The sequence below is a fragment of the Castanea sativa genome, chromosome 11 (assembly GCF_040712315.1).
Source record: "Castanea sativa cultivar Marrone di Chiusa Pesio chromosome 11, ASM4071231v1".
Lineage (NCBI taxonomy): Eukaryota > Viridiplantae > Streptophyta > Magnoliopsida > Fagales > Fagaceae > Castanea > Castanea sativa.
The window spans coordinates 3,695,722-3,767,810 of record NC_134023.1 but is presented as its reverse complement, the minus strand read 5'-3'; the positions used below and the strand labels follow the sequence as shown (position 1 = coordinate 3,767,810).

Here is a 72,089-nt window from a genome sequence, read left to right as displayed (position 1 = left end):
TAAAACTTATCGCCGAGACTTTTATATATATATATATATACACACATTGAGTTCTCATTTGCTAAGATATATAATACGTCACCAAACCTTCAACAGTCCCTTATATAATCTAGAACTGTATATATAAACAGATACATTTTATTACTATATCACAAACTTACTAGTCTTTACTGGCATTGGGGAATTGCATTGCTATAACATTCCAATTGTTTCTTCATATAGAGCTGCTTTCTAGAGAATATTCAATGGCGAAATCACCAGAGGTTGAGCACCCCAACAAGGCCTTTGGCTGGGCAGCCAGAGATACTTCTGGCCTCCTCTCTCTCTCTCTCTCTCTCTCTCTCTCTCTCTCTCTCTCTCTCTTATCCTTTTTTTTTTTTTTGGTTATCATTTTGTTATGCCATTATAATCAATTAATCATTTTGTTTTCCTCATGTACTATGGGGAGAAGAGCCCATAAAAACGAAATTGGTTATTCAATTATACTTTTGCTATATATTTTGAAAAGGCTTGCATTTATTCTAATTTTTATTTTGTTTTATTTGACCATTCTACTGTGTTATTATAAAGATTATATATATATATATATATATATATATATATATATATATATATATATATATATATATAATTCAATACTTGGGGATAGGAGATCTAAATCTAGACATTTATATTGTAAATACAAAAAGTGTCAATCGAGTTATAAGACTTTTAACTTCTTCTTCCTATAAAAATTTCGATAATTAGTGAAAGGGAAGCACCTACACTGAAGAGAAGGGCTCTTGGCTTTATTTGATCAATTAATCATGGTGTGCGTGGTGATTAGCCAATTAATATTGATAATGATCCATCCCTTTTAACATCTTTTTTTTTTTTTTTTTTTTAGTTTTGAATTATTGGTTTGTGCTTAATATAAAATGGAATGGTATGTTTGTACTTTGTAGGGCAACGGGAGAGAAGGACGTAACGTTCAAAGTTCATTTTTGTAAGATATGCCACTTGGATCTTCACATGGTCAAGAACGAATGAGGCACATCCACCTACCCATTTATCCCTGGGTATGTTAACGTTAATGTTTCCTAGGAATCATACATCTATCACTATATCTTTACCTTGTCATAAAGAATTGTAATGTATTAAATATTAAGAAGCACGGACACTTCATTTGAGATGTCGCACCTGTGTTGGACACTTGACATGCCTAGGACACTTTTGCATGCATGTCCCAACCATGTCATTTCACAAAATAAAGAAAACATTCATGTTCTAAATAATAATAGTGCATTTGAAAATTAATAAATATTTTATATTTTTGGTTTATATTCTAATTTCTAAACACTCTTTAATAGTCATAAATTTGCTTTATTATTTATTATTACTCTTAATTTGATATATATTTAATATTTAAAATTATATGAAAAAAAATGCTTAATATTATATAGAAAATAAAAAAATTTAATAATTATTTAATAAACATGTCCCATTATACTTGTACCAATGTCTTATTTTTTTCAAAAATTGTCGTATTGTCATATTGTACTCGTATGTATACTTGTATTCATGTATATATATATTTTTTGATAATCACGCATATCCATACTTGTATTTGTGCTTGTTAGCTTGAATATTTCACATAATTGTATAGAGATGGATCAATATTCTATGTGTTATAATATTCAAAATTCCATAGTATTATAATCTATGGTGGTACTCTTTTGTTTATTTTAAAGAAGGATGTGCTCCTTTTGACTATTCAACAAAGCATGTCATCCTATCAACAAAACAAAACAAAGCATATCAGTTTTATAGAGCACAATATATTTTTTGTTGTCAAGACTTTGACCCTTGTTATTTGTATTACTTTGTTTTTTTCTTTTTCTTTTTTTTGAGAAACTATTATTTGTATTACTTGATTCTCTATATAGATAAAACCCCGCTTGTAAGGAAAAATTGTTTTCCTAAAATAAAAATCATGATTTTTGATAGTGACGTTATTACATGCTAACGGCACATTAAGAAGTTGACGGAAATGTACTATCCGTCAGCCATTGTCATTGACACCTCTTTTGACGTTTAAAGCCAGACCCCATACGTGGCGACGTTAGGCTAAAGGAATCCAGATAGCGAAGTCAAGACTGACGGCCAAGGTGAAAAGGTCCTTAGCTGACGATATCTTTGGAGACGTACCTAGGCTGACGGCAATATAGGAGGTGCACATTGGTTGACGACCTATGCAGGAAAAAGCTGAAGGAGTAATCCAACCTCCATTCTCAATCTATCTTGACTTCTACATACGTGAATATAAGGAAAGTCCTTTCGCTACACATTTGGTCTTAGTCAAAAGGATCCCTATAAGGAAAAGAGCTCTATACGATATGCAAAGATCCGCGAATTGCTCTTCTAAAAGGAAAGTACTTCCTCGCCAAGGTGTTTATTTCGGCTCTACTCCACTATATAAACCCCAGAAACCCTCATGACAAAAGGTACGCACAATTACCTCAACTCTGGCACTCTAGGGTTGTTTTAAAGACTCTAACTTGATCGTCGGAGGGTCTTTGGCCGGCACCACAATGGTGCTCTTTGTCGATCACCTACTTTCTCTTCGCAAGTTTTGCTTCAATCGGAGGAGTTCTCGCAGCTTACTGGTGATTTCTTCAGCATCATTAGTTGGCGCCGTCTGTGGGGAAAAGTGACATTTTCAAGTATCTCAGCCGTGCTCTATCCCTGAGACAAAAAGTTGCATGGTACTCACTCGATCGATGGCAACGAATAACAACCAAGGCGACGAACCGCATGCTACAGAGCTAGAGAGGAAAGTTCAGACGCTTGCTGCCGCCGTTGAGCGCGACTAAACAGAATCACGACTTAGAAGAGCAACTACGGCGGATGACCGCGCACCAAAGTGCGCTAGGGGAGGACCGGGGAAGTAGCGAGCCCGGTGGGGAGGAATGCAGTCATGCCTGAAGGTAGCACCGCACCGACTAGGCTGGAGCGGCCGGAGACAAACCCGCCATCCGCCTCGGACTCCCTACCACCTCATATCACAGCCGAGATGCAGGAGATGAGGGAACGCATGGATGTGATGATGAACGCCCTCAGAGGACGGGTATCAAGCAATCTGGACGATCTAGTTCATAGAACGGATTCGCCTTTCACAGCGTTGGTGAATTCATGCCCCGTTCCTCCAAAGTTTCGCATGCCCCATGTGGAAAACTATGACGGATCCAAAGACCCGTTGGACCACCTGGAGTCTTTTAGAATCCTAATGCATCTTCAGGGTGTACCGGATGAAATCATGTGCAGGGCTTTTCTTACCACCTTGAAGGGGCCTGCGAGGGACTGGTACACCAGGCTGACGCCTAATTCTATCGGCACTTTTAAGGAACTAGGTGCACAGTTCGTGTCACACTTTATTGGAAGTCATCGACACAAGAGGTCTATCGCGTGTATACTGGGCATTAAGCAGCGTGAAGACGAGACATTAAGGTCCTATATAGCCCGCTTTAACAAGGAATCCCTCTCGATAGACGATGCAGATGACAAGATACTTGTGGCAGCATTCACGAACGGGCTACAAGAGGGTAAGTTCTTGTTCTCTCTATGCAAGAATGACCCAAAGACTATGTCCGACGTATACTACAGGGTGACAAAGTACATGAACGCGGAGGATGCCTTGCTGGCCAGAGACGACTATAAACCCAGGAAAAGGGAGAGACAGGAAGATACGAAACCCGATAATGGACGAAAAAGGGGGAGAACCAGAGAAGGACGAGATGATCGACGACCCAAGCCGCCTACGGGAAGGTACACGAACTTCACTCCCCGAATACGCCCATCGACCAGGTGTTGATGCGGATTAAAGACGAGGAAACTTTGGCCTTTCTGGAAAAACTGAAGGGAGATCCCAACAGGAGACCAAGGGATAAATACTGCCGATTTCATCAAGACCACGGCCATGACACCGCCGATTGCTACGACCTGAAACAGTAAATAGAAGCTCTCATTAGGCGAGGGAGGTTACAAAGGTTCGTCAACAAAGAGAAGGCGGACCCGCCACAAAATCAAGCCCCTCGGCGAGATAATGATCGCCCCAGGCAACCCGTAAGAGACATAAGGATGATTGTAGGAGGCACCGCAAGGGCCAGATCTTCCAAGAAAGCCCGAAAGACATACATCAGAACGATCCAGAACGTCCAGTCGGCAAGTCCTGCACTTGGAAGGTCACGGATTGGAAATCCCCCCATTGAATTCTCGGAAGTAGACGCCCAGCACCTTCACCATCCCCACGACGACGCTTTGGTCGTCACCATACGGGCAGGAGACTACAACATACACCGAGTTCTCGTAGACAACGGTAGTTCAGCAGACATCCTTTACTATCCTGCTTTTCAACAGATGCGAATTGAAAGGGAGCGACTAACTCCGGCTAATGCCCCACTCATTGGCTTTGGAGGGGCGAGGGTACATCCACTTGGCACTGTCACTTTAGCGGTAACCGTTGGAGACTACCCACAGCAGGTCACCCGGAACATAACGTTCCTGGTAGTCGATTGCTCGTCGGCTTACAATGCCATCATAGGACGTCCAACCCTCAACTCATGGAAAGCCGTAACCTCGACATACCATTTGATGATAAAATTTCCTACTGATCATGGAATTGGAGAATTGAGAGGAGATCAGGTATCCGCACGAGAATGTTACGTGGCCATGATGGAGATGGACAATCACATTCAAGCCATGAACATAGAAGAACGTCAGGTGGTGACAGAGCCCGTTGAGAGGCTCGAAGACGTACATCTTGACGAAGCCCACCCGGAGCGAACGAAAAAAGTCGGAACCCTGGCCGACCCGGCGGTACGTCAGAAACTCGCAACTTTCTTGAAAGAAAACAAAGATGTATTCGCATGGAGCCACGAAGACATGCCGGGAATCGACCCGTCGGTCATGGTGCACAGGTTGAACGTGTCGCCATCTTTTCCGCCCGTCCGACAGAAGAAAAGAACCTTTGCCCAAGAAAGAGACCAAGCAATAGCAGAAGAAGTCCGCAAACTGCAAGAAGTAGGATTTATCAGGGAAGTGTATTACCCCGATTGGTTGGCGAACGTCGTAATGGTCAAAAAGAACAACGAGAAATGGAGGATGTGCATCGACTTCACGGACTTAAACAAAGCATGCCCCAAAGATAGCTACCCCCTCCCGCGGGTCAACGTCCTGGTGGATTCTACGGCCAAACATCAGTTGCTAAGCTTCATGGACGCATTCTCCGGGTATAACCAGATCCGAATGGATGAGGCTGATCAAGAGAAGACTTCGTTCGTAATAAGCCAAGGCCTTTTTTGCTACAAGGTCATGCCCTTCGGCCTGAAAAATGCTGGCGCAACCTATCAGGGGCTCATGAACAAGATGTTTGCACGGCAGATTGGGAGGAACGTCCAAGTGTATGTCGACGACATGCTGGTCAAAAGCCAAGAAGAAGAAGCTCATCTGGAGGATCTTAAGGAAACATTTGATACTCTTCGCTCCTACAACATGAAGCTCAACCCAAGCAAGTGTGCCTTTGGAGTGACGGCAGGAAAGTTCTTGGGGTACATGGTATCCCAAAGAGGGATCGAGGCCAACCGGACAAGATTCGAGGCCATTATGGGGATGGCCCCTCCTAAAAATATTAAGGAAGTACAAAGCCTCAATGGTAGGGTCGCCGCGCTTAGCGATTTGTGTCGAAGGCTGAGATAGATGTCTACCTTTTTTCCGAACATTGAAAAAATCCTTTGAATGGACTGCCGAGTGTCAACAAGCATTCGAAGATTTAAAGGCCTACCTCTCTTCCCCGCCATTGCTAAGCCCCTCGCAACCAGGAGAAGAACTGTTCCTCTATCTGGCCGTTTCCCCAGCAGCCGTCAGCGCGGCCTTAATTAGAGAAGACGATAAGGTCCAACGACCCGTGTACTACACGAGCAAGGCATTGCACAGTGCAGAAGAAAGATATCCCCCCATGGAGAAACTTGCCTTCGCTTTGGTTACAGCGGCCCGTAAGCTCAAGCCATATTTTCAAGCCCATACAATAGTCGTCCTAACTGACAAACCTTTGCGGCGAGCAATGGGCAGCCCTGCGGCTGCTGGACGAATGGCGTTATGGTCCGTAGAACTAAGTGAATTTGATATACAATATCGCCCCCGCGTCGCCATCAACGGACAAGCGGTGGCCGACTTCATTTCTGAGTTCACCAGCGCGGAAGGCGAAGAGGAAAAGAATCCCCAATGGGGCATTTTCACTGACGGGTCATCCAACAAGAAGGCTGGTGGGGTAGGGGTCGTGCTTAACTCTCCGGAAGGTGACGAGCTCAAATGTATGATTCGCCTCGATTTTCCTACAACTAACAATGAAGCTGAGTATGAGGCCCTGATAGCAGGTTTAGACCTTGCTCAAGTTGTAGGGGCCACGAACGTGGTTGTTCATTGCGACTCCCAAGTCGTCACAAGCCATGTAAACGTCGAGTACGAGTGCAAGGGTGAAAGAATGAAGAGGTACTGGGAGCAAGCAAAAAAGAGGATGGACGGGCTGCAAGCCAAAATAGTCCAAATTCCAAGAGGAGAAAACGAACATGCCGACCGACTTTCCAAAGCTGCATCCGCGGAACCTATGACCCCCATCGACAAGGTACTTTCTTTCATTCAGTCCTCACCGTTAATTGACGTTGTACGCATACGAAATTGGTTCCGGAAACAATTGGACCACGCCCTTGATCTCCTACCTAAAAGATGGCACGTTGCCTGATGAAAAGGAGGCTGCCAGGAAGCTGAAGGTCCGGTCTGCACGGTTTGTCTTGATAAAGGACGTTCTCTACAAAAGGGGCTTTTCTCGACCATACCTAAGGTGCGTGGACCCCGAAGAAGCAAGCTATATTATGAGAGAAGTACACGAGGGGATATGCGGCAACCATTCCGGATCACGGTCATTGGTAAAAAAGTTGATTCGGGCCGGATACTATTGGCCAACAATGCAAAATGACACCCAGGTTTATGTGAGAGCTTGCGACAAGTGTCAAAGGTTCAGCAACATCATTCGGCAACCGGTGGAAGAATTGACCCCCATAACTGCCCCATGGCCATTCGTCCAATGGGGGTTGGATATCATGGGACCATTCCCGATGGCAGCAAGGCAGCTGAAGTTCCTCGTCGTCGTCATCGATTACTTCACCAAATGGGTTGAAGCTGAAGCCCTAGCCACAATCACTGAAAAGAATATAAGGGGTTTTGTATGGAGAAACATTGTTTGTAGGTATGGAATTCCAAGAGTCTTAATTTCGGACAACGGTAAACAATTTGACAACGACTCCTTCCGAGCCTTCTGTTTAGAGTTAGGAATCAAGAACCATTATTCCTCCCCAGCCCACCCTCAGGCAAACGGACAAGTGGAAGTCACCAACCGATCCTTGCTTCGAATCATCAAGACTCGGCTCGAGAGGGCAAAGGGCGTATGGCCTGAGATGCTACCCAGCGTGTTATGGGCATACGAACGACGGTACGAACCCCGACGGGAGAAACCCCTTTCCGAGTGACATACGGAAGTGAAGCGGTCATTCCGGCCGAGATAGGACTCACAAGTTATAGGGTGGACAATCACGACGAGGGAAGAAATGATCAAGAGCTTCGTTTACAAGCTGGATCTAATTGACGAAGTAAGGGCGGTGGGCGAGCGAGAGACTCGCACGATACCGGGACCTTGTAAGCAAGCACTACAACTCCCGAGTCAAGCACCGAGACTTCAAAGTCGGAGATCTTGTTTTAAGGAAAGTAATGGGCGCGGCCGAGAGATCCCACACAAGGAAAGCTCGGCCCGAACTGGGAAGGACCCTACAAGATCGTATCATGGCGAAGAAAGGGCACCTATCACCTAGAGACCCTTGACGGGCAGAAACTACGACACCCATGGAACGCCGAGCACCTCAGAAAGTACTACCAGTAGAAGATAGCAAGCAGAACATTACTCCTCACTACCAGTTTATGATCCTTAATTATTTGTCTTAGCCTATTCCTGTTTACAGTGTGTTTTAAGTCCAAAGGGCTAAAAGTTTATTTTTTCCTATTTTGAACAAAATTTTACTCATGCATTCATCATAATAAGAGGAGGTTCATTCAGAAACGACTAGTGAATTTTTTATGTCTTGATGAAAACAGCAAGTCCTCTACAACTAAGTCCACAAGTTGGACAATCTTATGGCCAGGTCCACAAAGTGGACGGCCTACTTCCAAGTCCACAAAGTGGACGGCCTACTTCCAAGTCCACAAAGTGGACGGCCTACTTCCAAGTCCACAAAGTGGACGACCTACATCTAAGTCCATAAAGTGGACGGCCTATTCCTAAGTCCACAAAATGGACGACCTATTCTAAAGTCCACAAAGTGGACAACCTTCTTCTAAAATCCACAAAGTGGACAACCCCAATCTAAGGACAACAAGGTGGACGGCCTCATTACTAGAAGGCCTTACCACCAAGCACATAAGATGTACAAGGGCAATAAAATGCTGATATGTTCCCTCTTGGGCTCGTTACCTTGCCATGGTGCAACAAGGTGACGGTGTTACGTTCAAAGTAACGGTGTTATGTTCAAAGTGACAGCATAATAAGTTAGCTGACGGCATTGTTCATAGAAATGATGGGCGTATTGCCAAATGGATACATCGAGCTAGATTAGCTGAAAGAGAAGCTGACGATGTTAGGAAACTAAGGCATACAATTAAGTTGTCCAACGACGTCGCCCATGTAACTGACGGAACGACAAAAAATGACCCTATGTTTTCATGGAAAAGAAGCTGACGCCGTCATCAGTTCAAAAAATTGAATTGAAAGAGAAAAATTCCGTCACACATAAGCTAACGAGCTCATCACGGACAATTTTGACTTACAATAAAAAACACACATGCTTGAAGCATAAAATGACATTAAAATTAAAATAGGCAATGTCTTTACAAAAGCCCAAAAAAATGGGCGCCAAATACTACAACTCCGTCTACACTTCTCCAAAAAAAAGAAAAAAAAAAGAAAAAGAAAAGGGGGGCTTTAAGTTCATAAGAGGGCGTCAGTGTTGTCCATCGTCTTCAACAATGAAAGGCTGGGCACAGGAGAGAGAAGGGCTGATGGCATTTGGGTCGCCATTGTGAGGATTTGGAGTCAGAGTGACGGAGTGATCCGCAGCTGGCTGGGCTAGGACGACGTTGTTGTCTCTCTGATTATTGTCATCAGCTTCTTCATGGACAGCGTCGCCTGCAGGGGTTGACGGGATGGACTCATCCATGGAAATCCTTGACAAATCCAAGTCAGGATAAACAGACTTTACTTGCTTCAAGCAGTCCTCGAACCCGTCACCGTAGTAGGCAGCACAAGCGTCTATAAAGGCTGACGAATCCTTGAACTCCGTCACAGCGTCGTTCCTAGCCGTCTCCACTTGGACTAGGATGGACCTCAACTCCTTCGCCGTCGTCACCTTGGCCTCCGTTTCCATCTCCCGTCGGCGGGTCTCCTCCGTCAGTTTTTCCTTGTAATCCTTTAGCCCCGTGCCCAAGATGCGGTTCGCCTCCTTGAACTGCGCCTGACCTTCAGCTAGGTACTTGACGCGCTCGTTCAGACGGGTGATCACCCCTTCCTTGGCAGAGCACCTGCTTGACAGTGCCTTCATGCGAACCATAGCCTGAAAGAAAAAGGGGACAAGACAACGTCAGGGTATAAAAAGTTGGTCGGGCATCAAAATAGAAATCGAGACTCACCCTGGTAAGGTCGAAAAGGCCTGACGCCTTTATCTCGTCAACGGTCTGCTCGGCACAAAGGTCCATTTCCTCCTCCTTCAAAATGGACTCCGTCACCTCTACAGCATAATCTTTGTGGGTCAGCAGGCGATGTGCAGACCCCTGGGAGATAGGGCCTGACGAGGTCATGGGCCCCTTACCTGCCCCATGAACGGGCCTGGGAGGTGACGGTCTTCGTGAAGACTTGTCCCCGGGAGTTGGGGCAGTTTTCTTCCCTGGACGGTCTTCCCTACCGTCAGGTTTTCTCTTGGCCGCGACCTTCCCGACGGGCCTGAGGGCTGACGGTGGGGTTGACTCGCCCCCAGCATTCTCTTGCTGTTTCTTCTTGGCCGCAGCGGCAGCTCGAACCCGTTGTTTAGCTAACTCCATTTCTGCGAAGAATTAGGGTTAGAAAGAGACAACGTCAGGATAAAGACAAGAAGTTGAAGGACACTCACGTCGGCGAGAATAAGCGTTCAATTTGCAAGCCTCCTCCGTCGGCTCAGGACCACCACAATATAAGTGAAGAGTGTCTAATGTGATTAGAACCCGACACTTCCTCTCGTCCAAGGGAATGGCCGCCACTCGACGAATGAAATCCTCTTGCTCCGCGGTGATACGTGGACGGTTGTTAGCTGCAGTGTAAAGTGACGGGTTAGGACGGCAAAAAAGTAGACGAGGCGAGAAGGGTCGACGAGATTAACCTGAATCTCTAACATAAGCCCATGTGTTATCAAAACCATTGGGCATTGACTCCCACTCCTCCTGACGACATACCCAATTTGTTCCTTCTACAAAGAAGTATCTGCCCTTCCACTTCCTATTGGAGTCAGGCATATCTGACACTAACTTCAACTCCTTATCCCTCACTGCAAAATGATACACTCCTTTTGACGAGGAAATGTGCTGAGGACGATAACACCAAAAGAACTCGTCCAAGGTCAGCTGACAGTTCCCACCACTCAGACGACCCCACAAGATCTCGGCACCAATGAAGGTTCGCCAAGCATTGGGGGCAATCTGGCTGACGGATATCCCGAGAAAGTTAGCCAACTGACGGTGTAATGCCGTCAGCGGCAGTCTCAGTCCTGCCGCGAACATGGCGTCATACATGCCGACGTCCGCAGTTCGTCCCGAGTAACACTTCTCACCCTCCTCAGGCAGACGGATGGAAATGTCGTCTGGTATTTGGTAACGGGACCGCAAACTTTTGAAAACATTCTTCGACATCGTCGGGAGAAAATTGTTGACGGACCACTCTGAGGGTAAGATGAAGGGACGGTCATCACCAGAGGATCCCGAGGTGCTCTCTAAGGCTTCCTCGTCGCCGTCACTCTCACCCCCGTCACTGATACTGGCCTTTCCACGAACCCCCTGGTCTTCGTCGTCTACCCCTTCTTCATCACTACTCACCTCACTTCCTCTAGAACTCTCTACTTCACCGTTAGAAGGAGTTGACAAGTCTCTTTCTGACGACCAAGATAGGCCCTCCACGGGCTCACGACCTGATGGGAAAACTTTGTCGTAACCCGCTCCATCGCGGATTGACGATTGATCACTCGGCGTCTCCCTAGACATCTGACTACCTACAAACGACGGGTTTTTCTAAGATCCTAGGCAGACGACTTCACTAAAGGGCGTCACTAGAAAAAGTAAAAGGTAAAGTAAGGAAAACTTACGTGTAGGAGGACGGTCTCAAGAAGGTGACGGTTGCACGATCGACGGTGTGATAAAATTGGCAGTGACGAATTCTTTCTCTCAAGATGAACAAGGCGAAAAAAGTGGGAAAAAGGTAAATAGTGAGGTATATATAGGAGAGAGGAGGCGCGAAAGACGAAGCAACACACTCGTCCAGACGCGGAGCCAATCAGTCTATGACATGTGTCCCACCATTTAATGAACATGGCACAAATTACCATGCAAACACCATTTCCCCGGTAACACCAACTCCATGACCCGTCGCCCATAGCTGACGGGATAATGGAGTGGGGGGCAGCTGATAGTGACGTTATTACATGCTGACGGCATGTTAAGAAGTTGACGGAAATGTACTATCCGTCAGCCATTGTCATTGACACCTCTTTTGACGTCCAAAGCCAGACCCCATACGTGGCGACGTTAGGCTAAAGGAATCCAGATAGCGAAGTCAAGACTGACGGCCAAGGTGAAAAGGTCCTTAGCTGACGATATCTTTGAAGACGTACCTAGGCTGACGGCAATATAGGAAGTGCACATTGGTTGACGACCTATGCAGGAAAAAGCTGAAGGAGTAATCCAACCTCCATTCTCAATCTATCTTGACTTCTACATACGTGAATATAAGGAAAGTCCTTTCGCTACACGTTTGGTCTTAGTCAAAAGGATCCCTATAAGGAAAAGAGCTCTATACGATATGCAAAGATCCGCGAATTGCTCTTCTAAAAGGAAAGTACTTCCTCGCCAAGGCGTTTATTTCGGCTCTACTCCACTATATAAACCCCAGAAACCCTCATGACAAAAGGTACGCACAATTACCTCAACTCTGGCACTCTAGGGTTGTTTTAAAGACTCTAACTTGATCGTCGGAGGGTCTTTGGCCGGCACCACAATTGCTGTCATGTTTGGAATAATCATACTTGGATTAGCACTTATTATTCCCTTGTTATTATTAGTAGTTTAAATTACAAATTCCATTCTTTAACTCTAATATGTTTTTACTTTTGTCTTTAGAATTTTTTTTTTCAATCTTTTAATATATGTATGTTTTCAATATAGTCACTCCATACATATTATGCAGTTAAAGCCCATAAATGACGTAGTTATGTTTTTGAAAATAAATGAGTTTAACAGCATAGCTTTGATAAAGTTTGATGGAAGGACTATATGCATTGTAAACAAATGTGTAACTATAGATCAAAATGGAAATATTAAAGCTACATGTAAGGAAAAAAAATCAGTTAAAGGGTGTAATTTGTATGCATTTTAATTCAACCCTTTCCCATACTTCACATGATATATGTCCATTTAATGTTAATACATTATCAATGAAACTAATGAATGGATTTTACTTCACAAAATATTAAAATCATGTGAATTGAATTGGATAATGCAGGCATGAGATTGTGGGTGTAGCGACAGAGGTGGGGAGTAAGGTACAAAAGTCTAAAGTTGGAGACAAGGTTGGCGTTGGCTGCATGGTTGGTGCATGTCAGTCTTGTGATAACTGTGACGACATTCTTGAAAACTACTGCCCCAAAATGATTCTCACCCACGGTGTTAAGTACTATGACGGAACCACTATGTATATGGATGCTACTCTGACACCATGGTTTCTAATGAAAACTTTGCGATCCGTATTCCAGACAACCTACCACTTGATGCAGGTGTCCCTCTCCTTTGTGCTGGGATCACAGTGTACAGTCCCTTGAGATTTTATGGACTTGACAAACCTGGTATGCATGTGGGTGTGGTTGGCCTCAGTGGTCTAGGCCATGTTGCTGTGAAGTTTGCTAAAGCTGTGGGGGTTAAGGTGACAGTTATCAGTACATCACAGGAAAAAAAAAAGAAAAACAGGAAGCTTTAGAACATCTTGGTGCTGACTCCTTTTTGGTTAGCAAAGACCAAGATCAGATGCAGGTACTGAAATCAGAGAATGTTAACATGCATTGTCAAGTTATTATGTGAGTTACAATAAGTTTACATTATCTAAGTTTCTAACTCTATCTACTATATAGGCTACCCAGGGCACATTGGATGGTATCATTGATACAGTCTCTACCCTCTCCTGCCTCTAATTGTCTATTGAAAATACAAGGAAGGCTCATTATGGTTGGTATGCCAGAGAAGCCACTTGAGTTACCAGTCTTTCCATTACTCGTGGGTAAGTATATTACATTTAACATTTGTTACATTTGATCTGAAAATGGGATCCAAAGTTGCTTGTTGAGAAAACCTACGGTCAGGAGCTGGCGTAAAAGGCCAGATTTAATAAATGAGAAATGAAGTGATTTTTGGTTTGGGATCTTAAACACCCAGTGAGTTGTTGGCCCATGCAATCTCTTCCCTTTCTCAGATTGGGAATGTCTTCTTAAATACTACTACCATTGGGTTAATAAGTCACTTCGGAATTTAAGTTTGTTTTATTGTCTTTCTTCAATTACAATGCTATGTCATTTTGTTAGGTATAGGGTTTAAGACATTTGGACCACACCTAAACTCCAAGCTGCTAGGGATGGGAGTTGCTGAATATACTTGATGCTATGGCCTCTATGGCTCTATCGTCAATGTGGTTGGAAATTGACAGAGGAAGAGAGAACAGAGAACATTTTTTTTTTCTATATATTGTTAATGCAAACGGTTTCAGCAAGCACTTTGTTGGTGCATTGTAAAGATTTTAGAACAAAGTTGTGTACCAACGCAAAGGTAAGTTGGAAAATATTCACGTCATGAATTTTTCAAAAGTTCCCTTAACTTCAATCAGACAATGGCCAGGTTCTTGCAATGTAATGGACAATTATATAGATTCCTGCTGCCTAGACGGAAAACTAAAATGTCTAACAGAACATATGCTACTTGTCTAGGTATCATATAGCAATGTTACATTCATTTCATCCTCTTCTTTTCTAAAGGTTCTATATAATTACAGGTACATATTAGAAATTGCCAATGCGTCGCTTCGTAACTGATAAGAGTAGGATAGCAATGGTTATAGAAGAAGTCAAAGAAGGTGGCCATTGTTCTTCTGTTGGATTTGTGTATATATATATATATTTGTGTCTCCTTCGTGGCTTTAGTGCAACTACCACACAGTAACTTCCTTTCTCTCATTTTATAATCCATCTATATAATATCTAAAATTCAAAGGGTAGCTGCATATATATATATATATATATATATATATATATATATATATATATATATATATATAATGGTTATAGAAGAAGTCAAAGAAGGTGGCCATTGTTCTTCTGTTGGATTTGTGTATATATATATTTGTGTCTCCTTCATGCCTTTAGTGCAACTACCACACAGTAACTTCCTTTCTCTCATTTTATAATCCATCTATATAATATCCAAAATTCAAAGGGTAGCTGCATATATATATATATATATATATATATATATATATATATATATATATATATATATAATGGTTATAGAAGAAGTCAAAGAAGGTGGCCATTGTTCTTCTGTTGGATTTGTGTATATATATATTTGTGTCTCCTTCATGCCTTTAGTGCAACTACCACACAGTAACTTCCTTTCTCCCATTTTATAATCCATCTATATAATATCTAAAATTCAAAGGGTAGCTGCATATATATATATATATATATATATATATATATATATATATATATATATATATATATATATATATATATATATAATGGTTATAGAAGAAGTCAAAGAAGGTGGCCATTGCTCTTCTGTTGGATTTGTGTATATATATATTTGTGTCTCCTTCGTGCCTTTAGTGCAACTACCACACAGTAACTTCCTTTCTCTCATTTTATAATCCATCTATATAATATCTAAAATTCAAAGGGTAGCTGCATATATATATATATATATATATATATATATATATATATAATGGTTATAGAAGAAGTCAAAGAAGGTGGCCATTGTTCTTCTGTTGGATTTGTGTATATATATATTTGTGTCTCCTTCGTGCCTTTAGTGCAACTACCACACAGTAACTTCCTTTCTCTCATTTTATAATCCATCTATATAATATCTAAAATTCAAAGGGTAGCTACATCATTGGCCACGTTACCATTATTTTATTGATTTGTTGTGTAGCCGCTTCTTTGATTTGTTATTTTATTGATTTGTTGTGTAGCTGTGTGTGTATATATATATATATATATATATATATGTATGTATGTATGTACCAATTCAACGGAAGAAGAATGGCCGAATTGTTTGACTTCAAACTAGGATTATATGTACAAATCCAATGGAAGACTTAAACCAATATTTATTCATGAAATCCCATGGCTCAAATCTAACATCTAATCCAACGGCAAATCTAAACATTAGAATATAAATCTTAGGATCAAAATAATATTTCTAAATAACCTTATAAAATTCTAATTTTTCTTGTTTCTAATTGAGAGAAATCTTACCTTGAACAATCTGATTGTCTCTTCAATTGTATGTGCTCTAACTCCAAGGAAAACACCTCTTAGCCTCTTAGCCTCTTATATAAAACCCTGACTATCTCTGATTGGATGTGGCAAGTGTTTGAGCTATCAACCTTTCAAGGATATGGATATGGAGATTTATGAGTGTGTGGAAAACCACAAAAGATTGTGTAGATGATTGTGGGTATAACAATCTCTAACTCTCAAGTGTGTATGCTAGGGTTTTCTCTCTGAAAAACATTCCTTACAATATGTAGGTAATGTGGGTATATATAGTGTGGGTGAAGACATGGTGGAGCAGATAAGCCAAAATAGCAAAAAAGAATGTTTCGCGGGAAGGCTTTACCTACAAATTACTCGTAAACACCAACTATCACCGGATTGTCATGACTCTTCGTATTCCAGTCATGTGCTCTTCATCTGGCTTACTTCGCGGGAAGTTTACTCTCGAGATACCGGCGAAATCCACTCCTTCTTCAATGCAAGCTTGAGTCTTCACACTCTCTCTCACACACAACCCATACAATGAAATCCCACATAAAATATAGGGTAAACATGATTGAATAGACTTACAATCAAATTTGGCACGGAATTAAAGCCAACACAAAATAGTTGTTAATAACAACTTTACAATTAGTTTAAAATATATTTTAAAAAATGAATGACAAATAGATAATAGCAACTATTTAAAAATAAACATGTAACTTTAGACATAAATTTAAATAATGGCCCCTCAACTTTTCATAAGTCACTCGTCCCTCTTATGTTTTTAGGAAAAAAAATTATTAATATTAGACATAAATTTAAATAATGGCCCCCTAAACTTTTACTAAAAACATGCAACACATTTATTTAGATGATTAATGCATCATTTTTGTTTCCACTAATCACTTTTATACCATAATTAACCCATTAATTCTAAATGTATTTAATCTCTTTCATTAAAATAGAAACATTTATATATTATGAATGCACTATTTATTTCTTCTAATTAATTTTTTTTTTGAGAAACACACACACACGCACGCACATATATATATAGGGGAAGGGGAATGAGATAAGGGAATACACTCATACGCCAACACCAAAATTACATGCGGCAGTTAGGGTCGCGGAACACATGATAAACTCCTTCTCAATATTACACCTTACCGATGTGGAACGACTTAACAACACTGAGTTATTTCTTCTAATTACTCTTATACCATAATAACATATATAGAATATATAAGGAAATCTTGTTAGTAAAAACATTCTTCATTATTTTTGGACTTTTTTCCCTTTTGTATGAAATAATAAATTTTGATTTTATGGTTTGGAGTTAAAATTATTTTAATTTTTATTAATATTATAAATAAACATTTTTATTGTTATATATAAGAAAATAGCATTTATTAATCATATTTTAGTTATTAAAAAAAAAATAAAGGACATATGTCACTTTAGAAGGATTTCGGAGATTTTTTTTTTTATTTTTTATTTTTTTAGTAATATAAACCCAATCTTTTTTGGGTAGGTAACAACAAAATAGACCAACGGACTTGATATAATAGTAATAAATAGTTGAGATTGAAAATTCAAAAAAGAAACTTTCAATCTCAACCATTAAATAAAAAAATTTAAAAATTAAAATGTTAAATTTAAAAAATGAATGTGAAAAAAATGAATATGAATATCCTAACCAACCACAATGGAACCATAAACAGAAAAATCTTCAAATAGGAAATGAATAATATTATAAAAAAAAAAAAGAAGGCACTTTTTGGGAACACAACAAGAAAACGTACGGATCAACAAAACCGACCGAAAGTGTGGGAAAAAAACTATTTTTTTTTAGAAGACTTGGCAAAAGAACTAAGAAGCCGTAAGAAACTCCTCTTCCTTAACTTTTCCTGGTTCGAGAAAACAGTAGAGTGGTCAACAAGAAAGTTTGAAATTTTGTCTAACGTCAGACTCTTGCTCCCATTTGCTGAGCCAATACGTCACCACACTAACAGTCCCTCATTTCTACTACTATATATATATATATAGGTACATTATTTGTACTTAAATCACAAACTTATTTACTAGTCATTACTAAAACATTCCTATTGTTGCTTCATATATAGCCTGCTTTCTAGAGAAAATTCAATGGCGAAATCACCAGAGATTGAGCACCCCAGCAAGGCCTTTGGATGGGCAGCCAGGGATACTTCTGGCCTCCTCTCTCCCTTCAATTTCTCAAGAAGGTCCTCTCTCTCTCATTCAATCTTGCTTGATTTTTTTTTTCTTTTTAATCTAAAATTTTGATTATCTTAAGAAATTGGATCATTTTGTTATGCCTTATAATCATTTTGTTTTCCTCATATACTATGGGGAGGAGCCAATAAAAATGAAATTGGATCATTCGCATTTTTATCTCAAATGAAATTGGATCTTTTTGTTATGCATTCCTTTTTCTTTTCTTTTTTTGGATGAAAGACAATAGTGAAAAGGCTTTCATTTATTCTATTGTGATATTATAGAGAATGTTTTATAAAAAAAATTAGTTACTTGTGGATGGGAATCTGAGTCTAGACCATGATCAAAATTAATCATGGTGCATGGAGTTTACTCAACTATTATCAATAACTAGTTTATAACCCGCACAATGTGCGGGATACTTTTATTTATTACAAAATGCAAACTATAGGTGAAAATTTAAAAATTTCATAATTAGATAATACAAAAAAAAAATTGCAAGAAAGAAACCTAAATTCAAGGAGTCTTACATTGAGACAATGAAATGTAATCTTGAAATTTCTTACTCATTCAACAAAATTTGAAATAGATCCCAAAAAAAAAATGTTTTCCTTCATCACACATGCACTCAAGAAAATTAAAGAAAGTGATTTTTTTTTTTCTTTCATTCAACTCCAAGAGTTAATTATTTTGTTTCTAAAAAAAAGGGTTAATTATTTAAAGCATGTTCCAAAGTTCCAAAAAGATAAACAAAATAAATTCAAGGTGGTCCAAGAGAGATAATAGTTGTCTTTGTTTTTGCTAGAAGCAAGTACCAATGTCTTCAACTAACAGTAATTAATAATTAAAATGTCATGAAATTCAAATCCTATACTAATAACCTATGAATTAGGTCAACCACAGTAGTTAATAGTCTCACAGAATTCACTTAGCCCCCCAAAAAAAAAAAAAATTCACTTGGCCCAAAAAAAAAAAAAATCACATTCTCAATATAAGAGTGATTCCAAAAATGTAGTGCCACTAATTTATACCAAATTATCAATTTCACTTCTTTTTTTTTATGACAATACCTACTACACCAAAGGAAAATGCAGACAATGTTTATAATGTAAAAATATAGAAATGTAAGAAACAATGGGTGAAGCCTACCAATTGTATTAAAGCAACAAAATTTTGAATAGAACCCAAATGAAGGCCAGTTTAACTGTGAGAAATCTGAACCATGTATAAAAATCAAACTAAATATTACAATTTTTTGTATATAATTGAGAAATCTCAACCTTGTATAAAACTGAATGTGTTATTCATTTAACTACTGATATAGATTGTCTATTTAAGGTAGCAAGATCATACGCTCTACCAGCAACCTGCTCATCATAATATTCACCTGTATACAAAACGTAAATAAACATGTCTATGTTTTCTACTTTTAACTATCTAAGAATTGGAAACATTTGCATAGGTGATTAGAGATGGCATCACAAAATTGTCTCTAATAGCCATATATGAAAGAAGAGCCAACAGGAAATAACAAAAAGCTATTCTAAAGAGAACCAAAAACTCAGTAATTAACATAAAAAACCAATAATTTTACTTACAAAAAATTACAAAATAACTGTATTCCCCAAACATTCAGATTTTAAACCATCCATCTTACAAATATGGCTATTAACAAAACATAGAATACAAAACATAGGTGATTAGAGATGGCATCACAAAATTGTCTCTAACAGCCAAATATGAAAGAAAAGCCAATAGGAAATAACAAAACGCTATTCTAAAAGAGAACCAAGTAAAAGCATTGTTAAATATTATGTGCCATGTCACCATAAGTGTTTTTTAGAGCATCTAAATCTAGAGTTGGTGATGTCAAAGCCCACCAAAAAATCTTAAAAGAAAATCAACCCTTAATGGACACAAAGAAAAAGCTTCATCTATTATTACCTCCAAATCATGTCACTTTGCAATCTGCAAGCACTTATGTAAAAATGAAAACAGAATTTGACCTGTCAAATTAATTCAGTAACTCTTAATGAAGTATAATAAATGGTCTTATCAGTGAGAGGACCCTTTGTAGCATTAAGTAGTTGGGAATGAGAAGTTAAAGACTTTAGATAAACTGAAAAAAGACTTTGATTTAGTAATCCCTTAGCATGCAGTCATCGACAAAACACAATCAGTTCAAGAAAACTAAACAAAACAGAACTCAAGAAATTGGGAAAAAAAGAGAGGAAATTATAGAAAAAGGTAGCCAAACCTTAAACCTTGATTGAGTAATGCAGCAACCCTTAATGGGCACATATAATAAATATAACCTCTGTTACCAGAAAAAGTAAACCTAATATGTAACCCCTTCTTTTGATTCAAAATGTTGTATTGCTAAAGCACATCCCTAACATTCCATTACTCATCAATAGAAAATCAGCCCACTACCTTCTTTTTATCTCTTCATTGGGTTGCGAAGCAAAATTTTCAATAAAAATTCAAGAACTAACACCAAAGGGTGGATGCACGCACATATGAAAAATTATGTGAATTATAAAAATCAATACTTACAGTACATGAAACACTTTATGAATCATACACTTATTCAGAGCAGCCCAAAACACCAAAACCCACAAACATTGAAAAAAAAATGCTAGAGACCAAAAATTAAATATACAAAACTGGCTTAAAATTGAAATTAGCAATTATAGAACCCTCAATATTACAAACTAAAATCTCTCAAAAACCAACACAATGTCATCACTGAGCTAGTCTGAATTGTAGTGAAAAAATTTATGGAGAATTCCAACCTTCTATTAGGCTGCTGCAAAAATGGAAAAAAAAACTAAAACAATTCCAAATTTCCAACAATTTTACGGGACAACAATGAAATAATAAGATTTTCTTTGATAAAATAAAAAAGAGCACAACTGTACATGCTAACAACATCAGCACAAACAGAAATCAGAAAGATGGCAGTGAAAGCAGCGACAACAAAAAAAACATATTCCTCAAAATTTTTAGGCCAACTTATGTTCTGATATTGGGTAGCAAAGTATTTAGCATGTAGTCATCGACAAAACATAATCAATTCAAGAAAATAGAATAAAACAGAACTCAAGAAATTGAAAAAAATAAAAAAATAAAAAGGGAAAAAGTCAGCCAAACCTTAAACCTTGATTGAGTAATGCAGCAAAACCAAGTTCTCACTCCCAAATTAAGACAGATAAATAGCTTTTGCTTTAGGTTTTCATTTGTTCTGCTATAACATTTCTATTGCCAACAATGCTTAGCTTCATTTAAAGTCACACATGACCAAGTATATATGTTGAAGAGCATTCCAAAGCAAAAACAAAACAAAAACTATAATCAATCTATTGTAAAAGCTTGTTAACGGAAATTTTTATATCTGATCATGAGTTTCACTTATAATTTTCCTCCTCTTTTTTTTTTTGGATATGATTTTTTTCAAAAGATAAGAGTTATGAAAATGATAACCTATGCATAATTATAGAAATACGTGGAATGATGAGAGTATATACGATTGTACATAATTGTAAAATGGTTTCATTAGAAGCAATAAAGTTATAAGATTTTGATATCATTATGTTTCTTTAAAAAAAAAAAAGGAAGAGAAGAGAAGCAATGGAAAGAAAAAGTTGGATTGCTAGATCTATATATCTTAACATAATATGAATCAAATTTTGATGAACATTATGATGAGAAATCACTCGCACTTATCATTATCCTTTTCATTATTATCTAACAATTATAATCTGGTCTGTCCCTATGGGTAAAACACCATAGTGTTCCACTAAGCAATTGATCATGCACTCAACTACTCAAAAGATGATGAGAAGAAACAATAGTCTATGTAATATTACATGCAATACCAAAATAACTTGTATAAGATTATCAAACTTCTGTATCAAGATTGTGCTTTACTGCTTTTACAATTTACCTTGAAAATATGAAAAAATGGTGAACAATATTTAACATCAATACATTATAGTCATGATACAAAATCTTATGCAAAATTCAATAGACATTATGAGGAAAATTTTGATGCATACAAGCAAATATATAACTGATCTAAACAGTCACAATACAATTAAATATGCTATACTGACTCAGTCGAAAAATAAAAATAACTAAAAACATAGGAATCAGAGATGTAAAAAGTACCCTTTCCAAGCTTTCCAATTTGTTTCATAGCAATAGGCACAAAAAAATTATTAATAAAACATGGAAATTCAAATAAAGTTTAATCCCTTGCATGTTTAACTTAGCTCTGTCTCTCTGTTACAACAGGAATGAAAAAAACTGGAAAAATATAACCATAAAAATTTAATGCTTCCTCAGTTTCTTTTATATATAGTGTGTGAGGACACCATTTTCATTGATGAAGATTTAATATCATGCTTTATTCAAATTGTAAGTAGGTACTCAGTACATATCTCAGTACATATTTGAGTAAAGGGAGGTAGTAGTCTCCAAATTTGTGAGAATGTTCCTGAAAGTCAAAATGGAAAATTGCTATCAAAGTACAAAATGCAGTAAATCCATCCACTTTCCAGCTACTAATTCCCTCTCAACTACACAGAATAAAGAAGCCTGAAACTTGGAAGAAAATTCCAAAAGATAGTTTAAGCAGTCTACATAATTCATTCATTGAAATAATCATAAATCAAATCCTAATTTATGGTCAAGTGCAGGTTTCTTCTCGGCATTCTCTGTTTTTTAAAAAGAGTTTTGAGAGAGGGCTTTTTTTTTGTTCTTTTGAATCATAGTAGTATAAATCTCAGTCACAACTCTAATGCAAGTCCGATTGACAACTATAATCAAACACATTCAAGGCAACTCATCAAATGACAAAACACCCAAATCATGAACTTATGCAAATTATTCTATTAAAAAAATGCAAATCAGAAAATTTCAAAACTGTGGTGTTTACTGGCTTCTCTTCAAACTTGTTTTGGCCAAAAATCTTCAGTTAGGCTTCAGCACTTTCTGATTAAAATCCACTTCGTTCTTCAAACCCACAAACACCAAAAAAGAATAAATGCTATAGAGACCACAATCATAAATCATAATGTATATGTGAGGAAAAACTCACAAAATCAAATTGAGTTCAAAACTTCAAATAAACAGGAAAAAAAAAAAAAAAAAGAGGAAAAAACCAATTTAATTAAGTATCCAAAAAATCATATATAAGTACATACCCATATAGGCTCTTATAGAATCAAAATCCCATAACCTTGCTAGCAAGAAAAGTATTAATATAATATATACAAACATATATAAGAACCGTATACAGATATAAAAAGAAACCAACTTGAACTAGTTGATCCTAAAACCCAAAAATTCATATATAACCCAATTAGCAAATTATGGTCTTTCAAAAAAAAAAAAAAAACCAGAAATTTGCAGCAACCACTGTTTCAATATGTCAGGATAGTTATGAACAACGAAAATTATTCTATAATCCTAAACAGGTAAATATCATAAAATTAGTATTTTAGAAAATTATTTATGAAACATTAAAAGAAACAAAAAAAAAAATGTAGATTTACAGAAATTAAACACCAATTCAATAATTAAAAAGAAAACACAAATAGAAAAATACCTCTCTTTTTGAATCCTCGCCGTACTTGGCGTCGGAATCGACGGTGGTTACAGAAGGCTAATCTGAAGCCTCATTAGTTGGCTCTTCCTCTTCTTCTTCTTCTTTGAGGCGATCTGGTGGGCGTGACAGCAGTAGTAGTAGTGCCGTCGTCTAGGGTTTGAAGTTGAGTTGGTCTGATGAATCGGAGGCCATTGTGTGAGAGAATCGGAGATTGCGTGAGAATGGCACCTCTGATCGCTTACTTCTTTCTCATCTAAGTTTTGGATTTTGATTTTGGGGAAGGATTTGGTTTTGATTTTTGGGTTTCTGAGAAGAGAGAGGAGTTACGAATTTCTCTCCTTTCTCCTTGAAACGCGTTGCCATTGTTGGGATCTTTCTTTCTTTCTTTTTTTTCAAGCGGTTAGTTTCCTTTTATACCAAGAGGCTCCCAAACATTCTTTTAACTTAATGAATCATTGTAATTTTTCATTTTTTCCGAACGCACCTTACGGTATTTTTTTACTTACGTGTCAATGACTCCTTAATTATAGAAAACAGCTTCTGCTTTTATATATATAAAAATCCAACCATTGTATCGTATGGATTTTTAAAAAAAAAGTGTACACATGTCTGAATTTTAAATAGGTAGTTATCCTATTTGTCAACACGCCCTTAAATATAGGAACTAATTTTCTCTCAGCTTCGTCTATTATATATATATAGAATATAGATGATTCATCCTTTTTAACATTTTTTTTTTAAAGAAAATTTAGTTCTGAATTGTTGGTTTTTGCTAAATATAACATGGTATGGTATGCTTGCAGGGCAATGGGAGAGAAGGACGTAACATTCAAAGTTCTTTTTTGTGGGATATGCCACTCAGATCTTCACATGGTCAAGAACGAATGGGGCTCGTCTATCTACCCACTTATCCCTGGGTATGTTAATGTTTTTTTTTTTTTTTTTTTTTGATACATGGGAATGTTAATGTTAATGTTAACGATTCCTAGGAATCCTACTTCTATAATATATGTAGGTTTTCAATGTAGCCACTCCATCCATATAACGCGGCTAAAGCCAAAATGACATAAATATGTTTTTGAAAATAAATAAAATGTAACAGCATAGTTCGGATAAAGGTTTTATGGAAGGACTAAACATTATAAACAAATGTGTAACTTAAATAGATTAAACATTGTATGCATTTCAATTCAACACTTTCCCATACTTCACATGCTATATGTCCATTACATGTTAGTACATTATCAATGAAACAGAGTGAATGGATTTTATTACTTCATAAAATATTGAAACCATGGGAACTGAATTGGACAATGCAGGCATGAGTTTGTAGGTGTAGTGACGGAGGTGGGGAGCAAGGTACAAAAGTTCAAAGTTGGAGACAAGGTTGGCGTTGGCTGTATGGTTGGTGCATGTCATTCTTGTGATAACTGTGACAACAACCTTGAAAATTACTGCCCCAAAATGATTCTCACCTATGGTGCTAAGTACTATGATGGAACCATCACATATGGAGGCTACTCTGACACCATGGTTTCAGATGAGCACTTTGTGGTCCGTATTCCAGACAACCTTCCACTTGATGCCAGTGCCCCTCTCCTTTGTGCTGGGATCACAGTGTACAGTCCCTTGAGATTTTATGGACTTGACAGACCTGGTATGCATGTGGGTGTGGTTGGCCTTGGTGGTCTAGGCCATGTTGCAGTGAAGTTTGCTAAAGCTATGAGAGTTAAGGTGACAGTGATTAGTACATCACCCAACAAGAAGAAGGAAGCTTTGGAACATCTTGGTGCTGACTCCTTTTTGGTTAGCAAAGACCAAGACCAGATGCAGGTACTGAAATGTTAACATGTTGCATTGTCAAGTTAGCATGTGTGAGTTACAATAAGTGTACATTATCTAAGTTTCTAACTTATCTACTATATAGGCTGCCCAGGGCACAATGGATGGTATCATTGATACAGTCTCTGCTCAACACCCTCTCTTGCCTCTAATTGGTCTATTGAAGACACAAGGAAAACTCGTTATGGTTGGTTTACCAGAGAAGCCACTTGAGTTACCAGTCTTTCCATTACTAATGGGTAATACAATTGTTACATTTGAATCTGAAAAGGGGATCCAAAGTTGCTTGTTATGTTGATATGACTTAGTAATTATATAAGTCTGGGTGTATTATTATTATTTTCTTTAGTGTTGTACAAGCCTAATTGCTGCATATGCATTTCCATTGATAAATTGTGTATTAATAAATGTTATGGAATGACAGGAAGGAAATTATTGGGTGGTAGTTGCTTTGGAGGCATGAAGGAAACACAAGAAATGATTGATTTTGCAGCCAAACACAACATAACAGCTGACATTGAGGTTATTCCAATTGATTATGTGAACACTGCAATGGAACGACTCCTAAAAGCAGATGTCAGATACCGATTTGTCATTGATATTGGGAACACATTGAAGTCGAGCAATTGATTTTTACTGTTTTTTTAGTAAGGCTCATTGGTGAGATGAGAATATCTTTTAGTTGATTAAGTTATCTTCTGGTATCTCCTAGACTCTAATCTTTGTTTTTCGGTTTACTGAATATTTCTTCCTCACAGTGAGACGAAGATGTAATGGGTTGCATTTGTGATAAATGAGGGATGAAGTGATTTTTGGTTTGGGATAAACATCCAGTGAGTTATAGTCCCATACAATCTCTTTCCTTTTCAGATTGGGAATATAGTCCCATCCGGTAACTTTGTGTTAATATACACATAAATTTCAGTTTGCTTCATTGCCTGGCTTCTATTACAATGCTATGTCATTTTACTTGTTCGCATCTTAATTATTATTATTTTTTTAAAATGTATACATTTACCCAATCAATATAACCATAATAAAAGTAATGCATAGAGTTTGAAAACATCACCAAAATAACATACATTAATGAATGGTGAAAATACTTTGTTGGTGCTTAAAATTTACCTACCAAGCATCTTTCGGCTAACTCAGCCTCCTCCGTCTCTCGGGACCAACAAGGGGCAGTATAGGAATATTCACGTATTGTCCATCGACTACACCTTTGGGGGAGAAACTATGCGTTTTTGGGATTTGCATGCTCCCTGGTTAGAACCCCTAAAGGGTGCCAATGGGTTGGACTTGGGTAGACAAAGATTTACCTCCGCGGAAAAGATGATTCATTCGAATCGACATGAGAGTCCAACTACATTGCATTGCCGAAATGGGACTTTATCTTTATTCTCGTACGATAAATTTTATTAATAAATTATCGATTCTTTCTTCAATTTGGATCGATTCACAACAACTCTCTACACCTTTCGGCCTGATCTTAGGCCCTGACTCACCCTCTGTGGAATAACCTTGTGGAGGAACCCTTAGGTTTTCGGGAAAGATCCGTCAAGTTCAGGATTGATCTTTGATAAGAAAAGATATGACCTTCTATTCAAACTATTCAAATTATTTGTTTTTTTGAAAGGAATCAATAGAAAATATTTGAATCCAGAGGATGCATGCAAGAAGGAAGTTTGAGTCACACACTCCTATAATCCATTTTATCTTCAAAAAATTCACTTCAACCATTAGTGTCAAATAAATAATACAATTTTGGAGTGCTTTTTCTATTATTTCTTTCTGTCATATCCTTAATAGCAAGTTGGTTACACCTACAACCGAAATGGAAACCAAGCATTTTGTGGTTTAAAAATGCCAAATTAGTGTTTCTGGTTTCTAAAGTTTCAGGAGAATGAAAATTTGAGGTTTTGCGAGAATAGAGAGGAATGAGTGTTCTCTCCTACTCATTTCGTTCCCTCCCACTTAAACTCTCAAACAAGAGAATGAACATTTCATTTCTTCCATTAAAACTCCCAAATAAAAGAAAGATAAGAATATTCTAAAATTATTCTATTCATTCATTTCCATTTCATTGAGTTCCCCCTTCCGAACAATGGTTTAGTCCCTAAAATTAAAATTAAAAAAAAATTTAGTCCCTCCTCAGCATCCAATAGTATGCTTAATTTTTTAAGTGATGTGAAATTTGCACATAGGCACCAACTAAAGGCAAATTTTGACAAATTAGACTTATCCCAATCCCAAAACAACCCAAGTCCATTTAATTGACCAAAGTCACAATATGGGGTGGCAAAATCAACCCAAACTCATTTGCCCATCCAAACCCACCCAATTATTAATTGGGTTAAATGGGTATTAACCCAATTAACATTAATGTTTATTGGGTTTTAATTGAGTACCCAATTAGACCCAATTATGATACAAGTATCATTTCTACAAATCACCTAACTTTAAAATATCCCAAAACCACTAAAAATTACCAAAATACCCCCAAAACCTAAAAAATGTCCAAAATAACACCTAAACCTAAAAATGACCAAAATACCCCTGAAACCTAAAAATTACCAAAATACCCCCAAAACCAAAAAATAACCAAAATACCCCTAAAACCCAAAAAATGATAAAAATACCCCAAAAACCCATAAAATGACCAAAATACTCTAAAATCCAAAAATTGACCAAAATACCCTTGAAACCCAAAAAATGACCAAAATACCCCGAAACCTAATATTACTAAAATACCCTCAAAACTCAAAAAATTACCAAAATAACCTTAAACCCAAAAAATTACCAAAATACCCCTAAAACCCAAAAAATTACCAAAATAGCCCCGAAACCTAAAAAATGATCAAAATACCCCTAAAATCCAAAAAATTACCAAAATACCTTTGAAACCTAAAAAATGGCCAAAATAACCTTGAAGCCTAAAAATTGACCAAAATAACCCCGAAACCTCTAAAATGACCAAAAATACCCTTGAACCTCTAAAATAACCAAAATACCCCTGAAACCTAAAAAATGACCAAAATAACCCCAAAGCCTAAAAATTGACGAAAATAAACCAAAACTAGAAAAAGAACAAAATACCCCCTAAAACTATAAAATGACTAATATACCCCTGAAACCTAAAAAATGACCAAAATATCGACAAACCTATAAAGTGACGAAAATACACATAAACCTTTAAAATGACCCAAATAAACCCAAAACCTCTAAAATTACCAAAAATACCTTGAAACCTCTAAAACGACCAAAATAGCTCTAAAACTATAAAACGGCCAAAACATCCCTCAAAATATCCGAAATGACCAACATACCAAGATGAACAAAATACACCTGAAGCCTTTAAAATTACCAAAATAGGGGTTTGCGGTATTTTGGATGTTTTGAGGGTATTTTCGTTAAATTAAAGGTTCGATGAGTATTTTAGTCATCTTGCAAGTTTCAAGGGAACGTCACTAATTTTTTAGATTTTAGGGGTGTTTCGTTAATTTTTACATTTTGGGGCTATTTTGGTAATTTTCTAGGTTTTGGAGGTCTTTTATTCACTTTTAGGTTTTGGGGATATTTCAGTCATTCTTTAGGTTTCCGGTGTATTTTATTCATTTTTTAGGTTTAGGGGGTATTTTGGTCATTTTTTATGTTTAGGGAGTATTTTGGTCATTTTTTAGTTTTAGAGGGGATTCTGGTCATTTTTTTGGTTTAGGGTATATTTTTATCGACTTACAAGTTTAAGGGGCATTTTTGTCATTTTATAAGTTTCGGGGTATTTTGGTCAATTTTAGGTTTCGAGGATATTTTGGTCATTTGAAAGTTTAGGGGTTTTTTTGGTCATATTTAGGTTTCAGTGGTATTTTGGTCATTTTTTAGGTTTCGAGGGTATCTAGATCATTTTTTAAGTTTAGGGGGTAATTTGGTCATTTTTAAGTTTAGGGGGTATTTTGGTCATTTTTAGGTTTCTAGGTTATTTTGGCCATTTTTTAGGTTTTGGGGGTATTTTGGTCATTTTTAGGTTTCGAGGTTATTTCGGTCAATTTTTAGGCTTCGGGATTATTTTGGCCATTTTTAGGTTTCAGAGGTATTTTGGTATTTTTTTTTTTTCCAGGTTTCAGGAGTATTTTGGTCATTTTTTAGGTTTCGGGGGTATTTTGGTCATTTTTTGTTTGAGAGGTATTTTGGTAATTGTTAGGTTTCAAGGGGTATTTTGGTCATTTTTGGGGTTTTAGGGTTATTTTGGTAATTTTAAGGTTTTGGGGGGTATTTTGGTTATTTTTTGGATTTTGAGAGTATTTTGGTAATTTTTAGGTTTCGAGAGTATTTTGGTCATTTTTTGGGTTTCGAGGGTATTTTGGTCATTTTGTAAGTTTCGGGGTATTTTGGTTATTTTTTTGGATTTTGGGGGTATTTTGGTAATTTTTCGGGTTTTGGAGTTATTTTGGTAATTTTAAGGGTTTGGGGTATTTTGGTCATTTTTGAAGATTTTAGAGTACTTTAGTCATTATCACTTTAGGGGCATTTTGGTGATTTTGATAATTGGATAATTGGGTGAGTTGGGGTTTACCCATAATAATTGGGTTGGATTGAGTTTGTGTTAGAAGTAATTAGTTAAATGGGTTTTAATGGGTAGATGAGTTTTAGATACCCAACCCAATTATGTCCACCCTAAACCCACTCATTTGGCACCCTTCACATCAACCCTTGATGCTCCTTTACAACAATTGGCTTAAAACATGCCAATACATAAAAGATCTTCTTCATGTTCATACCCGAAGCTGGCTACATAAAAGATCCAAATCTATGATTCTATATAAAATAAATTATTTATTTCTAATTTTTAAGGAAACAATTTGGATTCACAATAGAAAAAAAAATGTTTCAAGTGATGAAATTGGATTAGCAGAAAAGTGGTTCAAGAGTGATGATTATTCAAAACCTGTATACATTTTTTTTTTTTTTAAAGTAATCAACATCTGGATGGCTGGATCGTTGCAAATAGCTAGTAAATAAATAAGATAAGCAAAACAATTTCCATCATGACACGTTTGAGCTTTGGGCTTGAAATTTGGAGTCAACAATTGCGGCTCATGGTTTTAAAAACTGGTACGGTGAAAGAACCAGTCAAGGAGTTAATTACCAGTTTTTTGGTTGGATCGGAGTCCAACTCATAGTTGAACCGGCGACGTCATAAATAATTTAATTATTAATTATTTAAATTATATAAATAATTAATAATTTTTTAATATACTAAAACTAACAAACCAATAGTAATAAATATGTTTTCTTTAAAAAAAAATATAAGTATATAACATTTTTTTTAAAGAATTTAACATAATAACATTACCAAACAATCATCCTTAACATAATTAACTTTCAACAAAATCAAATAAATAAGTTCATTAGTCATTACATTTACATCCAAATGACAAATAGCAAATAAGTTCATTACATCCAAACAATAATGCTACTCTGTAAATATTTCACAAACAATAAAGCTCTCTAAATCAAATCCACAACATACACAAAATCACAAATAAACTAAAATGCTATGCTAAACTAATAATTGAAAGAATAAATTGAATAATTAAGTTAATGAGAGAAGTTACCAATGAAGTCACTGAATTGATTGGAAATTTGAAGGCAAAGAACATGAACAGAGAACCTGAGTGAAATGAAAAAAAAAAAAAAAAGGACAGAAGCCCATAATATTTTTTTGTAAAGTCCAAGTCCATGCTCTAGAATTTTCCTTAGCTGGCGAGGGAATTTTTGGCAGCAAACAAAACCCTCAATCATCTCATATTTTCTTAAAAAAATAGTCTGCCGCAATTTCCCCTATTTTGCAAAAAATACATAACAACTTGCTGCGGCAATGGGAAAGAAAATTCCTTTGTTGAAAACACATATATGATATTAGAGCTCTAAGACTATCAAAATTCTGGATATATGATATTAGTTGAAAATAATAAAACACATATTACTTTGATACTTTTGCTCCTCTGTTTTTGCTAAAAAATTTCTTTTGGCTATTTGTGATAAGTTCGAATCTCTATTTGTGAGTGCACATTAACAGAGTTGCCGTTGTATCCTGGAGAGCGACCACTTGAGCCATTTGCACCTACAAATTCATTCTAGTGGGGGCGAAATCGCTTCTTAAGGACAGCGAATTTAGTTCCATGTCTCGGTAGTAATTTTTACTTAATCCTTAATTTTATATGCTTTTGCACTTGTTTGCTTATAAGTTAATTTGAGCAAATCTTGTTTTATTTATATATTATTGATATTGCTTTGTAACTTTGTTAATCAATTTGGACAATTTTCCAAACTATACTTCCAATATATGTTGGAAGTATAGTTTGGAAAATTGTCCAAGATTAACAAAGTTACAAAGCAATATCAATAATATATCAATAAAACAAGATATGCTCAAATTAACTTATAAGCAGAATAGACAAGTGCAAAAGCATATAAAATTAAGGATTAAGTAAAACTTATTGCCGAGACTTTTATATATATATATACACACATTGAGTTCTCATTTGCTAAGATATATAATACCTCACCAAACCTTCAACAGTCCCTTATATAATCTAGTACTGTATATATAAACAGATACATTTTATTACTATATCACAAACTTACTAGTCTTTACTGGCATTGGGGAATTGCATTGCTATAACATTCCAATTGTTTCTTCATATAGAGCTGCTTTCTAGAGAAAATTCAATGGTGAAATCACCAGAGGTTGAGCACCCCAACAAGGCCTTTGGCTGGGCAGCCAGAGATACTTCTGGCCTCTCTCTCTCTCTCTCTCTCTCTCTCTCTCTCTCTCTCTCTCTCTCTCTCTTATCCTTTTTTTTTTTTTTGGTTATCATTTTGTTATGCCATTATAATCAATTAATCATTTTGTTTTCCTCATGTACTATGGGGAAAAGAGCCCATAAAAACGAAATTGGTTATTCAATTATACTTTTGCTATATATTTTGAAAAGGCTTGCATTTATTCTAATTTTTATTTTGTTTTATTTGACCATTCTACTGTGTTATTATAAAGATTATATATATATATATATATATATATATATATATATATATATATATATATATATATATATAATTCAATACTTGGGGATAGGAGATCTAAATCTAGACATTTATATTGTAAATACAAAAAGTGTCAATCGAGTTATAAGACTTTTAACTTCTTCTTCCTATAAACATTTCGATAATTAGTGAAAGGGAAGCACCTACACTGAAGAGAAGGGCTCTTGGCTTTATTTGATCAATTAATCATGGTGTGCGTGGTGATTAGCCAATTAATATTGATAATGATCCATCCCTTTTAACATCTTTTTTTTTTTTTTTTTTTTTTAGTTTTGAATTATTGGTTTGTGCTTAATATAAAATGGAATGGTATGTTTGTACTTTGTAGGGCAACGGGAGAGAAGGACGTAACGTTCAAAGTTCATTTTTGTAAGATATGCCACTCGGATCTTCACATGGTCAAGAACGAATGAGGCACATCCACCTACCCATTTATCCCTGGGTATGTTAACATTAATGTTTCCTAGGAATCATACATCTATCACTATATCTTTACCTTGTCATAAAGAATTGTAATGTATTAAATATTAAGAAGCACGGACACTTCATTTGAGATGTCGCACCTGTGTTGGACACTTGACATGCCTAGGACACTTTTGCATGGATGTCCCAACCATGTCATTTCACAAAATAAAGAAAACATTCATGTTCTAAATAATAATAGTGCATTTGAAAATTAATAAATATTTTATATTTTTGGTTTATATTCTAATTTGTAAACACTCTTTAATAGTCAGAAATTTGCTTTATTATTTATTATTACTCTTAATTTGATATATGTTTAATATTTAACATTATATGAAAAAAAAAACGCTTAATATTATATAGAAAATAAAAAAATTTAATAATTATTTAATAAACATGTCCCATTATACTTGTACCAATGTCTTATTTTTTTCAAAAATTGTCGTATTGTCATATCGTACTCGTATGTATACTTGTATTCATGTATATATATATTTTTTGATAATCACGCATATCCATACTTGTATTTGTGCTTGTTAGCTTGAATATTTCACATAATTGTATAGAGATGGATCAATATTCTATGTGTTATAATATTCAAAATTCCATAGTATTATAATCTATGGTGGTACTCTTTTGTTTATTTTAAAGAAGGATGTGCTCCTTTTGACTATTCAACAAAGCATGTCATCCTATCAACAAAACAAAACAAAGCATATCAGTTTTATAGAGCACAATATATTTTTTATTGTCAAGACTTTGACCGTTGTTATTTGTATTACTTTGTTTTTTTCTTTTTCTTTTTTTTGAGAAACTATTATTTGTATTACTTGATTCTCTATATAGATAAAACCCCGCTTGTAAGGAAAAATTGTTTTCCTAAAATAAAAATCATGATTTTGATTCTGTTTAGTTCCTCTGCTCTTCTTTTATTTACTTATTTTTGTTCTTTTGTATGTGTGTTGTACCTCAAAGAAGACAAAGTGGATCGCTTGCTGTCATGTTTGGAATAATCATACTTGGATTAGCACTTATTATTCCCTTGTTATTATTAGTAGTTTAAATTACAAATTCCATTCTTTAACTCTAATATGTTTTTACTTTTGTCTTTAGAATTTTTTTTTTCAATCTTTTAATATATGTATGTTTTCAATATAGTCACTCCATACATATTATGCAGTTAAAGCCCATAAATGACGTAGTTATGTTTTTGAAAATAAATGAGTTTAACAGCATAGCTTTGATAAAGTTTGATGGAAGGACTATATGCATTGTAAACAAATGTGTAACTATAGATCAAAATGGAAATATTAAAGCTACATGTAAGGAAAAAAAATCAGTTAAAGGGTGTAATTTGTATGCATTTTAATTCAACCCTTTCCCATACTTCACATGATATATGTCCATTTAATGTTAATACATTATCAATGAAACTAATGAATGGATTTTACTTCACAAAATATTAAAATCATGTGAATTGAATTGGATAATGCAGGCATGAGATTGTGGGTGTAGCGACAGAGGTGGGGAGTAAGGTACAAAAGTCTAAAGTTGGAGACAAGGTTGGCGTTGGCTGCATGGTTGGTGCATGTCAGTCTTGTGATAACTGTGACGACATTCTTGAAAACTACTGCCCCAAAATGATTCTCACCCACGGTGTTAAGTACTATGACGGAACCACTATGTATATGGATGCTACTCTGACACCATGGTTTCTAATGAACACTTTGCGATCCGTATTCCAGACAACCTACCACTTGATGCAGGTGTCCCTCTCCTTTGTGCTGGGATCACAGTGTACAGTCCCTTGAGATTTTATGGACTTGACAAACCTGGTATGCATGTGGGTGTGGTTGGCCTCGGTGGTCTAGGCCATGTTGCTGTGAAGTTTGCTAAAGCTGTGGGGGTTAAGGTGACAGTTATCAGTACATCACAGGAAAAAAAAAGAAAAACAGGAAGCTTTAGAACATCTTGGTGCTGACTCCTTTTTGGTTAGCAAAGACCAAGATCAGATGCAGGTACTAAAATCAGAGAATGTTAACATGCATTGTCAAGTTATTATGTGAGTTACAATAAGTGTACATTATCTAAGTTTCTAACTCTATCTACTATATAGGCTACCCAGGGCACATTGGATGGTATCATTGATACAGTCTCTGCCCTCTCCTGCCTCTAATTGGTCTATTGAAAATACAAGGAAGGCTCGTTATGGTTGGTATGCCAGAGAAGCCAGTTGAGTTACCAGTCTTTCCATTACTCGTGAGTAAGTATATTACATTTAACATTTGTTACATTTGATCTGAAAATGGGATCCAAAGTTGCTTGTTGAGAAAACCTACGGTCAGGAGCTGGCGTAAAAGGCCAGATTTAATAAATGAGAAATGAAGTGATTTTTGGTTTGGGATCTTAAACACCCAGTGAGTTGTTGGCCCATGCAATCTCTTCCCTTTCTCAGATTGGGAATGTCTTCTTAAATACTACTACCATTGGGTTAATAAGTCACTTCGGAATTTAAGTTTGTTTTATTGTCTTTCTTCAATTACAATGCTATGTCATTTTGTTAGGTATAGGGTTTAAGACATTTGGACCACACCTAAACTCCAAGCTGCTAGGGATGGGAGTTGCTGAATATACTTGATGCTATGGCCTCTATGGCTCTATCGTCAATGTGGTTGGAAATTGACAGAGGAAGAGAGAACAGAGAACATTTTTTTTTTCTATATATTGTTAATGCAAACGGTTTCAGCAAGCACTTTGTTGGTGCATTGTAAAGATTTTAGAACAAAGTTGTGTACCAACGCAAAGGTAAGTTGGAAAATATTCACGTCATGAATTTTTCAAAAATTCCCTTAACTTCAATCAGACAATGGCCAAGTTCTTGCAATGTAATGGACAATTATATAGATTCCTGCTGCCTAGACGGAAAACTAAAATGTCTAACAGAACATATGCTACTTGTCTAGGTATCATATAGCAATGTTACATTCATTTCATCCTCTTCTTTTCTAAAGGTTCTATATAATTATAGGTACATATTAGAAATTTCCAATGCGTCCCTTCGTAACTGATAAGAGTAGAATATGTCAAATTAGATAAATCATTTTTTTTATTAAACCTCTGTAATTATGTAGATAGTAAAACAAATCAAAAAGTATAGACAATGACAATCATATACATAAACGGATTCAACAAAAACTATAAATAACGAAGATTTAGCACTCCAAAATCTAAATAAAAAACCAAGGATCACAATTCATTGTTAGGAAAACCATGCATTTTAGTTTAATTTCCACCATTATCACAGCTTGAATTACAGATAGACAGGGACGGAGCCAGGGTACAAACCTAAGGGGGGCAAAGCTTAATATAAAGCTCATAAAATTTCATCACTTATATTTGTAGATGCAATTTGAGGTTTGCAGTAAACTAATACTAATTTTGGTGATTTTTCAAATTTTAATTTTAAGATTTTTATAAATTATGACATCAAACATTAGAGGTTAGCAACAATAAATCATCAATATTAGAGATAGTTGAATCCACAACATGCCTCACAAATAAACATATCTTACAAACCACAACAAACTTTTTTTTAGAGATAGTTTTCAACCTATGATGTTTAATAAATTTTACCAGCACTTGAGCTAAAAAAAAAAAAATTACAACAATATTAATATCATTCATTGCACAACATGAAATCTACCATGTTTCTACTAAGCGCTAAAGTCAAACAAAGTATAGACCATCAATTTTAATTTTTCTTTTTTCCCTTTAGGCCGCTGCCCATTAACTTCTCTAACGATAGCCACACATTTGATTTCTAAAACATTAAAATGAAAATCCAACTTTATTTTTTATTTTTAATCTTTCTTGTTTCACCTGTTCCATTTTTCTCATTGTATCCGTGAGTCTATGACCAACATATTATTTAAATTTTTTATTATAACATAATCTTCTCTCTCTCTCTCTCTCTCTCTTGAAATCTCAGTGAATCTTATCTCTATCCTTTGCTGACATTTTCTATTGACACTTATCTCTTCTCTATAAAAATCTGAGTTTTTCTCCCTCTCCCTCACTCTTTATTCTTGCTAATGTTATGGCCTAAACTATGAAGCAGAAGATGAAGACATACTTAAACCCAGCATTAGCGGTAGTGTCAACGACAAGGTCTATTCAGATCCACCATTGATTCTTATTTCAAATCTTGAACAGATAATATCAGATCATTTAAATGAGATCTCACTTAGTTCTCTCATATATATATATATATATATATGAAAGTACAATTTTTAAAAAAGTTGGGGGGGGGGCGTTGTCCCCCAAGTCCAAACGTAGCTCCGTCTCTGCAGATAAACATTCTTCCCAGAAAAAAGAAAAAAGAAAAAAAAAGAATTAAAGTCATACACATAGTGAGAGAGAGAGTGTGTGTGAAATAAATTTTAAGTAAGAGCATTCACACCCGGAAATGTCATCTTATTCTATTTTACCATCACAAAAACTTACTTTTTCAATTATACTATACAATTTTACAATACACCCAACATTCTAACTTTTATTTTCCTATACAACACATTAAAATAATATATATATATATATATATATATACACACACAATAAAATATATTTCTTTCTATCTCTCTCTCTCTCTCTCTCTCTCTCTCAAAAACTCATCACCACCATAAAATATTAATAAAAATTATACAAACTTGCTATAGTACCATCCTACATATAAGATGGTACTATAGCAGTATTGTAAAAAAGTTTACAAGTTTACAAGGCTGGATGGAGTGGGTTTTTTATGCATTGATGATAAAATACACTAACATATGCCATATACAATTGCCAATGGGAATGCTCTAATGACCTTTTTTTTAAAGTGTAAATACTCGTTAATTTATTATTATCTCATTTATTTTTTTAATATTGAATTTTTGTCATATATAAGTCATTAATTTTAGGCGCATTTAAAGTATAGGTTTATAAAAATATATAAGTAAATCTCTTTAGCAAAAAAATCAAAAATTCTGAAAATAAATCACGCATTTATATTGAGAGAATTAAGAATACCGGAATATATTGATATATTTAGCTTGCCTCCCTTGAGAAAAATTTATGCGCGCCACTGACTATCTGCTTTATCTTTATAGGACAAAATTTGACTATAAACTTGGATGTAACTTAAAGTTATAACTCTACCTAATATCTTTTTTTTTATATGTCAATTTTGATAAATCCACCATTGGATTATATTTTGGACAAAATTTCGCAACAAAGTTGATTGTAGCCAAAGCCTACAATAGCCCTCAATATCTTTTAATTAGATGTGAATTTTGACAAATCTACCATTATATTACATTTTTTTTCTTATATCCATCATACTTTTTTAATTTTTAAAAAACTAAAGATCAATAGTTATGTTAACAATCAAATGTTCAAATTTTAATTTTTTATAATCTAAAATTATGTATAAAAAAATTTATGGACCGAATCGTAAATAACATCCGATTAGCACAAAATTTAGCATGTGTATGAAGAACATAAAGAGCATGCAATCTAACGATTATATTTTCAAAATATGTAGTCATGTTAATTCTTTCAGTGGAAGTTGTAGTTTAAGACTACGACCAAGTTTATAGCCAAATTTTGTCCTTATTTTTTTTCTTATATCTTACATGTTTGAAAATTTTCTAAAAAATCAAAAATGAATAGTTATTTCATCAATCAAATGTTTAAATTTCAAATTTATTTACTCTAAAATAATTTATAAAAAAATAAATTTAAGGATCAAATAGTAAATAATATCCAATTGACGCGAGTTTGACATTTGTATTAAGAAAAAAAAAATTGCAATATAATGGTTACATTTTCAAAATATGTAGTAATGCTAACTTTTTTTTTTTGGGAGTTATAACCTTAAGCAACAATCAAGTTTGTAGCCAAACTTTGTCCATCTTTATAATTTTACAAAAAAATTTTAAAATAAAATTAAACAAATTTTGACTTTTTTTTAAAAGAATTTTGACTTTTTGTTGATTTCATAATATTTTGCAACATAATATAAGTTTTAAAAGCCTTACAATTTAACATGTCTGTGGAGGGGTGGGCTCCCTTAGAAGGTATTGTCCATTCTGGATGAAGACCCTCACGGTTTTGTCCTACTATATCGGGGAACTATGCCTCCCCCCTGACTTTAGCTTATTTTTGCTACTAATAATAGGTTCAATTGCATTTTTTGATACTATTCATGGGTTCTATTGTACTATTTCAACTAACTTTTACATTTATCTATAGTACTTTTAGCAAAAAAATTTTTATTTAATTTTAGTAAAATTAGGTGGCGTTTGGATCCGAATGAAAAGCTAGCGTCTGCGTCTGGCGTTTCCTCCTTCTTCTTCTTTTTTGATGCACGCGGATTACACTGTTCAAGAGACATCACGCACTGTTCACGCACTGTTCATGAGACCCACAACCACTTTATTCAAAAAAAAATATTAAAAATGAATCTCACGATACTATTCACACATTTAAAAATTATTTTACTATAGTGTTTTCAGTTTTCAATTTTCAGCAAAATAAACGATATTAAAACGGAAAACTGAAAACACTGTAACAAAATAATTTTTAAATGTGTGAATAGTGTCATGGGACTCATTTTTAATAAAAAAAATTATTGAAAAGTGAAGTTTGTGGGTCCCATGAACAGTACACAAGACTCACTAGTGTGATTAAAAGGCTGAAAAGTCAACAATATACTGTTCATAAACAGTAGCATGAATAGTAAAAATTGTCCCGCATCAGTGCAGCAGCAGAAGAAAAAAAAGAAAAAAAAATGATATACAAAACACAAACACATAATAAGTTGGATCCAAACGCCAAAGTGCATCACAAACATGTCTGAAGTAAGAAGTCGTAAAAAAACTCCTCTTCCGTAACTTTTCCTGGTTCCGAGAGAGAGTAGAGTGGTCAACAAGAAAGTTTGAAATTTTGTCTGATGTCAGAGTCTCACTCCCATTTGCTAAGCCAATACGTCACCACACTAACAGTCCCTCATTTCTACTACTATATATATATATATATATATATATATATATATATATATATATATATATATATATATATATATATAGAGGTATATTATTTGTACTTAAATCACAAACTTATTTACTAGTCATTGCTAAAACGTTATAATTGTTCCTTCATAGCTGCTTTATAGAGAAAATTCAATGACAAAATCACCAGAGGTTGAGCACCCAAACAAGGCGTTTGACTGGGCAGCCAGGGATACTTCTGGCCACCTCTCTCCCTTCAATTTCTCAAGAAGGTCCTCTCTCTCTTTCTCTCATCTAATCTTGCTAGATTTTTTTTTTCCTGTTTTAGTGTTTGTTTGCATAGCACTAAAAATTATTTCAATGCTGGGTTTTGCGTTTTTTGGGTTCCACGGCACTATTTATGGGACTCACAAAAGTCATCCAAACACATATTTCAATATAAATTTAGGTTTCACGATACTATTTATACATTTAAAAATTATTTTGTTGCAGTGTTTTTAATTCTTAGTTTTTAGCAATAAGCGGTATCCAAACAGATTCTTAATCTAAAATTTTGATTATCTTAATAAATTGGATCATTTTGTTATGCCTTATTATCATTTTGTTTTCCTCATATAATATGGGGGGAAGAGCCAATAAAAATGAAATTGGATCATTCATTATTAAGCATTTTTATCTAAAATGAAATTGGATCTTTTTGTTATGCATTCCTTTTCTTCTTTTTTTGGATGAAAGACCATAGTGAAAAGGCTTTCATTTATTCTATTGTGATATTATAGAGAACTTAAAATAAAAAAAATGAAAAAATTGTTACTTGGGGATGGGGATCTGAGTCTAGACCATGATCAAAATTAATTATGGTGCATGGAGATTACTCAACTATTATCGATAATGATCCATCCTTTTTAACCCCTTTTTTTTTTCTTTTACTTTTAGTTCTGAATTGTTGGATTTTGCTAAACATAACATGGTATGGTATGTTTGCAGGGCAACAGGAGAAAAGGATGTAACATTTAAAGTTTTTTTTTTTGTGGGATATGCCACTCAGATCTTCACATGGTCAAGAATGAATGGGGCTCATCCATCTACCCACTTATTCCTGGGTATGTTAATGTTTTTTTTTTTTTGTTGATACATGGGAATGTTAATGTTGATGTTAATGTTTCCTAAGAATCATACTTCTATAATATATGTACGTTTTCAATGTATTCACTCCATCCATACTACGCGGCTAAAGCCAAAATGACAGTTATGTTTTTGAAAATAAATGGAATGTAATAGCATAGTTTGTATAAAAGACTGATGGAAGGACTAAACATTGTAAACAAATGTGTAACTTAAATAGATTAAACATTGTATGCATTTCAATTCAACACTTTCACATACTTCACATGCTATATGTCCATTACATGTTAATACATTATCAATGAAACAAAGTGAATATATATTATTACTTCATAAAATATTGAAATCATGGGTACTGAATTGGACAATGCAGGCATGAGATTGTAGGTGTAGTGACGGAGGTGGGGAGCAAAGTACAGAAGTTCAAAGTTGGAGACAAGGTTGGCGTTGGCTGCATGGTCAGTGCATGTCATTCTTGCGATAATTGCAGCAACAACCTTGAAAATTACTGCCCCAAAATGATTCTCACCTATGGTGCTAAGTATTATGATGGAACCACCACATATGGAGGCTACTCCGACACCATGATTTCTGATGAACACTTTGTGATCCGTATTCCAGACAACCTACCACTTGATGCTGGTGCCCCTCTCCTTTGTGCTGGGATCACAGTGTACAGTCCCTTGAGATTTTATGGACTTGACAAACCTGGTATGCATGTGGGTGTGGTTGGCCTCGGTGGTCTAGGCCATGTTGCCGTGAAGTTTGCTAAAGCTATGGGGGTTAAGGTGACAATTATAAGTACTTCACCCAACAAGAAGAAGGAAGCTTTGGAACATCTTGGTGCTGACTCCTTTTTGGTTAGCAAAGACCAAGATCAAATGCAGGTACTTAGTTTAGTTGTTAACATGTTGCATATCAAGTTAGATTATGTGAGTTACCATAAGTGTACAGTATCTTAGTTTCTAACTTTATCTTCTATATAGGCTGCCCAGGGCACATTGGATGGCATCATTGATACAGTCTCTGCTCAGCACCCTCTCATACCTCTATTTGGTCTATTGAAGACACAAGGAAAGCTCGTTATGGTTGGTGCGCCAGAGAAGCCACTTGAGCTACCAGTCTTTCCATTACTCATGGGTAAGCATGTTACATCTGACAATTGTTATATTTGATTTGAAAATGGGATCCAAAGTTTCTTGTTATGTTAATTTGACTTAGTAATTATAGAAGACCGTGGGTGTATTATTATTATATTCTCCTGTGTAGAACAAGCCAAATTGTCGCCTGTACATTTTCACTAATAAATTGTGTATTAATAAATGTTATGGAATGACAGGAAGGAAGTTAGTGGGCGGCAGTGGCATTGGAGGCATGAAGGAAACACAAGAAATGATTGATTTTGCTTCCAAACACAACATTACATCAGACATTGAGGTTATTCCAATTGATTATGTGAACACTGCAATGGAACGACTTCTGAAAGCAGATGTTAGATACCGATTTGTCATTGATATTGGGAACACATTGAAAACAAGCTCTTGATTTTTGCTGTCTTTTTAGTATGTCTCACCAGTGTGATGAGGATAAGTTTTAGTTGTTTAAGTTGTCTTCTGGTATTTTTAGCCTCGTTTTTTTGGGTTTTCTGAACATGTCTTTCTCATAGTGTGGCAAAGATGTAAAATTTTTTGTTGTTGTTGTTGTTGCTTTTTTTTTTTTTTTTAGAGAAGAGGATGTAAAAGTTGTATTTGTGATAAATGAGAAATGAAGTTATTTTTTCTTTGGGATTTCAAACATTTGGTGAGTTATTGTCCCTTGCAATCTCCTCCCTTCTTTAGATTGGGAATGTCTTATTAAGTACTACTACCATTGGGTCAATAGGTCACCTACCAAATAAAATCTTACAATATTTCATAATCGGATGAGTTTAGTGCTAAAACCTTCAACTAAGGTAAATAATATTGCATAATAATCAACAACACATTTGAGATCAATTCATATTAATTAATGATGCCACACAACTCTTCACTTAAAAATTTTCAGGTATTCCCGAACAATAACCCCCAATACCAGCTCAATCTTCTTCCTTAAAATGGCTCCGTCAAAGTTGATCTTAAACATATCAACCAGAGGAGTCTACCATGAAACCCATAAGTCAAGGATTGAGATCAGATGCAATACCCTAGAGTCAAAGTTGATCTTAAATATATCAACCAGAGGAGTCTACATACCATGAAACCCATAAGCCAAGGATTAAGATCAGGTGCAATACCTAGGGTATTGCACCTGATGTAATTGGTATGGATGGTTGAGATTTAAAGTTGCAAAAAGCAACTTTAAATCTCAACTATTAATTACAAAAAATGAGTAAAAGTAAAGGTAAAAAAGTAAAAAAAAAAAAAATTGTGAGGCGATTGGGTGAATTGCACAGTGCAATTGCAAATCTCAATCCATAAGTCAATCTCGAGCCTATTGTAATACTTGTTCAAAAGGGTAGGGCTATCAGCTATAGTGATATACCTCAGTTGATTTCTTCAAAACCAAAACAAGATCATAGCCAATTAGTTCTATTATTAATATCTTTTATAAAATAAAATAAAAAGTCTTTTATTCTAATGGTAAGAGTTTTATCATGAAACAAATGTTTGTAAATTTAAATTAATGTTTGATTATTAAAATAATAATTTTTTTATAGAAAATTTTAACATATAGCGTTCACTCCTGATAACTCTTTATCATTAAATCAAGATACTAATTAAATTTTGGTGTAAGCAGAGCTTGTTCCTAGATCTCTTATTTTATCATCAAAGACTTTACCACTAACTGGAACTCATATTAAAATAATAATTATAATAAAAAAAATAAAAAAACCACTAACTTAGGAAAGCCAAACACAAGTATTTCGGTGAGTTTATGGTAACATAAGCCGGACCATTTTTTGGGTAAGCAACAAAAAAAAAAGGTGAATCAACCATAATAAATTGATCCATAAACAGCAAAAACTTCAAATAGGAAAGGAAAAAAAAAAAAAAAAACAAAAGGCACTTTTTGGCACCACAACAAGAAACGTATGGACCTTTACCTTTTCCATATACGGAGGCGAACCAAGAAAATTGTGGAATGTCTAAAAGAAGAAAGTGGAATGAAAAGACCGAAAGTGTAGCATGTAAGAACTAAGAAACCTTAACAAACTACTGGTTCAGAAAGAGTGGAAAAGTCAGCAAGAAAGTTTGAATTTTATAAATGTATTCCCTTTATATAGATACATTTCTACCTATAATCACACACACTTTATTTATTAGTCATTTACTAGCCTATAGGCATTACGTTACTAAAACATTACAATTGTTTCTTCATTGCTGCTTTCTAGAGAAAATTCAATGGCGAAATCACTAGAGGTTGAGCACCCCAACAAAGCCTTTGGCTAGGCAGCCAGGGATACCTCCGGGGTCCTGTCTCCCTTCAATTTCTCAAGAAGGTCCTCCCTCTCTCTCCCTCTTCATCCAGTCTTGTTTAATTTTCTTTCTTCGTTTTAATCTAAAATCTTGATTATCCTAAGAAATTAGATCATTTTGTTATGCTTATAAGAGCATTTGCATCAACTCATGTAAAATTTTATGTTGATTTTAGTATAAAAACCTATTTTTCTATTTTACATACTCACTTTTCAAAACATCGCACATCTGATTATCTATTTTACACTACATTTTCTTAAATTTTCAATTTTTCTTGATTTTTTTTAATTGTTTCTTTTTTTTCACACACAACAATCATCATTCACTTTCTTCCCTCATCCTCTAGATACATAAAGAAAGAATAAAAAATTTAATGCAAAATGAATAGTGTCAGTGTAAATTTACACGATTATTGTAGAAACCATGTATTTTTATACAACGTTGTACGGACTGACACATCATAGTATCTATTTTACACTTTCATTAAAATATCAATTTTTCTTGATTTTTTTTAGTTTTTTCTCTTTCTTCACAAATAATAACCATAATTCATTCTCTTCCTTCATGCTCTAGATACATAAAGAAAGAATAAAAAATTAAATGCAAATTAAATAGTGTCACTATAAATTTACATGGTTATTGTAGCAACCATGTATTTTTAAACAACTTTGCATGGACTGACACATCAGATTGTCTATTTTACACTACATTTCATTAAAATATCAATTTTTCTTAATTTTTTAATTGTTTCTCTTTCTTCGCACGCAACAACCATCATTCACTCTCTTCCTTCATCCTCTGGATACATAAAAAAAGAATAAAAAATTTTCACATTAGAATCCAAATCTCCATTTTGTCAATAAAACTCTTTTTTTTATATATATAATTAACATCAAGTATGCACATTTTTATACACAAAACATTGTTTTTCACATTAAACATCAAATTTTATTCTTTACATAAAGAAGTATATAGATCTGAGGTCTTTAAATAACAATTAACCATAGATCTAGAAAAAACTAACATAACATGTTGCATTTCATAATTTGTTGCATATCATTGGTTATGGGTACTTAAATGGTCATTAGAGTCTAGGAAACTAGATTTTATCCGGGCAGGATGGATGTCTAACACCTTCCCATCCTATAACCTAGCCCCCGAGCCATAAAGTAGTCTTTATTGTTGGTAGGTTGTAACTAGGACAAAGAGTTTTGTAATTCTTTACTTAGATTGTAACTAGGACCAAAGCCATGTATAGTTTCTTTCTATCAATTGTAAATATTCAAATAAATAAAAACTCGGTATTATTCATGTATTTTGTATTTTTTTTTAGTTTTTTGATATTTTTTTGTAATATATAAAAAAATAAGTGGCGACTCCACAATAATCAAAACCACAAAAGAGAGTTGCCGATACCTATCTCTTTTTGAGAGAGGATCCCCTTTAGGTTCGATCTCTCACAAGTTGTATAGCATATTCAAAAGTATTAATGCAATACACATTCACTAGAGCATTGACCACTTAAATATCAATTGCAAAAGAATATAATGAATTTAATCCATAAATCTGATATATACACCATAATTTCAACCCCAAATTTTAATGTTTGTTTTTTCTAAATTCTATTAACTTCTATGAAACAAACAAGCTCACAAAAACCCAACCCTAAAAAACTAAACCAAACAAAGAAATTTCTATAGAAATTCACACATGGAGATAAAAAAAAACAGAGGGTTCCTTTTGCATTTAAATAACAATACCAACAAAAGAAGGAAAGAAAGAAACAAGCTGATGTCGAGACATTGGCGTCAAGACGACTGGGCTACATATCACGATGGCTCTGGTTCTACTGTCTCTCTCCTCTCTCTGGTGCTCAGTCCTAGCATTCTCTTCTTTCCATCGGTTTGATACTAATAAATTTTGAGTTTGCTAATTTTTAAATCTCACGTGTCTCACAAGTGAGTTAACTGTCAATTTTTTAACACCAAACTAATAAGGGTATTGATTTGGCAATAGTGTAGAGTTTAAAAAGTAAATTGGCCAATAAAAAAGTTTAAGGGGTGTCTTGTCCAGTAGTTGAAAGTTGAAGGGGTGTATGAGCATTTCTTCCAAACATATGCGTAAGTTGCAACTTGAAAAAACAAAGAATAAACAAAAACGTGGAGAACAAGAAGGATTCTATGGAAAACCATTGATGAATATATATAAGTTTTGAGATTTTGATAATAGATTTTTAGTTGGAGTAGTATTTGAATTTTCGAAACTTAGATGATAAAGTTTTAGCTAAACTAAAATATAATGAAATCGTGTCCCTTGATTTGAGGAAATATATCCTAACAATTAATAATTTTTAAAAAATAATTAATAGAACTTAAGATGCATGTTAAGGGGGGGAAAGCGTGGGGTGTTATGTGGGATTTCGGATTTCAATTTAGATTTTTTTTTCTAGGAAAGGAAGTTGAAAAAATTTTATAATAGACTTTTAGTTTGAATATAATTTAATTTTGTTAAATTTTAAATGATAAATTTTATGTATATTATTGTTAATTTCATCCCTTAGTTTGAGGAAATATATCCTAACAATTAAATAAAAAATAATTTAATAATTAATGAGAGTAGTTTTTTATTAGGAAAAATTGTTCCAGAGAGAGAGAGAGAGAGAGAGAGAGAGAGAGAGTATAATATAAATTTATGAACTCTTAATCTATACAGCATATATATCCTTCCAATACAAATACATATGCATAAGTTGCAACTCGAAACAAATAATAAACAAAAATAAATAAATAAAAATGTGGGGTGCAAGAGAGATTTTATGGAAAGACTATTAATTAGTGAATATATATATATATATATGTTTTGAAGCATTTATAATAGATTTATAGTTGATGTAAGATTTAAATTTCTGAAACTTAGATGCATGTTGCATGTTTTGTTAGAACACTTATTGTTACTCTATCTAAAAAATTGATAAGAACAAATAAGTTGTTGTCTTTATCAACTGAAACTTAGATGCATATGTGGGCGCTAGGGAGTAGGGCTAGCAAAAATCCCCCAACCCACGATACCAGACCTGACCCGATCCTAATGGGTTGAATTTTACTTGACCCACGAAATTGTAGGGCCGGGTGCGGGTTTTGGTAATACTTGTCCCGAACCCAACCCTGCTTAGACTAAAATTACAAACAAACAAAAAAAAAAAAAAAAACTAACTATATATATATATATATATATATATATATATTATACTGAACCCTAACTCACTCTCAGTCTCATTCCCTCAGCTGCCCCTCAACCAAATTTTTTTTTCAAAATAACACCAATTTTCAAACAATTTTGTAAATTAGCATTGTTTCTAAACTATTTATGAAAATAACATCTCAAGACTAAAATACTCAAGTTCACTGTAGCAAATCGAGCCTATAGGAATCAATTTCCAGTGGAGACCTTGCTCTGCACAAATAAAATAGAGAGAAACAGAGGGAAAACGACCTTCGCCTAAGAGTTACACATGTTCGTGGGTTCAATCTGAGCTTCGGTTCGTGGGTTTCGCCGCCAGGTCGTGGGTTCACTGCTTGAGTTTGTGGGTTTTGTTGCTTGGGTTCGCCACTAGGTTCGCTGGTTCATGGGTTTGCCACTAGGTTCTTGGTTGATCTCTTACTTCATGTGGTTTTTGCTTTGATATCTTGTTTGTGTTTGTGTTTTTGTTGTTTCTTTGGTTGTCATGGATTTTTTTTTTTTTCCAGAGGGGAGAAGGGTTGTCGTGGATTTTTTTCAAAGGGAGAAGAGGAAGAAGAAGATACTGAGGCTTTTGGTTTTCTTTTGTGGAATTCAAGTGTTTAAAACTCGAGTTCTAGGTGAATTTTCATTGAAATTGAGTATGTGATACTCGATTTGCTATAGATCTCGAGTCTCTTTGTCTCGAGATGTTAATTTGCTAAATAGTTTAGAAACGATGCTAACTAACAAATTTTTTTAAAAATTAGTGTTATTTTGAAAAATAATCCCCCTCACCCTCACCCTTAGTCACTCTCACTCTCACTCTCATTCCCTCAGTGACCGAATCACCCAAGCACCCACTCTCACTCTCAAGCCCTCCCTCTGGCCTCCACCTCTATCAAGCCCTCCCCAACTCAGTGCCGGCAAGCTCTCACCGACCGGTCCAACCCACCATCACTCTCACTCGCCGTTCATTCCGATAACCTTGTGCTTGATTAGCAATTTGGTGTGGTCTTTTTTTTTTTTTTGTTAACTTCAATTTTGTTGGTCAACTTTGATATTGTTAGTAGTTATTATGTTTGCTTGACTTCGATTTGTTTTTTGTTTGTAGCAATTTTGTTGGTTAACTTCGATTCTGTGCTTGATTAGCGATTTTGTTGGGCTAGATTTTGTTTTCTACAGAACAGGTCTTTGTTCCCTTGTATCTGTGCTCACAGGGTTGCTATATGTTGATTGTTTCACAAATATGTGCTTGATTAGCGATTGTGTTGATTGCTTACAGGTCTTTGTTGATTGTTTCATAAATTGATTGTTATGTGTCGATTGCTCACCAGTTGATTGCTATTTGTTTCATAAATTTGATGAGAACTGTGTATATATGCAACCATGAAAGATTGTGTCAATTGTGTATAGATGAGAACTGTGTATATGTGCAGCCATGAAAGATTAATTTACAAACTCATCTATTTAGTTTTACATTTGGGAGAAAAATTGTAATTTTGACAATCCCTGCAAATCAAGGGTATTTGTTAGTTTAGCTAAGTCTAGAATTTATTAGGAAATCCTAAGTATCTTGAGTTTTATTTTATTTAAGTTAAAGATTATCTTTTCTTTGATTTTTAGTTCACTAGTCAACGTAAAGAGTCCTAATGTTAATGTTGAATACTATAAAAATATTTGCCGTTGTACTCAAAGAATGGATGGAGTTGAATACTATTAAAAATATTTAATGTTTTATTGTTTTATACTAAGGCATTGATGTGTGCTCAAAATTGGTTATGGAGTGAAATTAAAGGTTAGCAGTTGTATTTATAAAATGAAATTAAAATTGTATTTCTATATTTGCTAGTTATAATTTGACGAAGTTTATTCCATTTTTTAATTCATTTTTGTTGTAAGTTCTTCAACTATGCTAGGAGATTATACAATTCAAACAATTCTTGATTATGTGGATCCTAATGAATAGGATGGAGGTTGTGTTCTAGCTTTTTTTTTTTTTTTTTTTGATGATGTTGGTGTTTAACTTAGCAGCTTTTTTTCATATATAAGAACTTATCTTTTTAAAAATTTGACTATTTAACTTGTTGGAATGGACCAAATGGTTTGTAATGATCCCAAACTTGTTAGATTTATTTTGTAACTTTTTGAACTTTTGCAAAAGGTCCTAGATTTGGACTTGGGATTTATTTTGTAGCTTCTTTTTTTTTTTTTTTCATGTTTGACAAGGTATTTTAGCTATAAATGATTAAATTATGATTGAAAAACAATGGATTTCAGAATTAGGCCCATTAGAACCAGGAATCCAAATTTTATACTTTATTTTTTTCTTAGTTATGTTTGATTTGGGCCACGATATATGGGTTAAAAATTCAGGCAAAACATAAATTTGTTTTAGATTGGGCCATGGATTGGGCCCTGAAGTGTCATGGTAGGGCGGGGCTCGACGGGGCAAGTTTAGGGGTAAAAGAAACCTGTTTAGTAAATGAGGCAGGTGGAAGGTCAGGTTTTGGTTTAAAGAAACTCACCCCAAACTCGACCAATTGCCATTCTTACAAGGGAGTACGCCTCAACCTTTGGAGTGGACCATGGCGAAGGATGAAAAATAGAGTTGCCACCTAAATTAGGTCTAAGAACCATATTGGGCATTTTGGGCCAATCACTTACACGCAGGTCTACATTCTAGATTATGGGTTCAGAGTTTGGGTACAACATGGGAAGGTGTTAAGCACCCAAGACTGTCTGGCTTGTGGACTGGCTTCCATTATCTGTTACTAAACCATATTTAAATAAAGAAGTTATTAAAAAGCCCTAATCCTTAACCTAAACATACATCATGCACTTAAATAAAATAAAGCACACAATATGTTAAAAATCACATCACAATATAAAAGGAAACAAATAAAACACAATCAAACAAATGTATTAAAGAAGGAAAAGATAACAATTAAATAAACACAAAATGAAAAAAAAAATCTCAAATAAACCAAACATGGCAAAAAGACTCAAACAAACATGGAAAATAATTAAACATAATTAATTAACCTAAAACAAAGTCAAACAGAATCAAGTAACATGTGAAAAATTATTAAAATAATAAAAACAACATTTTTGTCAAATATGAGTTCGTAGTACACATGGTCGAAACCATGTGCACACATACTCAATGATGCAGACGCATCCTTTAGCACAAATTCAAAAAATCACATTTTTATTTATTTAATCATTCAAAGATATTAACATAGAAATTAAACATAATTAAATAACATGTGAAAATGATTAAAATAATAAAAATAAGATTTTTGTCAAATCTAAGTTTAGGGTGCGTTCGCATATTCAACTATTTGTACGCATGGTCGAAACCATGCGCACGCATACTCAATGATGCATAGGCATTCTTTAACACAAATTCAAAAAATCACATTTTTATTTATTTAATCATTCAAAGATATTAAAACAAAATTCAAACAAGCATGTTAGAACCCTAAACACTAAACTAGCATAAAGAAAAAAAAAACACAAAAGCATCAACATAAAAAAATAAACATAAAACAAATCTAACAAGTATAACAAACTACATAAAATAAATAAACATGTTAAACATTACATGAAACTAAAATAATAAAACAAGAACAACCTAAATAGATTATAAACAGCCTAAAAATTATATTAACACATATTGAAAGAATTAAAATAAACAAACAAATTAAATAAAACAACTATAAAAACTATATTAAGAAACTTATGTGAATCCTATTAAACAAAGGGAGAATTCATGGGAAAACGCTCACCTTGCTAAAGATTATGAGTTTAGAGTTTGTTTAACCAACACCTCAATGCCTACAATCAGATTGAGAGGACAAAGATAATCAAAGAATACAATAGCTTTTAGGAATCACAACTCAAGGACAAATTTTAATTGAAAAATGTTTTTGAGAAATCAAATTAGAACATTAGTTTATGCTTTAAAACCAACTAAAGAGGTCCTGAATGTTTAAAAAACGTGCTATGGTGCTATGTGGGAGTTTTAGAAAAGAAAACTTGGGTTCTAGAGATGATGGAGGCCAAAAAATAACTATCTAGCTATGGTTTTGATTAGAGACATAAAATGAGTATTTATAAGTTAAAATTAGGATTTTCGAGGCTTTTTAATGGTCCTTGGACTTTCCCAAGGGTATAGGGGCCAGCTCACATAAAAAAAAAAAAATGATGTTTTGGGCCTTTAAAATGAAGTTTTAAAACCCAAAAAATCAACCTGCATATGCATGTTCCCCAAAAACCCTAATTTCAAATACTTAGTTGGCCCAATTTCAAATGGTCATAACTTATTCAATCTAAGTCCACATTAGGCAAAATTTATGTTCAAATTGAAGCTCAAGAAGTCTACTTTCCAATGAAATAAAACTCACTCAAATATTCATTGTGGATAAAAATTTATGGTCAAAGCAATGCAAAAATCATTTTTCAATATCAATTTCAAAGCGATTTGAGCACTTTTAAGTGTGTGATTACTTCCAAACTATTGCAAACTCTTTAATTACCCTTGGTTGACATATGTCAAGCTCATTATTGGGGCCGAGAACCAAAATTTATTAACAGGGTACAAAATGAGGTGTCTACGGCATGTTACATATTTTGTTAAAACACTTATTATTATTTTATCTAAAGAAATTTATAAAAACAAATAAGTCATTGTCTCTATAAAAAAAAATTGTCTTTATTCAAAACATTGCTGTAATTTGGCAAAACTACTTAACGCAACCACGACTTCTGAACCCAACACTTATTGTTATTTTATCTAAAATGCATGTTGCATGTTTGATTAAAACACTTATTGTTACTTTATCTAAAGAAATTTATAAGAATATCAACTGAAACTTAGATACGAATGTTTTGTTAAAACTATTATTATTATTTAATCCAAAGAAATTGATAAGAACAAATAAGTTTTTGTATCTATCTAAAAACTTTTTTATTTTAAATATTGTTGTAATTTGGTAAAGCCATTTAGTGCAACCACGACTTCTAAGTTCAATTTTTATTAAATAGTATATTTGTATATGATGATTGTTTTTTTTTTTTTTTAAGAAAAAGACCATCACAGCCTATTATTCATTGACTCGAAAATTAGAAAGATAAAAATTAAAAAAAGTATTAGGAGGACAAACTCTATCTAGATCAACAAAGGGAAAGAAATTTTTGCTCCCTTGGCTAAAGCATGAACCAAAGCATTGCTTGCCTAAGTGTATGAAAGAGAGAATAAAAGAGAATTATCTTAGTGTGATGCTTAGGAAAGATTAACAGAATATGTATGTTTTTTAATACACTAGTCAGTAATTCATGTGATGCACAAGAAATTTTAACAAAATAAAAAAGAATTATTTTCATTTAACCTTCATCCTAGTCAAAATTCTGCATTTATGCCATTATATTAATTAATTATCATGTGTTAATAGAGTATATGATTTACTTCCATGTATCAAGTACCTATATATGGTGACTAATTTTTTTATATGACTATTTTAAAATTTTATCTCAGAAAAATTATCCTAATATAACAAGAATAATATTACAGCTACAAACTATTTCACAATATTTTTACAAATTGTTGATGTAGTCAACTTCTTATTAGTTTTCATCTAGGTACACTATTAATATTACTTTTTCATTTACTAATAACAACTTACCACATCAACACTTTGTAAATTTTTTTTTATAAAAGTTTATATCTTTAGCATTACTCATATAATAAAATGAGTAATTCTACAGACATAAACTATTTTATAACATTTTTACAAACTAGTGATGTGGTTTTAGTAATTTTCAAATAGTTATTGGTAAATAAAAATGTGATGTTAATAGTGAGCCCAAATTTAGATTATAACTAGTAATAATTTGTCACATCAATAATTTATAAAAATATTTTAAAATAATTTGTGTTGTAGCATTACTCATAATAAAATCATCTTAGACAAAATGTAAACGGAGGAATCAAAATCACATATCTTAATGCGTGCGTTTCATTACAGAAAAATGCTATGTTCACACAATTTTTACAAAAAAATCCTAAGTGGCATATTGTTATGGTTTGTTATTAGTAGGGCAAAAAAGTAATTTCAGTAGAAAGCTCAAATTAAAACCAATAATAAATATTTACCTATAATTTGTTATAAGGGAAATGTTAATCAATGCCCTTAGAGCATTGGTTTAAGAGTTTTTTTTAGAAACATTTTACTGGAAGAATGATAAAACAATAAATGCATGTTGTTGATAGTTTTTTATATTCCATTTATAAAACAATAAATGCATTTTATTGAATCCTAAACTATAATAGAGAAGCTTTGATACCACTTTCTTGGGAAGGATTCAGATCCTCTAGATTTCTTAGGGTACTCTACCAGTAGATTTCCTTAAATCTTAACCACTCTTTAATGATTTAATAGTTAAGATTCTGTCATGTCAGCATTCCACTAACAATATTCTTAAAATAATAAAATAATGTTACAAACAAAATAATTAAGAATATTGTTAGTGGAATACTGACATGGCAGAATCTTGACCATTAAATCATTAAAGAGTGGTTAGGATTTAAAGAAATCTATTTAGTAGAGTACCCTAGGAAATCCAAAGGATCTGAATCCGTTTAGTTTATGAGTTATGCTAACGAATGCCCTTAGAGCAATGGTTAACAGTCCATTCTAGAAAAATTGACACCACTTTTATAGGAAATGAAAAAGCTGTCAAAACATTAGTTACTTTTTTTCTTTTTCCATAAAATTTATTTTAAATAGATTATTAACCATTATTCTAAAAACATTCGATAGCATTTCTCGTAATTTATTAATAATTACCTAAAAAGTGTCCTGAGAATATAATTAAGACAGCACTCTTTGTTATATGCCTTATCATATCAGTCACTGTTTAGTTAACGTCCTTTTCTTTCCTCCTTTCCAACAATTAGAAAGAGTGGAGTAGTCAGCAAGAAAGTACGAAATTTATACCACCATGGCATCATGTCTTTAATAATTGTATTTTCTAAGCCTATACGTCATCACACCCCATTTGCTAAGCCAATACGTCATCACACCCTCCAATAGCTCCGCAAATTTTAGGAAAAATTTGGTGCTACATCAAAAGGCATAACTTGACCATGTAGCAAGTTATAGTTGGTAGAGAGTGATGGTAGGTCCATATGAGGACACCCTTTCACTAATCACAACTTATCACATGAGCAAGTTGTGGCCAAAATTGTATCTTTTAATGTGGCACAAGAACTACTCCATTTTTAGTACTATATATATATATATATATATATATATATATATATATATATAGGTACATTTTAGTACTATATCACACACTTATTAGTCATTGCTGGCCTAGGCATTGCACTACTTTATTACATTCCAATTGTCTCTTCATAGCTACTTTCAAGTTTCAAGAGAAAAATCAATGGCGAAATCGGCAGAGGTTGAACACCCCAATAAGGCCTTTGGCTGGGCAGCCAGGGATACTTATGGCCTCCTCTCTCCCTTCAATTTCTCAAGAAGGTTCTCTCTCTCTCTCTCTCTCTCTCTCTCTCTCTTCATCCAATCTTGTTTGATTTGTTTTTCATTTTAATCTAATATTTTGATTATCCTAAGAAGTTTGATCACTTTGTAATGCTTTATAGTCATTTTGTTTTCCTCCCACACAATGGAAAGCCAATCAAAATGATATCGGATTATTCAATTATACTAAAAAATTTTATCCAACACAAAATTGGATTTTTTTTTTCTTTCCTTTTGTATACTTCAAATATTATAATAATAGGAGAGGAAAAAATATCTCATGAAACATCTGTCTCACAACATGTAGGGATGTGCATGGGTTAGGTTGAAGGAATTTTTTGACCCAACTCACCATGGTGGGTCAAAAAAAATTCAACCCATGTGTTAGACAATTTATTATTATTATTATTATTAAATTGAATAGAAAAAAATATAAATATATTAAAAAAACCCAAAGATTAGTATCAATGTAATTCCTTAAAGGTAAACAACACTAATGACTAAACAATAATAGTAATTTACGAAGGTTTGTGTGAACTAATTGACTTTTATATAAGATAGGAAGATCTGGTTATTTTTAAAAAATTATTAATTATATAATATATATATATATATATATATATATATATATATATATATGAAATATATGGGTGAGTCGGGTTGGGTTTGGCGGGTTTGAAATTTTATGACCCAAACCCAACCCGACCCGTTATCAAAAAAATTTTTGTAACCCAACCCAACCTAACCTAACCCACCAAGGCCTAAAAACTGACCTAACCCGAGGGCTGGGTTGGTTTTGGCGAGTTGGCGGGTTGGCTGCACACCCCTACATGTGGGACTCATGTATTGGATCCACATGTGTTGTGAGAGGAACGTTTAAGATAATAAAATTGTCGAATAATATAATTTTTAATTTTTCATAGGGAAGGAGAATCAAAATCTTACATCTCCTCGTAAAAGAGAACAGATTATACCTTACAAATCTCTTATTAGATCATTTGATTCCTTATTCTCTAAATTCTAAAAAGCTTGCATTTTTTTTCTTATTTTCATTTCATTTTATTTGACCGTTTTGTTATTTTGCGTATATTTAATCAATTAATCATAGTGATTACTGAATTAGTATCAACATTGAACCATCCTTTACCATTTCTGTTCTTTTTTTTTTTTTTTTTTTTTTAATGGTTCTTAATTGTTGGTTTGTGCTAAATATGAAATGGTATGGCATGTATTCTGCAGGGCAACAGGAGAGAAGGATGTAACATTCAAAGTTCTTTATTGTGGGATATGTCACTCGGACCTTCACATGGTCAAGAACGAATGGGGCATGTCCACCTACCCACTTATCCCAGGGTATGTTAATGTTAATGTTAATGTTTCCTAGGAATCATACTCTTTTTTTTTATAAGAAGGAATCGTACTCTTATCACTACATCTTTTCCTTTTTATAAAGAAACGTGTTATCTTACAGATAATTTGGAATATATGGAATTATATTCTATATATTACAATATTCAAATTTCCATGGTATTATTATATTGTTTATATTGGTTTTTTTTTTAAAAAAAAAAATTTGGAGAATGATGTGCTCCTTTTTGTCTATATCTATGGATTGAGGGCCAAAATGGGCTTTTGCCCTTTTCAAAAAAATAATCCAGCATTTTGCCCCATTTTCCAAACTAATTAGGGAAATGTCCCTCTTTAGAAACTCAATTTTCTTAAAATCGAGTTTTTTTTTTAAAAAAAAAAAAATCTGGAGTCCTATAGTAGCATTTTAAAGAGCCTATAGTGACGTTTTAAGAACCTATAGTAGTGTTTTTAAACTCGATCTTCATGAAATCAAATTACATGCAATTTTTTTTTCTTTTTTTTACCTATAACTAGATTTCATGAAGATCGAGTTTAAAAACGCCACTATAGGTCTTTAAAACGTCACTATAGGCTCCTTAAAAACGCCACTATAGGGCTTAACTCGATTTTACGAAAATCGAGTTTCAAAAGAAGGACATTTCCCTAATTAGTTTGGAAAATGAGGCAAAATGTTAGATTGTTTTTTTAAAAAGGGCAAAAGCCCATTTTCTCCATGGATTGAGTAACCTAAAAGATACTATTCAACAAAACATATCGGTTTTCTAGGGCATGATATATTTTTTTTGGGCAGTATTTTTTTCACATAAATTTTATAAACTGAAAATGTAACTCTCGTTTTTAGTTTATATGTGTGTGAAAGATTTTTTTTTTTTCCCTATTTTTTGTTTTCTAAAACTTTTGCAAATATAGTTATAGTTCTCAATTCTATATATAGATAGAACCGCACGAATACAGAAAAATTGCTTTCTGAAAATATAGATCATGATTTGATGATGTTTGGCTCAATTTGTTAATTTTTTTGGTTTATGCGTTGTTATTATTATTAGTAGTTTAAATTACAAATTACATTCTCTAAATTTGAAATGTTTTTATTTTTTTCCTTAACTTTTTTATTTTTATTTTAATGTTTTAGCTTATGCATGATTTCAATGTGATCATTCCATCCGTATTCCACAATTAAAACCCATAAATGACGTAATTATGCCATTGAAAATAAATGTAGTTTAACGGCATACCCTGGATAGAGATTGACAAAAGGAGTAGGACTATACATTGAAAACAAATTTGTAAATTAAAAGACTAAAATTTGAAAAATTTGAACTATAGGGAGAAAAATATAAGGATATGTTTGGTAACTGATTTTTTCCCTTATTTTCTGTTTTCAAAAACAATCTTCTATTTTTAAGACTAAAAACTTGTTTGGCAATCCAAAATGAATAGGAAACAAAAATTGTTCTCAAAACTCAATTTGTGAAAGGACACTAAAAATATGCAAAAGACTGTTTTTAGTTTCTAGTTTTCAAAACTCAATAAAAACACGAATTTGATTTAATAAATCTATTTCATTATGAGTTAATATTAGAGTTCTAAATCTAGTAACAACATATTTTAGTTTTTTTTTTTTTTAATTTCAACTAATCAAACATGTTTTTTTTCAAAAATATAAGAAATTTTTTTTTTTTTTTTTTTAATGTTTTCAAAAACAAGTTTTTGAAAATAGAAAACAAAATTACCAAACATAACCTAAACAAATCCAAATTAGAAGGTGTAATTTCTAAGCAATTCAATTCAATACTTAATTTGCCAAAATTTACACGCTATTTGTCCATTACATGTTAGTACATTCTCAAAGAAACGAGTGAAATAGATTTTACTTTCTAGTATTTTTAGCATCTCAATCATGTAAATTGAACTGGATAAATAATGCAGGCATGAGATTGTGGGGGTAGTGACTGAGGTGGGCAGCAGAGTACAAAAGTTCAAAGTTGGAGACAAGGTTGGCGTTGGCTGCATGGTCGGTGCTTGTCATTCTTGCGATAACTGCACCAACCACCTTGAAAATTACTGCACCAAAATGATTCTCACCTATGGTGTTAAGTATTATGATGGAACCACCACATATGGAGGATACTCTGACACCATGGTTACTGATGAACACTTTGTGATCCGTATTCCAGACAACCTACCACTTGATGCTGGTGCCCCTCTCCTTTGTGCTGGGATCACAGTGTACAGTCCCTTGAGATTTTATGGACTTGACAAACCTGGTATGCATGTGGGTGTGGTTGGCCTTGGTGGTCTAGGCCATGTTGCTGTGAAGTTTGCTAAAGCTATGGGGGTTAAGGTGACAGTTATCAGTACTTCACCCAACAAGAAGAAGGAAGCTTTGGAACATCTTGGTGCTGACTCCTTTTTGGTTAGCAAAGACCAAGATCAAATTCAGGTACTTAGTTTAGTTGTTAACATGTTGCATTGTCAAGTTATTTTATGTGAGTTACCATAAGTGTACAGTATCCTATTTTCTAACTTTATCTACTATATAGGCTGCCCAGGGCACATTGGATGGTATCATTGATACAGTCTCTGCTCAGCACCCTCTCATGCCTCCACTTGGTCTATTGAAGACACAAGGAAAGCTCGTTATGGTTGGTGCGCCAGAGAAGCCACTTGAGCTACCAGTTTTTCCATTACTTATGGGTAAGCATGCATGTTACATCTGACAATTGTTATATTTGATTTGAAAATGGGATCTGAAGTTTCTTGTTATGTTAATTTGACTTTGTAATTATATAAGACCGTGGGTGTATTATTATTATATACTCTTGTGTAGTATAAGCCTAATTGTCGCCTGTGCATTTTCACTAATAAATTGTGTATTAATAAATGTTATGGAACGACAGGAAGGAAGTTAGTGGGTGGTAGTTGCATTGGAGGCATGAAGGAAACACAAGAAATGATTGATTTTGCAGCCAAACACAACATTACTTCTGACATTGAGGTTATTCCAATTGATTATGTGAACACTGCAATGGAACGACTTGTGAAAGCAGATGTTAGATACCGATTTGTCATTGATATTGGGAACACATTGAAATCAAGCTCTTGATTTTTGCTGCCTTTTTAGTATGTCTCACTAGTGTAATGAGGATACCATTTAGTTGATTAAGTTGTCTTCTGGTATTTTTAGCCCCGTTGTTTTGGGTTTTCTGAATATGTCTTTCTCATAGTGTGGCAAAGATGTAAAAGTAGTTGTTGTTGTTGTTTCTTTTTCTTTTCTTTTCTTTTTTCTTTTTTTTTTCTTTTTTTAATAAGAGGATGTAATAGTTGTATTTGTGATAAATGTGAAATGAAGTGATTTTTTCTCTGGGATTTCAAACATTTGGTGAGTTATTGTCCCTTGCAATCTCTTCCCTTCTTTAGACTGGGAATGTCTTTGTAAGTACTACTACCATTGGGTTAATAGGTCACCTACCAAATAAAATCTTACAATATTTCATAATCGGATGCGTTTAGTGCTAAAACCTTCAACTAAGGTAAATAATATTGCATGATAATCAACAACACATTTGAGATCAATCTATATCTATATCTGATGAAACACAGAAAATTAGTAGGCTGAATGCTCCGGGCTTCAATGGGCTAGTAGTTGCTTGGAAGGCCTGAAAAGAAAGAAACGCAAGATCAAAGGTGATTGGGGTGAGCCAGCCAAGAACCCTTTGATGCTTAAGTTAGTTTTTCTCTCAAGAACTTAAAAATTCCAACTTTAGGAGTGGTGGAAAACTTACTTTTATTTGATGAGGATGAGTCCTTATATAGTGAGCTTTTGGAGTGGTTACTTATCTAGTAACTTTCCCAATATTTGTGGAAGTTATAAGGTTCAGACTTAACTTCCACAACCGCTATAGAAGTTAGAATATTCAATCTTGTCTTCTACAACTGCCATTGGAAGTTAAGTACTTAATAGAAATGAACAAGGATTTGGTAGCACGTGGTCCGAGTTACAAGCTCTTAGGGATTAATCCATTTCTGGAAATTTATAAGTGTTAGGTGGTCGTCCAAGTCACTTCGTGAGCTGGACAACCCTTCTGGTCCTAAATGACCCTTTTGGTCTTGGACGACCCTTCCAGTCCTAGATGACCCTTCCGGTCTTAGACGACCGAAAAGACCCTTCCGGTCTTGGACGACCTTTTTGGTCTTGGACGACCCTTCTAGTCTTGGACAACCCTCGATCTTGGACGACCCTTCGGGTCTTGGACCACCCTTCTGGTCTTGGACGAATCTTCTGGTTTTGGACGACCTTTCGGTCTTGGAGGACTTTTCGAGTCTTGGAGGACCTTTCAGGTCTTGGACGACCTTTTTGGTCTTGGACGATCCTTCTGGCCTTAGACGACCCTTCTGGCCTTAGACAACTTTCTGGCCTTAGACGACCCTTCTGGCCTTGGAAGACCCTTTTGGCCTTGGATGACCCTTCTGGTCTTGGACGACCATTCTGGTCTTGGACGACCATTCCGGTCTTGTACAACCCTTCTGGTCTTGGACCACCTTTCGGGTCTTGGACCACCCTTCTAGTCTTGGACGGACCCTTTTGGTCTTGGACGACCCTTTCGATCTTTGGATGACCTTTCTGGTCTTAGACGACCCTTTTGGCCTTAGACGACCCTTTTGGCCTTAGGCGACCTTTCTGGCCTTAGACGACCCTTCTAGCCTTGGACGACCCTTTTGGCCTTCGACGACCTTCCTGACCTTAGACGAACCTTCTGGTCTTGGACGACCTTTCTAGGTCTTGGACGACCCTTCTGGTCTTGGACGACCCTTTCGGTCTTGGACGACCTTTCGAGTCTTGGACGACTCTTCTAGCCTTGGACGACCTTTCTGGTCTTAGACGACTCTATGGACAAACTAGAGATAGTCCAATTTTTAGTTCACTATCAGCTGCCCCCTTTGTCCAAGAGTCGTCTTGGTCACTATAGTAAAATTCTTGTTCATTGTTCATTTTTGACACATGTCGATGTTTCATTGGTCAATTGGCATGCCATGTGGTGTCACTGTTGTGGTCTGTTTTCGACGCCTCAGATTATGCTACGTATCATGATCTTATTGACCAACCTATTCTATCGATTCATTAACCGAGGAGATTGCCACGTGTCAGCTTCTGATTGCCACATGATTTCATTGACCAACCTATAGGTACAATCTCTCTCTTGCCCTCTCATCTTTTGATATTGTCCTCTGCCATCTTGTCCAGGAGCCTCATCTAGTCATCCTCGTCCTTAGCCTTCCGTTAGGTACTTCTTCTTTTTCTTCGTCCTTAGGTTTGTCTTAGAAAATTCTATATTTTTCCTATCATGTCTTCGTCTAGTGGTAGTACTGTGAGAGACATAGACGAGTATCAGGACGAGTCCAATGGTAGTAGTAACTTTAGTTCCCAAGACGAGCATTATTCGTCTAGGGTTCTTGGAGTTCCTTTGGAGATCTTCCAAGAAGAGATGAGGCAGAGGGCAACTTCTAGTTCTAGAGCTAGCTCATCCAAGAGGGCTGAATCATTGAAGACTCCTTCTCAAGAAGAGGAAGAGAATGTCATCTATAATTTATTAGGGGTCGTAATTCTTCTGATAGGTTATGGAAGACGGAATTTTTCTTTGTCTTTGGAAATTGGGCTGGGGACCCAATTAATGTAAATTGAAACTCCCTTCCCTCCTTTTGCCAATGCTCTAGGTTGTCTTCGTTCTGAGGGTATGTTTTCTTTGAAGTTTACTTCGTCTTTTCATTTGCTCTTTCCCTCGTCTAAAAATTCTTCTCGTCCATGCAGCTGTTACTCGTCCACACTTAGACAACTATAGAAAGAGCTCGTTATCCTGATAGGTCCTTCCATAATTTGGCAACGCTGCGTCGTCTTGAGCCCACTGAGGAGAATCTCATTCACGAAGAGACTACTCGTAGAAGTAAGAGTCGTCTTTCAAATTTTTTTATTTTTTTAGTCGTCTAATTCTTCATGCTTTCTCCATTATAAGGCTAGCCACCATGAAGGAGAACAAGGGTAAGAACATTGCCAGTGGGACTAAGAAGGAGGAGGAAGTCCAAGTCCTCTAGGACAAACCAGTTCCTTTGGTCGACCAGAGCCCCACTGTCCAACCTCATGCTGGGAAGAGGAAGGGTATCTCTAGAGATGTGGACCTTGGAAGCCTTCCTAGTCATCGACATCTAAAGGTCAAAACTGACAAGGCACCTTCTAAGACCCCCCTCGTCCAAGCCCTTAAATCCAAAGATGCGACGACATACCTGGACAATCTGGCTATGAACTTGGTCCCTTCTGAAGTTCCTCCTTCAGCCGTCCAAACTAAAGCTCTTCATCCTTTTATTGGTAGACCTTCTCGCAAGACTCATCCTTCAACTCTTGTTGAGGCTCCTCCTACCTTGGTGTAGGACGAAGGCCATGCATTTTCTTTATTGATTTTTTTTTAAGAGAAAATTCGTAACTCTTCCTCGTCCATCCCTAAGTTAGGCGATGTCAAATTTTTATGCTGCGTCCTAGTAGGCCAGGGAGTTGTGTGACGATGTTAAGGTTCTAGTCATAAAGAACAAGGAGTTAGAGGATGAGCTTCGTCTTGAAGGAAAATGCCAAGAGTTATCCTCGTCCTTAGAGAAAGCAAAGGATGAAGCAATCGAAGCCTTCAAAACGTCTGACGAGTTCACTAGGCGTTTGGATGAGCAATTTGCTGCTGGCTGCGAGGACTTTCACTCCGATGCTAAGGAAGCCTATCCTGAGATGGACTTTAATGTCTTCAAGGTTCCAACTGTTGTTGAGAGTTCTTTGCTTCAAACGAGCTCTGAGGATGTAAATATCATGGATGATGTCTCTACTGAGCCTTCCAAGGACGATCCAAAGTTTGGGGATGCCCCCGGTGGTTTGTCAAAGTAATCTTCAATTTAACTTTGTTTTTATATATTGTTCATGGTGCCCCTTTTTTTTAGGCTTATTTTAAGTTTTATATAAGTACAATCTTCTCATCCAAATGTATGGAGGTATGATAATAGATACAACTACCTTTATTGGCATGCACAATTTAAGGGTTTTTGGACGATGGTCGTTTACCTTTTTTATGTTTTATGAATGAATATTTACTTCCATTTTCATTCTTCATTTGGTGTTAAACATGTTATATGCTTTATGTATGAACGAATTTTCCCTTGTTTACATCGTCCATGTTATTTCTATGGTTTTAAGTGTGGCCCATCCACTTATAAGACATTTTATCTCGTCTTAACTGTATGAATGAATTTCCTTTGTTTACATCATCCATGTTGTTTTTTATGGTTTTTAAGTGTGGTCCATCCACTCATGAAGGCATTTAGCTCGTCCATGTTAGAATAATTTTTTATGTTCAACACTTTTACCATTCTTTAAATTTTACAAGTATAACTCGTGTATGAATGGTATTTCTTTTGCTAGCTTTATTCATCCATAGATTTGACTTATATCTTGCATTATCCCTCGTCCATAGGCTAGATGGTCCTCTACTCGTCTTTGGGCAAGACGTTGCCAACATTTACTCGTCCAAAGATTGGACTATTTGGCTTGTCAAATTCATTTATGGATTTTGAATATTTTTACGTGCATATTTTTCCTTGTCCATTGGTTAGACGAATATACCTTAGATTTCACCTCGTTCATTGATTAGATGAATATACCTTAGGTTTATTTTTCTTTGCTTTATCCTTATTTGAAGGAAAGCTTATAGACGTTACATTCCTGCATCCAAAAATTTTACTCGTCTTGGGCTTTTAGCCTTCTTGTGGATTAGTTTCAATGAAAACAACATGAAAATTAGGAATTCACGCAACATTATATACATTGGGAATCCAAACTGTATATACACAACATAAACATCATCCACAAGCATGACACATGCTTAGAAGCTAGTGCCTTTAGGGAATTAAAAATACTTATGTACAAACAGACAAAGTCCATGACTTCGTCCATCACAAATTTGTCCATAGACAACTTAAAAGTTGGAAACTAATGCACTTTTTAGGGAATTAAAATATTAAAAACATGTAGTACTAGCAATAAACATAAATAAATATGAGGGAAGTAACACATAGCTCCAACTTCATCCATGATGATGCTCGTCCAGGCTGATCCCTCACTTATAGTTTCTTTATAGATGTTCAACATTCCAGGGGTGCTTTAGCTTCCATCCATCCAGGGCTTCCAATAGTATGATCTTTGTCTTTTGCAATTGATAACCCTGTAGGATCCTTCCCAATTAGGCCCCAATTTTCCATGAGCCAAGTTTCTGGTTGCCAAAGAAACCTTTTTTAGGACGACGTCCTCAATGTTAAAATGCCTATGTTTCACCATTGCATCATATTGTCTAGCCCTAAGATTTTTATATCTTGATGTCCTCTGCTCTGCATCCATCCTTACCTCGTCTATTAGATCGAGGTTAAGACGAAGTTGCTCTTCATTCTCCTCGTCTGCCCCCTCGTCTTTGGTGGTCGTCTAGAGAGTTGGACGTTCTGCACCACCTTCAGATATGCCTTGCTTAATTTGGAAGATTGCCCTACTGAAGTTCCTCCTACAATAACTCTTATTTCTCCAAGTGGGGGTTGTGATGGCTTTTCTACCTTTCCTTTCAACTTCTCGTCTTTATGATCTCATCTAAGAAAATTCATCAACTTTCCCTACCTGATAAGATTCTCTATCTGATACTTTAAGTCATAGCATTCATCTGTGTCATGCCCGTGGTCCATGTGAAAGCGGCAATACTTGTTCTTATTGCGCTTATTAGGATCTCCCTTCATCTTCTCTGATCACTTCAAGGATGGGTCATCCTTGATTTGTATAAGCACTTGATCAAGTGGAACATTCAAGGGTGTGTAGTGCTGACTCCTTCCTGAAGACGAACCTGCCTTCCTGTTATTTTTCTTCTCTCTCGTCCGGGCCTTCTTTAGACAAGGGACTTAGTCAGGATGGCGTAAGAGATCAGCTTCCATTCGCTCTGCTCTCTTCCTCTTCTTGGTAATGATCTCATCTTCTGCATTCATGAAGCTTTGGGCTAAATGGACGTGGTCAACCATGGTTTGTGGTTTCTAATCATAAAGCTTATGGATGAATAAATCCGAACTAACTCCATTGTGGAAGACTGCCAATAATAACTTGTCATCCATCTCGTCTACCATCAAGGCTTCCTTGTTGAAGTGAGTGATAATGGACCGCAAGCTTTCATTTTTTCCTTACTCTATAGTCAACAGGTTGGACGAGGAGCATTTATGCCCTTGTCGTCCAATAAAGTTGTTGACAAACAACTTACTCAACTCCTCGAAAAGACCAAAAGTATTCAGAGGTAATTTACTGAACCACACTCATCATGGCCCTTGAAGGGTGGTTGGGAATGCTCTACACATTATCTCACCTGGAACTCTTTGAAGGTGCATTATGGTCTTGAAAGTTGCTATGTGATCACACGGGTTGCGCGTTCCATCATATGAGTCCTGAGTCCAAGGAAGGCATCTTGAACTTAGAAGGCAAGGGATGACTATTGATGAAAGCCATGAAAGGGTAATCAGTTCGATGAACTAAATCATTTACGTGATTCGTCCTTGTCATGTTCTCCCTCATCTCGTCTATGGCTTTCTTCATTTGATCCATCTCCTTCTTTAAGTGTGGTACCCTACGTGAAACGGTTCCTTTTGAGTGATTCTCACTCTCAGTATTTTCTCCTCTATCTTCTTGACTCTGGGCTTGTCCTTCCACACATCCTTCAGGACGTTGTCTCCTTAGATTAATCTCTCTAGTTAACTTTTGGTTCTAACGGGTTAACTTTTTCATGGACTGCATTTGTTAGATGAAAGGAAATTGCATGACAGGTGCTGACTAGCGATCACGTTTGGGATGACTAGAAGCATTCCCACTCTCCCGGTGGCCTAGACTAGTGGCCATTAATCTTGTCCAAACCATGCAACCTTTTGTCAAAGAAAGATGATTTGCAAAATGCAAATTTAATCTTTCCCACAAACGACGCCAACTGATGAAGCACAGAAAATCAGTAGGCTGAATGCTCCGAGCTTCAATAGGCTAGTGGTTGCTTGGAAGGCCTGAAAAGAAAGAAACGCAAAATCAAAGGTGACCGGGGCGAACCGGCCAAGAACCCTCCGATACTTAAGTTAGTTTTTCTTTCAAAAACTCAAAAATTCCAACTTTAGGAGTGGTGGAAAACTTACTTTTATTTGATGTGGATGAGTCCTTCTATAGTGAGCTTTTGGAGTGGTTACTTGTCTAGTAACTTCCCCAATATTTGTGGAAGTTAGAAGGTTCAGACTTAACTTCCACAACCGCTATAGAAGTTAAAATATTCAATCTTATCTTTTACAACTACCATTGGAAGTTAAGTACTTAATAGCGATGAACAAGGATTTGGTAGCACGCGGTCTGAGTTACAAGCTCTTATGGATAAATCCATTTCTGGAAATTTATAAGTGTTGGGTGGTCGTCCAGGTCACTTCGTGAGCTAGACGACCCTTCTGGTCCTAGACGACCCTTATAGTCTTGGACAACCCTTCCGGTCCTAGACGACCCTTCCGGTCCTAGACGACCCTTCCGGTCTTGGACGACCCTTCCTGTCTTGGACGACCTTTCTGGCCTTAGACGACCCTTTCGGTCTTGGACAACCTTTTTGGTCTTGGACGACCCTTCTGGTCTTAGACAACCCTCGGTATTGGACGACCTTTCGGGTCTTGGACCACCCTTCTGGTCTTGGACGACCCTTCTGGTTTTGGACGACCCTTTTGGTCTTAGAGGACATTTTGGGTCTTGGATGACCTTTCGGGTCTTGGACGACCTTTTTGGTGTTGGAAAACTCTTCTGGTTTTGGATGACTATTTCAGTCTTGGACGACCCTTCTGGCCTTAGATGACCCTTTTGGCCTTGGACGACCTTTCTAGCCTTGGACGACCTTTCTAGCCTTGGACGGCCTTTCTAGCCTTGGACAACCTTCTAGCCTTAAACGACTCTTCTGGTCTTGGACAACCTTTCTAGTCTTGGACGACTCTATGGACGAACTGGAGATAGTTTGATTTTTAGTTCACTATCAATATCTATATATTACTAAAAGCTGAAGCGTAACATTTAATATTGCTATGCTCACTGTGTGAGTAAAAATGGTCAAAACACGCATTTGGGCCTTGGGCCAGATTTGGTGGTGTGAGCCTATCCGAGCAGAGCCTGTGAGATCCACCAGCCAACTCTTGCTAGAAAAATTGGTGGGATTGTCCAAGGAGATGCGTCTCCTCGGCTAAATCAAGTGAAGATCATATGACATGTCGTGATGTTTTGGGAGAGAATTCTAGAAGGCTTGGTGGGTAAAGATGTGTTCCACATAATTGTGGAGAAGAAGGGCGTATGAGAAATATCAAGAGAAAAGGCTGCTACCACCGCATTAAAGACCCTGCACCTACCTCTCTAGCCGCATTAATGGGGAAATGACCTCTGAACAGTAATATTCAGCCTTCCAGTTGTTATTTGAGGGCTTCCAGAGGGCGGTGGAGAGAAAAAAAAGTGTGGATCATTGATTTGTGTTACATGTGGAAGGTGAAGGGAAAAGGGAGAGTGATATAAAAGAAAAAAGAGAAGGAAAAAGGAAGGATCTTCTTCTTTGATTGAAAATTATGGTTCAAAGAAAGAAAGGCAATACAAGCTATCCTCAGCTTATGTCCGAGGAGAATATCTGTTATTCTTATCTATTGATTGTGTAGATAGTGACAACTAGCCCGCTTATCTATTGTCCAATACCCCTAAAACCAAGGTTTCAAGCCCACGCTTTACAAATTTTATTGTATAAGGCTCTTTGGGCCTGAGTCCATCTAGTGATTGGACCGGGTACAAATTGTGCACTTACACTCACATTAAGCCACATCAGCAATCACGTCATCATTTTTTGTTTCCAATTTTTCTTATAAATTTTTTAAAACATTTTCTCATTTAAGGTGACTTAAAAACTCTATTATTTAAAAATTACAATATCTTTTAAACATTATTTTTGATGATGTGAAGAAAATCAGTAGGCTGGATGCTTCGGACTTGAAAAGACCACTCGCTCTCTCAATGGCCTGAAAAAGAAAGAGAAGCTATCAAAGGTGACCAGGGTTGCCGGCCAAGAACCCTCCGATGGCGAAGTTAGTTTTCTTTCTACCTTTTTGGAATTCCAATTTTTTGGGAGAAGTAAAAATGTACCTCTTATTGGTCTGAATGAGTGTTTATATAGTGTCCTGTGGACAGTTATTGAAATTGTAACCTCCCTTGGATTTGAGGAGGTCGGGGGGTTCTTGGATAACTCCTATAACCATTTAGGAGTTATATTTTCTCATACAACGGTCATTGGAATTTATGCGTATATTACGGAGTGGTGAAATGTATTTAGTAATTTCCAAGTGTAAAATTCTCGTCCAGAGGTCCTCGTGTGGACGAATCCCTTCAGGATGGGGATGGGCGCTTTCCTTGGACGAGTGATGTGGGTTTGTCTCTGTCCATGGACGACCATGGCGTTAGCTCCGTCTTGGTGCTTTCTTCTGGACGGCTGCTAGTGTGCTTTCTTTTGGACGGCTGCTGGTGTGGATGACCATGGACGATCTGGAGTATCTTCATTCCTCATCAGTTGCCCCTCGTCCAGGGGTCATGCAGTATATTACCAGACTTTAGGACGAGTTTTTCAAAAACATTTATTACTTTTACCTCTTCCTTTTTTTTTTTTGGTGCACCACGTGCCATACTTTCATAGGTGGTTGGCCACGTCGACTTACCTTTTCGAGGCAAACGCCACGTGTCACTTTCCCATTGGTCTCATCGTTGTGAACACCAAGACTTTTCTACCTATAAATAGTGGTTTCCCTCTTGTGCCCCTCTCACTTTTTCAGATTTTCTGTTTTGACATTCTCGTCCGTCGCCTCGTCTAGGAGTATTCTCAGCGTCCTTAGTATCTTCCTTCTAGAGCCAGGTATTCCCTTTAATCTAACTCTCAAGCTTTCCTTTTTAAGTATTAGGACGTCCTCAATGGCTTCCTGTTCGTCTAGCGACAGTGTAGTCAAGGCCATAGACGAGTATCACGATTCTTCTAGTTATGATACTTCTAGTAACGATAGTAGTAGTAGTGGCCACACAACATAGGAATATACCTCTGGTGTTCCAGAAATTCCCATCGAGACCTTACAAGAAAATGTTAGGACGAGGGCAGCCTCTGGGGCTGATACCTCGATGAGCGTCTCGCCGTCCTCCCCTTTGAACGAAAAAGAAACTGTATATAGTTGTGCTATAGAAATCCCTTCTAAGACGGACGAGAAGAGGTTAGATGCTCTTAGGAGTTGGTTCCAAATTCCTGACGACCTAAATCCTAGGTTAGCCGTCCGAGGTGAATGGTGTTGCCAACCTCGTTTTGGAATAGGTATTTATGAAGCTTATTTGCTATGGGGGCTTAGATTTCCTTTGAATGCCTTTGCTAGGGAATTACTCACTAGGCTGGGCTTGGGAGTGTGTCAACTTAACCCCAACGCGTGGAGACTTATTGTCTCTATGCAAGTCTTATGAAGGGAGGTATTTGATGGGAACCGTCCTATCACCGTGGACGAGTTCTTGTACTGTTATAAACCCTTCGAGATAAGTTAATCTCTAGGATTTTTTCAGTTTACAGCTAGGGGCAATGACTGTAGGTTGATTAAGTCTTTGCCTTCGTTTGACAGAAACTGGAAGACAAAATTTTTCTTTGTCTCTGGTTTTTGGGCGGGGCATCCTATCGAGGTTGGTAGAGATGCATTTGCCCCTTATACTGGAGAATTAGGGAACCTTCGTCAAGAAGGTATGTTATGTTTTTCCTTCATTTTTTTTATTTGTTTTGTTATATTTTATCTTTAAACAGTGGTCTAACCTTAATTTTCCTCTCTCTTCTCTCCCTTTTTTTTTTTTTTTAGCTGTTAGACGTCCTTCTTTGAGTAAGTTCCATCGTGACCGCGTCCACAGGGTTCGTCTACACCCCGAGAGAAACTTTCACTCGTTGGTGACTCTTCGACGTTTGCACAGGTGGGGACTTGGCCTTGATCCGTCTGTCAAAGCCCTTACGCACGAGCAAACCGTCGGTAGACGTGAGTGTTTTTCTTACTTAAGATATATATATATATATATATATATATATGTATATATATTTTTTATTATTATTATTATTTTCATATATATGTATATGTGTACATGTGTTTTTTCAGGAATGGCAACCATGAAGGGAAATAAGGGAAAAGAGGTGATCAACGAGACGGCTAGACCTGAAGTTCAACCCTAGCCTCGTCCTGTTGCTGGAGACAAGAGGAAAAGCTTGTCCAAACACTTGGACTTGGCTAGCTTGCCCAGTCGTCGGGGAAAGAAGACCAAGCATGGGTCGTCCAGGCCCGAAACTGCCAGGCCTGATCCTCCTTCCTCCCAGCCGTCCACAATCGTCGATATCAACTCGTCTACGCCTGTTAGCGTCACTTCATCCAAGTCCCCTGCCCATGCTTCGTCCCAGCCTCCTCAAAGGATTTCTACAAACTTATTGGAGAATGAGGATTTGGCTTGGGAACGATTCCAAGAGGTTGTAACAGGCGAGGACGTGGCTGCGTGCTACGACATGTCTTTGAAGGAGTTTGAGCACTCCAGCGTCCACAACCTTTTTAAGGTGAGCATCTTTGTCTCGTCTTGGTTTAGCCATGTTATCCACTGTTATTTTTATCTCTTGAACCTTCTTATCTTCCATGTAGGCAATGTCGAAGTTCATAGCTACGTCCAGGTAGACCATAGAGATGGACAGGACGAGGATCCTTCTAGAGAAAAGAATAGAAGAGATTAAAAACGACTGCAGGACTTGGGCCGAGGTGGCAAACAAGGTCAAGGACGAGGCTGAGGGGTTGAATGTTTTGGTGGGGGAGCTGAAATCCGATGCTGCTAGGAAGGACGACCGTCTTGATCTTCTTCAAAAGAAGAATGACGAGCTGAGTCTTCTCCTCAAGAAAGCTAAAGACGAGGCAGTGGAGGAGTTCAAAGCATCCAAGGAGTTTACTGACCTACTGGACACGAACTATGCAGCAGGGTTTGAGATTTTAGGATGGACGCTATAGACAACTTTCCTGGAGTTGACTTTAGCATCATTAAA

General features: G+C 35.6%; 2 protein-coding genes and 3 pseudogenes across 2 annotated transcripts; all 5 read left to right on the top strand.

Annotated features, from left to right (window-relative positions):
- Positions 1-245: 245 nt before the first annotated feature.
- LOC142615914 (putative mannitol dehydrogenase) lies at positions 246-14,017 on the top strand (annotated as a pseudogene).
- Positions 14,018-18,026: 4,009 nt separating this feature from the next.
- LOC142614675 (putative mannitol dehydrogenase) lies at positions 18,027-26,518 on the top strand. Its single transcript, XM_075787234.1, has 5 exons — positions 18,027-18,139; positions 24,546-24,659; positions 25,062-25,575; positions 25,670-25,823; positions 26,009-26,518. Exons 1-5 carry the CDS (start codon positions 18,042-18,044, stop codon positions 26,212-26,214), a joined length of 1,086 nt encoding a protein of 361 aa, XP_075643349.1. The 5' UTR covers positions 18,027-18,041; the 3' UTR covers positions 26,215-26,518.
- A 5,795-nt stretch (positions 26,519-32,313) lies between these two features.
- On the top strand, positions 32,314-35,794 carry LOC142615913 (putative mannitol dehydrogenase; annotated as a pseudogene).
- A 4,585-nt stretch (positions 35,795-40,379) lies between these two features.
- LOC142617620 (putative mannitol dehydrogenase) lies at positions 40,380-42,875 on the top strand (annotated as a pseudogene).
- Positions 42,876-55,450: 12,575 nt separating this feature from the next.
- On the top strand, positions 55,451-60,270 carry LOC142614676 (putative mannitol dehydrogenase). The gene is made up of 5 exons (XM_075787235.1): positions 55,451-55,551; positions 56,791-56,904; positions 58,852-59,365; positions 59,466-59,619; positions 59,823-60,270. Exons 1-5 carry the CDS (start codon positions 55,454-55,456, stop codon positions 60,026-60,028), a joined length of 1,086 nt encoding a protein of 361 aa, XP_075643350.1. The 5' UTR covers positions 55,451-55,453; the 3' UTR covers positions 60,029-60,270.
- Positions 60,271-72,089: the final 11,819 nt, after the last annotated feature.

What these genes read in the sequence shown, in the direction of transcription:
- LOC142614675 (XM_075787234.1), top strand. Translation starts at nt 18,042, where the DNA reads ATGGCGAAATCACCAGAGATTGAGCACCCCAGCAAGGCCTTTGGATGG. An exon ending in CCCTTCAATTTCTCAAGAAG is followed by an intron (nt 18,140 to 24,545) that starts GTCCTCTCTCTC and finishes GTATGCTTGCAG; the next exon opens with GGCAATGGGAGAGAAGGACG. An exon ending in AAGACCAAGACCAGATGCAG is followed by an intron (nt 25,576 to 25,669) that starts GTACTGAAATGT and finishes TCTACTATATAG; the next exon opens with GCTGCCCAGGGCACAATGGA.
- LOC142614676 (XM_075787235.1), top strand. Translation starts at nt 55,454, where the DNA reads ATGGCGAAATCGGCAGAGGTTGAACACCCCAATAAGGCCTTTGGCTGG. An exon ending in CCCTTCAATTTCTCAAGAAG is followed by an intron (nt 55,552 to 56,790) that starts GTTCTCTCTCTC and finishes TGTATTCTGCAG; the next exon opens with GGCAACAGGAGAGAAGGATG. An exon ending in ACCTACCCACTTATCCCAGG is followed by an intron (nt 56,905 to 58,851) that starts GTATGTTAATGT and finishes TAAATAATGCAG; the next exon opens with GCATGAGATTGTGGGGGTAG.